Source organism: Medicago sativa, chromosome 5, assembly GCF_051527215.1.
Source record: "Medicago sativa cultivar Bolivia chromosome 5, Bolivia_mono, whole genome shotgun sequence".
Taxonomy (NCBI): Eukaryota; Viridiplantae; Streptophyta; class Magnoliopsida; order Fabales; family Fabaceae; genus Medicago; species Medicago sativa.
The window spans coordinates 10,531,699-10,603,787 of NC_140753.1; the positions used below are offsets into that span (position 1 = coordinate 10,531,699).

General features: G+C 34.0%; 5 protein-coding genes and 1 pseudogene across 6 annotated transcripts; 3 read left to right on the forward strand and 3 right to left on the reverse strand.

The window, feature by feature from the left end:
* Positions 1-9,052: 9,052 nt before the first annotated feature.
* Positions 9,053-10,234, reverse strand: LOC146919918 (uncharacterized). The gene is made up of 3 exons (XM_085711080.1): positions 9,826-10,234; positions 9,343-9,741; positions 9,053-9,201 (listed from the first exon to the last, which is right to left on the reverse strand). Exons 1-3 carry the CDS (start codon positions 10,232-10,234, stop codon positions 9,053-9,055), a joined length of 957 nt encoding a protein of 318 aa, XP_085567206.1.
* A 2,779-nt stretch (positions 10,235-13,013) lies between these two features.
* On the forward strand, positions 13,014-23,355 carry LOC146919919 (protein SLOW WALKER 2-like). The gene is made up of 17 exons (XM_085713301.1): positions 13,014-13,165; positions 14,049-14,797; positions 14,953-15,028; positions 15,633-15,752; positions 16,023-16,098; positions 16,384-16,452; positions 17,335-17,415; positions 17,781-17,852; positions 18,410-18,502; positions 18,628-18,762; positions 18,941-19,024; positions 19,109-19,252; positions 19,351-19,440; positions 19,529-19,611; positions 19,758-20,132; positions 21,043-21,265; positions 22,410-23,355. Exons 2-17 carry the CDS (start codon positions 14,107-14,109, stop codon positions 23,085-23,087), a joined length of 3,090 nt encoding a protein of 1,029 aa, XP_085569427.1. The 5' UTR covers positions 13,014-13,165; positions 14,049-14,106; the 3' UTR covers positions 23,088-23,355.
* Positions 23,356-23,640: 285 nt separating this feature from the next.
* On the forward strand, positions 23,641-27,170 carry LOC146919920 (cytochrome P450 704B1-like). The gene is made up of 6 exons (XM_085713303.1): positions 23,641-24,003; positions 24,247-24,462; positions 24,545-24,841; positions 25,112-25,492; positions 25,843-26,043; positions 26,861-27,170. The coding sequence occupies exons 1-6, from the start codon at positions 23,683-23,685 to the stop codon at positions 27,038-27,040; spliced, it is 1,596 nt and encodes a 531-aa protein (XP_085569429.1). The 5' UTR covers positions 23,641-23,682; the 3' UTR covers positions 27,041-27,170.
* Positions 27,171-30,271: 3,101 nt separating this feature from the next.
* Positions 30,272-32,309, forward strand: LOC146919921 (putative pectate lyase 4). Its single transcript, XM_085713304.1, has 4 exons — positions 30,272-30,878; positions 31,092-31,447; positions 31,561-31,696; positions 31,888-32,309. Exons 1-4 carry the CDS (start codon positions 30,420-30,422, stop codon positions 32,110-32,112), a joined length of 1,176 nt encoding a protein of 391 aa, XP_085569430.1. The 5' UTR covers positions 30,272-30,419; the 3' UTR covers positions 32,113-32,309.
* Positions 32,310-40,042: 7,733 nt separating this feature from the next.
* LOC146919922 (putative galacturonosyltransferase-like 1 pseudogene) lies at positions 40,043-41,874 on the reverse strand (annotated as a pseudogene). Its single transcript, XR_015011632.1, has one exon. The product of XR_015011632.1 is annotated as a putative galacturonosyltransferase-like 1 pseudogene (transcript).
* Positions 41,875-58,194: 16,320 nt separating this feature from the next.
* Positions 58,195-59,597, reverse strand: LOC146919923 (uncharacterized). Its single transcript, XM_085713309.1, has 2 exons — positions 59,460-59,597; positions 58,195-59,148 (listed from the first exon to the last, which is right to left on the reverse strand). Exon 2 carries the CDS (start codon positions 59,137-59,139, stop codon positions 58,417-58,419), a length of 723 nt encoding a protein of 240 aa, XP_085569435.1. The 5' UTR covers positions 59,140-59,148; positions 59,460-59,597; the 3' UTR covers positions 58,195-58,416.
* Between the last annotated feature and the right edge of the window lie 12,492 nt (positions 59,598-72,089).

Below are 72,089 nucleotides of genomic sequence, written 5' to 3' on the forward strand. Positions count from 1 at the left end.
ATAGGGAGTCTCAATACTTAAAAAATGTTTATTTTATTCAATGTGAATATTTTTTTTGAAGGAATTTTATTCAATGTGAGTTAATAATGTTACTAAATCCAGTTAATTATATGTCTAACTGAAGGTGAGAAAAACAAAAGAAGGGGGGTTGAATTGTGTTTTAAAAATTCTTCGTTTCTCCTAAGTTGAAACACACTGATCAGAAGCAAAGTGAGACTGCTTCTGAAGTGGGATTCAAAACTAAGATGCAGCGGATAAAAACAGAGAGAGAGAGAAGGAAGAAAGACACAAAGCAATTATATTGGTTCCTTCCACAAAACCGGAAGTAGTCCAGTCCCCCTTGCACTTCCAAGGAGAGTTCACTAAAATGTAATGTCAAATTACAACTGCTCACTGCTACAACTAGCAAGAGACTTCAAATTGCTCAAGCACACAAGCAAGAGACTTCCTATGCTCCTGAACACAATCAAGAGACTTCTAATGCTCAAGCACAACTGCAAGAGACTTCTAATCAAACATGATTACAAAGAAAGATGTTTGAAGTTGAACACTTGATATACAATCAGAGGTGCTCACAATACAAAACGGATACAAACTCTTAAGACTTTAGAATTTCTAAGATATGAACTTGAAAACAGAAATTCTAAGTGAGCTTTTGAAATGCAGAACAATTTCAGCAGAGTTTTGGCACTTGTAAATTGTAGTTGAGTCTGATACCATTCTCTAAGTCTTCACTCCTTTATATAGAGGTGTGAAAGAGACGTTGTGAAATTGCCAGCACATCAAAAAGAGTCGTTTGAAGCTTTGATCAATCACCAATGATCTTTTGCCTGATTTGGTTATTGTCCTATGCAGAACCAATTTCAAATCCATTCCCATTGTGAAGGAACATTGTTGCAGGCAGAGCTGTATTCTGGAGCTGTTTTCTTGTCTTGTAGCGTGAACAATGCAGAGTAGTGGAGATAGTGGTTGTACACTTCGTACAATTGTACTTTGTCAACGCTTTTTGAAGATAAGCCTCTAAAGCCTTCAAATCTTCACCAAATGATCGTTGCTTTATATTCCCAGTCTTCTGCATTGCTTTCGAATCCAATAGACAACTTTTGAAGTGTTAAATCTTGAATCTTCAGCTTCTGGTGATTTTCAGCTTCTGATGAAGTCGCTTCTGAACTTGCTTCTGATGAACTTCAGCTTCTGATGACATCATCATCTTCAAGAGCACTTTGTCTTCAGGAGCACTTTTGACTTCAGGAGCACTTCTCTTCAGACGCTTTAAAGCTTTCTTTATGTTGGTTTCTTAGCTCTCTTTTGTTCTTCAGAACCCATATATGATGTAAGTTTATGACTGTGGTCCTGTACACTTGAACAAATATTAGCTAGTCCAATTGACAAATTTTTAATACTTTGTTATCATCAAAACTTTCAGAGGTTTATTGTTAAACACATTTTGTTCCAACATAACCTAGGCAACGCTGGGTAAAAGTTCTAGTTATTTATTAATTTTATTAAGTCTGCAACAACTTAACCTAATAATTTCCCTCTCAAATGCTCCATTAGGTTAACATCAATTTAACCTAACAAATTCCATCTAAAACTAGACTTTTGACCCGTGCACGAGTCTTTTCGACTATAATAGAAACCAATAAATAATCTTTAACCCGTAAGATAATGGATCGATCAATAAACGCAAATTAAATTATTAGAGATACAATATTACAATCAAATGATAATAAAAAAATTATAAAGAAAAAAGGTAAAAAGAATACAAAATTATATTGTTGCACGGGTCAATTTTATTTATTACTTTTATAGTTAAACATCAAAAATTAAATTATTTAGGGTAGCCGAATTTGCATGAAAATTAGGGTATTCTGTTTGTAAACGTATTAAATAAGTGTAGAAAATATTGTCAAAAAAAAAGACAATAGGATAGGAATGAAATTGGTGCAATAAAATTGGTGCAATACATTTTTTTTTTGGTGGTGTCCAAGGTTCGAACCCTGGACCTTGAATATATTATGCATTGTCCTTGTCCTTACCAACTGAGCTAAGCTCACGGGGACTGCAATACATTTTTTTAGTATTAAATAAGTGTAAACAATATTTCCTAAAGAAAAAGTGTACAAAATATTGTCAAAAAAAAGGCATGAAATTGGTTAAAAAAAATGTACAAAATATTGTCAAAAAAAAAGGCATGAAATTAGTGATGAATTTTTCTAGTATTGTTTACAAAATATTGTCAAAAACAAAAGAGGCAAGAGGATAGCAAAAAAAAGGGCAAGAGGATAGGAATGAAACTGGTGCGATGCATTTTTTTGAATGGAATTTGTTAGGTTAAATTACTGCTAACCTAATACAGCAAATGAGCGGGAAAATATTAGGTTAAATTGCTGCAGACCCAACAAAATTAATAAATAAGGAAAAAAAGGCAAGAGGATAGGAATGAAATTGTGCGATGCATTTTTTTAGATGGAATTTGTTAGGGTAAAATGAGAGGGAAAATCTTCTTATATATAAAAGTTAACCCGGGTGATTATTTTAGCCCTAATTTTAACCTAAAACCTAAACTAACTTTTACTGTATTACCCCAGACCTATTTTGAGACCCCATACAATGAACCAAAGTTCACTCCAAAAGCCTAACAATTTTTCCCTATTTTCCCTCCTTTAATCTTCTTTATATATAAAAGTTAACCCGGGTGATTATTTTAGCCCGAATTTTAACCTAAAACTTAAGCTAACTTTTACTATATTACCCATGACCTATTTTGAGACCCCATACAACGAACCAAAGTTCACTCCAAAAGCCTAACAATTTTTCCCTATTTTCCCTCCTCTAATCTTCTTATATATAAAAGTTAACCCGGGTGATTATTTTAGCCCTAATTTTAACCTAAAACCTAAGCTAACTTTTACTATATTACCCCTGACCTATTTTGAGACCCCATACAATGAACCAAAGTTCACTCCAAAAGCCTAACAATTTCTCCCTATTTTCCCTCCTCTAATCTTCTTATATATAAAAGTTAACCCGGGTGATTATTTTAGCCCTAATTTTAACCTAAAACCTAAGCTAACTTTTACTCTATTACCCCTGACCTATTTTGAGACCACATACAATGAACCAAAGTTCACTCCAAAAGCCTAACAATTTCTCCCTATTTTCCCTCCTCTAATCTTCTTATATATAAAAGTTAACCCGGGTGATTATTTTAGCCCTAATTTTAACCTAAAACCTAAGCTAACTTTTACTGTATTACCCCTGACCTATTTTGAGACCCCATACAATGAACCAAAGTTCACTCCAAAAGCCTAACAATTTCTCCCTATTTTCCCTCCTCTAATCTTCTTATATATAAAAGTTAACCCGGGTGATTATTTTAACCCTAATTTTAACCTAAAACCTAAGCTAACTTTTACTGTATTACCCATGACCTATTTTGAGACTCCATACAATGAGCCAAAGTTCACTCCAAAAGCCTAACAATTTTTCCCTATTTTCCCTCCTCTAATTATATATATAACAGGACTCTCCTTTTGAAGGAATTGGTCTCAACTTGCTCCAATCAAAGAGGATATGACGTGTTCAAACATCTTAGTTAGGAGTGTGTTTGTCTCTCTATTTTTACTCAAATGCGGAAATGATCCCCCATTCAAAAATACTCACTTTTAGTCGTTCTTAAAGATTTTTAAACTTAAAAAATGGTACGACTTATATGTGAACTATCTTTTATTTTGGAATAATATGTTTTTCTTGACAAGTATTAAAAACAGACGAATTGGTGTCTTTTTAGCTGGTTTTATATATAAAAGTTAACCCGGGTGATTATTTTAGCCCTAATTTTAACCTAAAACCTAAACTAACTTTTACTGTATTACCCCTGATCTATTTTGAGACCCCATACAATGAACCAAAGTTCACTCCAAAAGCCTAACAATTTTTCCCTATTTTCCCTCCTCTAATCTTCTTATATATAAAAGTTAACCCAGATGATTATTTTAGCCCTAATTTTAACCTAAAACCTAAGCTAACTTTTACTATATTACCCATGACCTATTTTGAGACCCCATACAACAAACCAAAGTTCACTCCAAAAGCCTAACAATTTTTCCCTATTTTCCCTCCTCTAATCTTCTTATATATAAAAGTTAACACGGGTGATTATTTTAGCCCTAATTTTAACCTAAAACCTGAGCTAACTTTTACTATATTACCCATGACCTATTTTGAGACCCCATACAACGAACCAAAGTTCACTCCAAAAGCCTAACAATTTTTCCCTATTTTCCCTCCTCTAATCTTCTTATATATAAAAGTTAACCCGGGTGATTATTTTAGCCCTAATTTTAACCTAAAACCTAAGCTAACTTTTACTATATTACCCCTGACCTATTTTGAGACCCCATACAATGAACCAAAGTTCACTCCAAAAGCCTAACAATTTCTCCCTATTTTCCCTCCTCTAATCTTCTTTATATATAAAAGTTAACCCGGGTGATTATTTTAGCCCTAATTTTAACCTAAAACCTAAGCTAACTTTTACTGTATTACCATGACCTATTTTGAGACCCCATACATGAGCCAAAGTTCACTCCAAAAGCCTAACAATTTTTCCCTATTTTCCCTCCTCTAATTATATATATAACAGGACTCTCCTTTTGAAGGAATTGGTCTCAACTTGCTCCAATCAAAGAGGATATGACGTGTTCAAACATCTTAGTTAGGAGCGTGTTTGTCTCTCTATTTTTACTCAAATGCGGAAATGATCGCCCATTCAAAAATACTCACTTTTAGTCGTTCTTAAAGATTTTTAAACCTAAAAAATGGTACGACTTATATGTGAACTATCTTTTATTTTGGAATAATATGTTTTTCTTGACAAGTATTAAAAACAGACGAATTGGAGTCTTTTTAGTTGGTAAGACCCGTGCGAAGCACGGGTCGCTGGTATTGTATTAGGTTAAAATGCTGCAGACCTAACAAAATAAATAAATAAAAAAAGGCTCGAGGATATGAATGAAATTAGTGCGATGCATTTTTTTCGATGGAATTTGGTTGGTTAAAATGAGAGGGAAAATATTAGGTTAAAATGCTGCAGACTTAACAAAATTAACTAAACTTTTGACCCGTGCGTCGCACGGGTTTTCTCGACTATAATAGAGACCAATAAATAATCTTTAACCCGTAAGATCATTGATATGGTAGAAAATATTTTCTTAAAAAAAAAAGGCAAGCGGATAGGAATGAAATTGGTGTGCAATGCATTTTTTAAGATGAAATTTGTTAGATTAAATAATTGCAAACCTAATAAAGCAAATGAGCGGGGAAAAATTAGTTTAAGTTGCTGCAGACGTAACAAAATTAATAAATAAGGAGAAATAAGGATGCAGCGCACCAATTTAACCTAACAAATATACTCAAAAAAAAAGTTATCAATTTCAATTAGTCTACCATCAACCGTATACTTGTGATTCTACAACAACAACAAACAAATGAAGAAGTCAAACTAACCCATCAAAATTAATACTCAAAAAATCTAGTCAATCCACTCTATGGTCTTAAACCAAAATCAACAGACTAACCAAATGGGTTGTTAAGATCTACGAATTGAAGTTAAAATCTTGTCCTTGAAAAAGGAGATTGAAGAATTTGTCACATGTATGCATGAGTGTACAATTGTACATATAGATAGATAGAGCTTTGCCAAAAAAAATCATGGGACCAACGATGAGGCTTCAGTGGCTTGGTGATGTATATCTACAAAGTCTTGTAGTCAGGAGCGGATCTTCCTTGGGACAGGCAGGTGCCATGGTACCCCCAAGTTTTATATATATTAGATTAGGCATAATCTAAATGTTGTCGGTGCAGCGGATATGTAGTTTGTTTTTCTAACGGGGTCGCGTGTTCGACCCTTCCATCCCCTCTTTCTTTATTTTTCTGTTATATTTTTTCTATTTTGTTCAAAAAAAAGCTCTTACGCGGATTCATACCCGCACCCCTTACTCCTAACGGGGGTCGCGTGTTCGACCCTTCCATCCCCTCTTTCTTTATTTTTCTGTTATATTTTTTCTATTTTGTTCAAAAAAAAAGCTCTTACGCGGATTCGTACCCGCACCCCTTACTCTGCAATCAAGCAAAATAAACCAATGGACCATTCAAACAGTTTAATATATATTTCATACAATTCTGGCACCCGCCACTGCTTGTAGCCTTTATTTGGCTGGTCATGTCGCTGTTGCCTCCACTTTTTCCAATTTTTGTTTGTCGACATGAAAAAAATAGAAGAGAAACTAACTATCCTGTGGGTGTCACGACTCACCAACCTCGCCAAACTGTGCATAATAACAACAAACTGCTTTTTTGAATAAAAAGAAAGAAAAAAAAATTTAACAAATCAAAATGGAATTATATAAACAACACCGTAGTATTTTCCAAGCACAAGATGTGCCTAAAAAACTACTACAAATAATACATAGTGTTTCCGAAACAACAGACAACGAAACCAACAGTGGTTAGCCAATGCCTAAACATGCCATAGGACTTGACCACCACCTCTGAGTACCATAAACAAACATGGTTTTTTTAGCTTTCAGTCATCCTAATAATAATAATTTAATCTTTTCCAACAACCCGGGAACATTCGTTACAACATTATTAAACATGTGATTATTACGATCTGTCCACACAACCCAGGTACAAAGTGTTAGAATTTCTTCTAATATTTTGTGGGCTGCAATCTATTGTTGGTTTTGGTTTTAATAAAAAACGGACTGATGTTGTGATCCATTTGATGATGCTTAGGCCCTAAGAAAAGTGATCAATAGCTAATGGGCTTTTGGGCACTTAATCTGATTTGTGTAGAAACATAGTGTAAGCCCAAACACTAGGCCCATGATGGGTGGTGCCTAGGGTTGCACGGTTATAAATAGAGAGGCTAGGTCCCCTTTGCCATCACTCTGACTATTCTGCTCATTAACGGTTTGCCCCATCGAAAACCCTAAGTTCGGAGCATGTGAAAGGCAAAGGAAGACTCTTGTCTCCAATCTCGGCGAATCCGCTCACCATGGTTTCCAAGTAAGTGTGTTCTAATTTCATATAATAATTCGATCTTGTTGATTTAATTCTTACACAAAGGAGCCAGATAAGCTGCATAAATGCCATAGGACTTGACCACCACCTCTGAGTACCATAAACAAACATGGTTTTTTTAGCTTTCAGTCATCCTAATGATAATAATTTAATCTTTTCCAACAACCCGGGAACATTCGTTACAACATTATTAAACATGTGATTATTACGATTTGTCCACACAACCCAGGTACAAAGGAGCCAGATAAGCTGCATAAATGAGCGTTTAGCTTTACCAACACCTGTCAAGTAAGTAAACTACAGCAAATGATCTGAAATATTATTGGGATCAGCCCCCAAACATCCTAACCAAGTGTGCACCTGCTGCCACAACAAAACAGTATGCGAGCAAGATAAGAACAAATGATCAGCTGTTTCAACATGACCGCAACCTGTACCACAAAGAGACGCCTCGGAATTGAGAACACCACGAGCTACTAAATTTGCTTTCGTAGGTAACCGATTCCGAAGAAAACGCCAAGAAAAAATTGAGACCTTCAACAAAACCTTATGATGCCAAACTAGTTCCATTGCGTCGTCCGTGGTAGGATTGACACCCTCTGTTAAAAAATCATAAACTTCGCGAACAACATAACCCCCCCTCAGGGTCAGGTAACCACACCCATCTATCTGAAACATTAGGCAATAGAGAAACATCAAGTAGTAAAGCCCTAAACTCCTCTAATAAATTCTCCTCCCATGCCCACAACCTATGTCTCCACCTCCAACCTTCCCCTACCTGCTCCAAGCCAAGAGAGAACATATTCGACACCGAAATGGTTTTATTCTCAGCTAAGGCAAACCTACGAAACCGCACACTAAAAGGAATCTCACCCAACCACCTATGCGACCAAAACAACGTATCAGCACCATCTCCCACCTTTTTAAGCACACTACCACCGAACCACCCCCCTACAACGGAAACACCCTCACAAATCCTCCCAACCTCCCTCCACCAAGACGAACAACTCCGGCCCCCAACCTCCAACCTGCCACCTAATTCCCCATAACGGGTAACTAAAACATGATACCACAACCCTTCTCTATCCACTAACAACCTCCAACACCATTTCCCTAGCAACGCTACATTAAACTCCTTCAACTTCCTGACCCCAACCCTCCAAACTCTTTTTTAGAACAAACCGTATTCCAATTTATCCAAGTAATTTTCCTACGGTCCTCACTCCCCCCCAAAAAAAATTTATTCAACAAAGATGTAATGGAAGAGATTATACCTGATGGAGCTTTGGAGAAGGAAAGAGCACAGACAAGCAGAGAAGTCAAAACTGCTTTAAAGAGGATCAAGCGACCACCAAACGAGAGAAATCGGCTATTCCACCCCGACAGTCTAGATTTAATACGATTCACAACAGGGTCCCAAAACGACAGTCTCCGAGGATTACCCCTAATAAGCAAACCTAGGTACAAAAAAGGAATCTTACCCACTTTACAACTCAACACTGATGCCGCCTCACTCAACCAAGAATCAGAGATATTAATTCCCACCAACAAGCTTTTATTGAAGTTCTTCAAACCCGACATCAACTCAAAAATGATAAGAGTCACCCGCATAGCACGAACATTAGCCCAGCTTTTGTGACCTAACAACAGAGTATCGTCAGCAAATTAAAGATGAGAAACGACCACTGGGTTGGCCGCCCCAACCAAGTAACCTGTAAAAATTTGGTTGTCAACCATAGCTTTCATCAAAATGTTAAGACCCTCAGCCGCAATAAGAAACAAAAATGGAGACAAGGGGTCCCCCTGATGCAAGCCCCTGTGAAAGTTAAACTCATCCGTAGGGCTACCGTTAACAAGAACAGAGGCTGTAGTTGTACCCACACATTCTCTAATCCATTTCCTCCACAACACAGGGAACGACATACGCTCCATAACCGAGAACAAATAACCCCAATCAACATAATCATACACCTTTTTCGAAGCCCACCTTAAACATCATGAGTTCCTTCTTTAACTTACTAGCTTCATCAACCACCTCATTAGCGATAAGAATACCATCAAGAATTTGCCTATTCTTAATAAAAGCGGACTGCGTTTCCGAAATCACACTGCCTAACACCAATCTCAATCTATTCGCTAACAATTTTGCTAAGATTTTGTACATGCTCCCCACTAAGGAGATGGGTCAGAAGTCAATAAGCCTCTGCGGGTTATCCACTTTTGGAATAAGAACAATGAAAGTAGAATTAATACCTTTAGCCAATTTCCAGTTGCGGTGAAACTCAGTAACAAACCTCATAATATCGTCTTTCAGCTCACCCCGAAACTCTTTAATGAAGCCAAAATTAACCCCATCCGGACCTGGACTTTTAAAACTACCGCAGTCCCACACAACATCCTTAACTTCATCCACCAAAAAAGGCTTGATCAGACCCCCTCCCTCAACCACGGACAGAGAGCGGAACTGAAGATTCGACACGCTTGGTCGCACCACATTTTGCGTTTGAAAGTGGCTCGCAAAATGGGTGAAAACCGCCTGTCTAACCGGATCGACACCCTCAACCATCACACCATCAACCAGAATAGAGCTTATTGTATTATGACGGCGCCGAGAGGACATACCAGAATGAAAATACTTAGAGTTCGCATCACCTTCACGCAACCACTAATTCCTCGACTGCTGTCAGCATATACTATTATTGAGCCTGGATAAGGAATGAATATTTTCCGACACACCATGCATCTCAACACATTCATCCTCAGATAACTCCTCGACCTCTCCTTTACTATCTAACTCTGCTAGCCGATCTTTTAGAGAAGAAATTTTCACCGGTAAGTTTTGCGAATGAGCTGAATGCCACTCCTTCAGAGCCACTTTAATTAGCTTAAATTTTTCTTTTAACACATAGCCGCCCCACCCTTCCACCTGAAACGATTTCCACTTGTCAATAACAAATTGCTTGTACCCAGGCGTGTCCGACCAACATTTCAAGAACCGGGAAGGCCTAGGCCCCCAATTCTCTTCATCAACAGACAAAATCAACGGACAATGATCAGACAACCCTCTCAGCTGTGCAACCTGAGTACAATTGGGCCAAATCAAACACCACTCTTCTGAAATCAAAAACCGATCAATATGACTCATCGTTCTGCCATCCCTTTGAACCAAGTAAAATTACACCCACACAGCGGTAAATCAATCAGACCATTTTGCATAATTTATGTAAAACTCTAGCATACTTGTAAATACTTGGTTGGTTCTTTCAAATAATAAATACTTGGTTGATCACAACTTCAAGAATATAGTGTTTTTTTTTGTGTCCAGGGTTCGAACCCCGGACCTTGCATATACTATGCATTGTTGTTACCAACTGAGTTAAGCTCACAGGGACAAGTATATAGTGTTTAACCACACTCACATAAAATTACAAATAACTAGACTTTTGACCCGTGCGTCGCACGGGTTTTCTCGACTATAATAGAGACTAATAAATAATCTTTAACATCATTGATATGGTAGAAAATATTTTCTTCAAAAAAAAAAAGGCAAGATGATACGAATGAAATTGGTGTGCAATGCATTTTTTTAGATGAAATTTGTTAGGTTAAATAATTGCAAACCTAATTAAGCAAATGAGCTGGAAAAAATTAGGTTAAGTTGCTGTAGACGTAACAAAATTAATAAATAAGGATAAGGATGTAAAAAAAAGGCATGAAATTAAAAAAATCCAAAAAAAAAGAATAAAATTTTTGACCAAAAAAAAGTATAAAATAGAATGATCATACGTGATCATTGATATGGTCGAAAATATTTTCTTCAAAAAAAATGCAAGAGGATAGGAATGAAATTGGTGTGCAATGTATTTTTTTAGATGAAATTTCTTAGGTTAAATAATTGCAAACCTAATAAAGCAAATTTGCGGGAAAAAATTAGGTTAAGTTGCCGCAGACTTAACAAAATTAATAAATAAGGATTTAATTATTGTAGGATAATACATCATTTAGATCTTTTTTGTTCTATCTTTCTACTTTTTCTAACGTGTGTCTAAAAGTTGTGTCCAAATCTTATGATCACATAAGACTTTCTCCTTAAATGGATTTTTTTAAAGTGTCTCAAATTTTTGTTATTATTAAATTAAACCAGATGTCCTACATCAGTGGAAATTAATAATGAGAGGAGATATTCCTCTAAAAAAACAGGAGAATTAATACGTGCAATTTTTGTAAAAAATCAAAATGAATGTGATGTCTCAAAATTAGCAGGAGCAAATTATGAAAAGACCTCTTACGTGTATTTTTTTTATTCTTAGGTATTAAAATAGGGAGGAGATTAGCTTAAGGGGGTTGTATTGGATTAGGATTTTAAAAGACTATTTTAATAAAAAAAAGTCTTTAAGATTTTAAAAGACTGTGTGAGATTGTATTGATTCTGTAAGATTTTAAAAGACTTTTTATGTAAAAGACTTTATACACTCAAGATTTTAATGGATTTATCACACTGACTTTTAAGGATTTCAAAGGATTTTATGGGATTTTAAAATTTTAAAGGATTCAATGAATTTTAGGGGAAAAAAGAACAAACTTACAAGCGTGAATGATAAAAATAATGAACAAATAAATTCTAGCGTTTGAATAAAGAAAAATAAAACCAATAAAAATTTTAAGGATTTTATGGATTTTATAAGATTTTAAGGGACTAAAAAAACTCTTAACACATTATTCTCCATGCACATTTTTTATTTGTTAAAAATGTTATTCCCACAATATTTAATTGTACATATTTAAAATTATGACAACCCTTACAAATCTTTCAAAAAAAAAATTTGTGTCAGCCCTCATTTTGTGTTTGAAATTAGAGAAGTCGTTTGAGTTTTTCTAAGAGAGGTGAGAGAGAGAGAAGAGAGGAGGGAGAGGGAGAGGGAGGGGGAGAGAGAGAGAGAGAGAGATAAAAGGAGAGATAGAGAGACGAAGAGAGAAAGGAGAGAGGGGGAGGGGAGAGAGGGGGGAGGGAGAAGAAAGAGATAGTAACTTTTAAATGAAAAACAATCCCAAGAAATCTCATCTTTTCATGAAAGACTTTTTCTTGTTAAAATTACACTACGAAATCCCACAAAATCCATCAAAATCCAATTTATTAAACAATCATTCGAAATTTGAATGATTTTGAATACCATGAGACTTTTTTTAAGTGATGAAAAGTCTTGATTGAATACCTCAAGACTTTTTTAAAATGACAAAGAGTCTTGATTGAATACCACAAGACTTTTTTTAAGATGCAAAAAGTCTTGATTGAATACCACAAGACTTTTTCATAATTAAAAAGTCTTTTAAAATCCCATAGAATCCTAATCCAATACATCCCCATAAGACTCAATATAAGGACTAATAGCTACAAACAATAAGCTAATGTCACATTTTTAGCATATAGCTTAGCTCAATGATAAGGATAAAGTCAAACAATTTTATTTTGTTAAGTAAATAAGTGACCAGAAATTCACCTATTAAAATGAATAAGTAGGACGTCTCAGATTCGAATCTCGGCTCCTACATATATTATACATAAGTGGGGTGTCCGGGGTTCAAACTCCCACCCCTGCATATCTTATACAATATCTTTACTAATCGAGTTAAGCTCATCGGACAAAGCCAAACAATTTATATCATGAATAATGAAAGTTATGGACTACGACACAAGAGCAGACTAAATAATTTGATATTTATATACAACATTGAATAAACCACCAATTTAATCCTTGTCTTCGTAAGTCACTCTCAAGGTTCGGGGTTCGAACCCTGATCATAAAAAAAAAACTCAATTCAAATTCTATAATCAGAAAATCTCCCAACATTTATATATAAAAAAAAAAAAAAAAAAAATCCTTGAGAAAGAGGTTGAAATATAGGAGGCAATACCCTATTTGTTTAGTTTCTTCTATTTGCGTCTCCTTCATCAAACGTGAGGTGAGGCTCCACTTAATTCTTCTTCTCAACCCTAACACCACACAACACTGCCGCGCCCCACCACACACCAGTCACCACCATTCCAAAGGGGAAAAAGGAAAATATAAAATTTAAGGTTAGTTTCAAAATTGCTCTTTCTTCTTTGCTAATTTCACTGCAGGATTGCGAATTTTTAATTAATAATAAGAAACAATGCTAATTCCACTAAGAATAATTAATAAGACATTAAATCTTGTTGATGTCGTGGTTCAAATTGAGTTTGCACCATTGTTTATGAATTTTATTTTACCATATAGTTTAATGATTGCATTACAACAAATGCTATTACTTAGAGTGTCTTAATTTGAATCCCAAATGAGACGAAATTAACATTGCAAAGCTGGAGTATGTAAGATTCGAAATGCTCAATTTGCTGAGCATAATTGTACTTGTTCACAAACAGAATCGGTGTCTAGGTCTGTGCTGTATGTTGAGTATGTTTTTGAAAGAGTTAGAAGATAATGGAATGAAGCTATCAAATAAAGGAATTTGTACAATTGTTGTTGTTCTGCGATATGCTATTTATTATAAAGTGTTGTCAAATATTAGCTATTGCGGAATTTGAACAAACCGCTATTTTTCACCATCTGTGATTGACAACACCGTTTAGAAAATCATTCAGTAAAAAAACTGTTTAGAAGATAAATTTTGTGGCTTCTACCATAGGGCTAAGTAAAGAATTTTGAGAGCAAGCATGCTGCTTTGATGATAACATACAGATTGAAACATAAATATTTTTACTTGTCTGTTTGAACTGTACAAGTTGTGTCAATGAATTGATTTGTACGTAGCACCCCTTCAAAAAAATTGCATTTTTATTATGATAGCCATGCCTCCAATTTGATTGGGACGGCGCTGGTTACAATACCAACTTTTAAACTTTCATTTTTTCTCTATTTAATATTACCCACAAAATCGCTGATCTAAAGTAAACAATGCACATTTGTTGATTTGTGTAGCTGCCGGATCTGAGCTTGTGCTGGTGAACCTTTCTCTTCCTTCCTTCAACTTGCAACAATGGTGGCAAAATCAAAATCCGACAAACCCTTGACAAATACAGAGGACATCAACCTTCTCAAATCCGAAGTAGCATCTTTCGCTTCTTCACTTGGCTTATCCAGTTCCCAAACCAATTCTTCAGGTTTCAACGATGTCGATTTTCGCAAAACCAAACCAAAGAAACAACAACCGCAGCAACCTGAAAAAGTCACACCTCAAAATACCCAAAAGCCAAAAAACAAAACTTTTGCCAAAAAGAATGAACCCCATGAAAATTTGAAATCGAAAAAACCAGAACCTAAACCAAAACCCCCTGTTTTGTCATTGGGCAACAATGCTAATAAGGAAAAAGGGTACTACAACAAGTTCAAGAATCTTCCAAAGCTTCCATTGATGAAAGCAAGTGAATTGGGTGTTTGGTTTGAGGATGCAGGTGAGCTTGAAGGTAAGGTGATTGGGGAAGGGAAGAAAGTGGACATGAAGAATTTGGGCGAGTGGAAAGGTTTTGTTGAGAAGAAGAGGGTATTGGGTGAGAGATTGATGGCACAATTTGCTCAGGATTATGAATCGACTAGGGGACGAAGTAGTGATATTAAGATGTTGATTTCTACTCAGAGGTCTGGTACTGCTGCTGATAAAGTTTCTGCTTTTTCTGTCCTGGTTGGTGATAATCCTGTTGCAAATTTGAGGTCTCTTGATGCTCTTTTAGGTAAATTCAACTCACATTTTTTCTATTCATTTCTTTGTTTTGATTGGATGCTGCTGCTGTTGTTGTATTATCATTTGTCCTTTCCTTATGTTCCCAAGACAGTTTATTTATTTGATTGACTTTGAGCCTTTGATGGATTTTATTGTTTACTCTAGGAATGGTGACATCCAAGGTCGGAAAGCGCCATGCCTTGTCAGGCTTTGAAGCACTTCAAGAATTATTTATTGCAAGGTCTGCATTTCCCCATTGTCTCTCCCTCTCACATGCCCTCCCTATTATGAAAAAACCTTCTATCATTAATCATGTAGGCTTTTCAAAAAGATTCTCCAAGAAGAATGAGAAAAAAATATTTGTGACGGTTTTGGAAGCGATAAAATTCATCAGATGTAAAATATTTAGTTATCTAAACTCTCCTTTGCACACCCTATGTTACTCTACCAAGTGCCAACTATATATGTTTAGAGAGAGATTAATTTTGATGCATTGTCAGTGTAAACCTTTTTACACTGTCAACCAATCGGAAACCACTATTTGTATGAATTTTAAGGTTGATATGATTAAAGTCAATTTTTTCTATTAATCTAATGGTTATTATGATTTGTAGTGTATAATTTTTTCAGTGTCGATACATGTCAATTTATTTGAATATATCTATATGATATTGTGTTGTAATTTTATGGGTTGCTTATTGTAAGTTATCTGATTATTTGGACTCTAGAGGAAACATGTATAATTTGAATAGCATTGAATCACATACATCACCATTGCACCGATTTCATTTTTTCTCCCATCTTGCTTATGATTTACTTCATTTTTTCCCCTATCTTGCTTACAGCTTATTACCAGATCGTAAATTGAAGACCCTGATACAGCAGCCACTAAATCACATTCCTGAAACTAAAGATGGCCATTCCCTTCTACTTCTCTGGTATTGGGAGGAATGTTTGAAGCAGAGGTTTGTTTGACAAAACTTTGTTCATGATCATAATCATAAATCATGTACTCTGATTTGACTTGGTTAAAAGTTTCTTAAGCACATTCTAAATGCTACTGACTTGTTAGTTGTAGTAGCTGACAGTCCAAGACTTTCCTATGTGATACTTTACCTCTCATTTTCAATATTAGTGTTGAGTGATCATAATATTGTCAGTTTTCAAAAGCAATGTTCATTTATCTGTCAGTTCAAGCTTTTTAGTGTTCAATTTGCTATCTTCTGTTGCCTCAGATATGAACGGTTTGTTGTTGCACTTGAAGAAGCCTCCCGAGACATGCTACCAGCTCTAAAAAACAAGTCATTAAAGGTTAGTAACTCAAAACATTTTGGCTTAACTGAAAGATTTTGTAGAAGTTCAACCTGTGACCAACAGGAAACAATTTGTCTTGTTTTCCTCCTTGCATTTTGTTGTTTTAATTTTTATTTGTATAACTTACTTAATGTGTGAAGACATGTTTTAAGATTTAGTGCTATAATTTATGTAATGTGTGAAGACATGTTTTAAGATTTGGTGCTACATGTTCTCATATATACTAAGCAAATTTATGACTAAACTAATAAATATTGGGTGGCTGTCTTTCTTTGCTTGCAGACCATATATGTTCTACTAAGTAGGAAGTCAGAGCAAGAGCGCAGACTACTTTCTGCACTAGTTAATAAAGTGAGTTATCTAACACTAAGCTATGACTCATTTGAAACATTTGATATTTCATTTGATGGTGTTATAGGCTACAAAGCACTTGCACAGACACTGGACACATCACTGATAATAATTTAAGAAAATGAAAATGATTTAGTGCAATGTGTCATTGCTGTGTCGGTGTTGGATACTGATTTTGTGTCAGGCTCCAGACACATCTTCAGTTTGTAGTGTTGGAGCTACATAGGTTTTAGAAGGTGTTAAGTATGCTTCCCAGAACTCAAACAAACTGTAACTAAGCACTTCTGCTTTTTTTAGTGCAATATGTGTCAGTGCTGTGTCGGTGTTGGATACTGACTTTGTGTTAGGCTCCAGACACTTCTTCAATTTGTAGTGTCGGTGCTACATAGGTTTTAAAAGGTGTGCTCAATGTAGTCAGGATCGAGATCCTACGTAGGATCGGTCGGCCAGTGAAAGAACGTAAAAACGAGGAACGGAACGTAACACGGTTCGTAAGTAGGATCGGTAGGTTGTTGATAGAGTTGAGAGAAATAGATAGAGAAAATACAGGGAAAACAGAGGAACCAAGCATAAAAACAGAAATAATAGAGGAAAAACAGAGGAACCAAGCAACAGAATAGAGAAAAACAATGGAAACAGAGGAAAAACGGCAAAAAAACAGAGGAAAAATGGCAAAAAACAGAGGAAACAGAGCAAAACCGAACCAGAGTAAAGTCGAAGCACAGACGAGGTTCTGTGGCACGTAAGATCGTGCGATCCTACGAGCTGGGACTCTTGGCTACATTGGGTGTGCTACATACTTTAGAAGGTGTTAAGTATGCTTGCTTCCCTGTACTCCAACAGACTGTAACTAAGCACTTCTGTTTTTTTTCCCTTCTTCAGCTTGGGGATCCAGATAATAAAGCAGCATCTAATGCCGACTATCACTTGTCCAACCTTTTGTCTCAGCACCCAAATATGAAGGTATGTATACTTATCAGAATCTATTGTTTCAACCTTTTCAATTTAGTTGTGGAAGTATCAATAAGTTATCATTTAGCCAATTTTTGGAGTTTATCAACGTTGCTAGGAAATAGCTATATACTTGAAGAAATGTTACTCATACTTCATTTGGTTTATTTTGTTTTTGATTTTCTTCACTTTTAGAAGATTTGGGCTATTTTCTTTTCTGGGGCTTATGTTATTTGAAGACTGAATGTAGAAGCATGTGCATCATCTAAGATGATACACATGCTTGTACATTCAGTCTCATATTTACCTCCTAATTTGTTTTCATTACTGATGTCATCCTTCTTAATTTATACTTGATATTTATTTTTCTGATGCAGGCTGTGGTTGTTAATGAGGTGGATTCTTTTCTCTTTCGGCCTCATTTAGGACCACGCGGACAATACCATGCTGTAAGTCTTACTTTTCTATTCTTACAGTTCTCAAGTCATTTTACGCAAATTTGGTTGCTCCATGCTTCTTTTCTTCAGATGTAACAGATTTGTCACATATTGAATATTAGATCTTGCAACATATTGTACCTTTTCTTTATTGTCATTCCCATCTTCGTATGATGCTTTTGTTAAATAAGAACATTCTGTATGGCAAGTATTTGAGTATATAATTATTACTGTAATTGCATTTTAATTATAATAACACTGAATGCTTAAAAATGACCTCTGTTGAGGCTGTTTAAATTTAGTTATTATGTTTGAATTTGTTTCCTAGCTGTTAAGCTTTCAATTATCTGTTCCAACTGTATAAATATGTTGTCATGTAACTTGATTCACTCATTCAATGAAATAAATTTCAGACCACAATGTAAGAATTCTTCACTCTGAAGAATTCTAATAGCAAGAGTTTATCTTTTGAAATCACTTTTCTGCAGTCACAAAAGTGGCCTTTTAATTGTTGATGACTTTTGACATGCCTTGACTGAATTATTTCATTCCCTTTTCTGTGTATTAAGGTTAACTTCTTGAGCCAACTTCGTCTCACCAATAAAGGAGATGGACCAAAAGTAGCGAAACGTCTAATTGATGTATATTTTGCACTGTTTAAGGTATTGGTTTTCCCTAATATCCTCCCACCCCTTAGCTTATCTCTAACCGAGATATCATGATAACACATGGATCATCCACATAGGTTAGAAAAATAGGAAAATCATTAACAATTAGAAATCTTCAGGTTTTGATCACTGGCCCAAGCAACAATCAAACAGTCGATAAAAGCGGTAAGGAGAATGCAAAAGAGAAAAAGCCCGAAGAGTTCTCAGAATCGCATGCGGAAATGGACTCCAGGCTTCTATCAGCTCTCTTAACGGTAAGTATACAACAGTAATATTATGAATTTTCATAAACAAATTAATTAATGATTGTGAAATTTTTAACATGTCAAATTCAGTCACTCTCCCTCAAAAAATAAATATAAAAATCAGTCATTCTCTGGGATTTTCCACAACCTTTGTCTTGAATTGCACAATCTTTTGCTATTTTCACAGGGAGTGAATAGAGCGTTTCCTTTTGTCTCGAGTGATGAAGCCGATGACATCATTGATGTTCAAACACCAGTACTTTTCCAATTGGTAGTCACTTCACTGATATAATTGAAACCTACTTTTTCAATTGGTTCTTACTTAGAGATTTTGACAAAAACTGTAACCTTGCAGGTTCATTCAAAAAACTTTAATGTAGGGGTTCAAGCTCTGATGCTTCTTGATAAAATTTCATCCAAGAATCAGATAGCCAGTGATCGATTTTACCGTGCTTTGTACTCCAAACTCCTGCTTCCAGCTGCCATGAATACATCCAAGGCAAGAAAACTCTCAAACATTTTCACCTTCGGGACAGAAATGCTACCTTTTTTACTTTTATTCATCCTGTAGGGTTCTTCTAACTAGTTTGTTCTCAGGCAGAAATGTTTATTGCACTTATTCTAAGAGCAATGAAAAGGGATGTTAATTTAAAGCGAGTAGCTGCATTTTCTAAACGTCTACTGCAGGTAATTATTAAACTTTGCTTTCTCTATCTTTCGTCTTTTTTATAAGATACAATAAGATTAGATAACACAAAGATTTTTATTCATTCAGATTGCACTTCAGCAGCCACCACAATATGCCTGTGCATGCCTTTTCCTTCTTTCCGAACTATTTAAAGCCAGACCACCTTTATGGTAAGTAGTGATGGGTGATGGTTGCTCCATGTCATTTCCATTATTACTACATATTTTTTTATAATTGTCTGTGAAAGATTTGTACATTGTTATTCATTTGACCAGAAAGGATAATCATATATTCATCATCTTCATTTGTCATATAGGAACACGGCATTGCAGAACGAGTCTATTGACGATGAGCTTGAACACTTTGAAGATGTTGTAGAAGAAACTGATGAGAAACCTGTAGCGGTATCAAATAAACCAAGTGATGATATTCTACCTGTTCAGAATGGTGACACTGCCAATTCTGACACAGATTCTTCTGAAAGTGAAGATGATCAGCTAGCATCTTCTGAAGACGACGACGATTTAGATGATGCTTTGGAGGATGGAAGTTTTTCACTTGCAAAGAGTAAAATGAAACATAAAAAATCAAAGTCTGAATCAGACGATGAAGATAAAAAAACACAGGAATCTGCCAAGAAGCCTGTGTTGCCAGGAGGCTATGATCCACGACACAGAGAGCCCTCTTATTGGTAATTTGCTTGATTTATTTTCATATTAGTTCTCATTTGAGATATCAAAGAACAAACTTTTTCTGCAATCGTTTGTTCAAAGCATTGGGGGCTTACATAAACTGCACAAGGCGCATGCCACATTGCTTCTAACCAAAAATACACTGCAAGAGCGGAATAGGTAAAATGCTGTTGGGTCCATAATATACTGTGTTTGCCTCTAATGGGAAGAGAAAAGTGGTTAACAATTCTAGTAGATGAGGTTGCAATAGCGGATGCCATTGGTGGCCGTTGTAATAAGAAAGATTATTTAGTGACTGTTGCAGTTTTATACTAAATAGGGTTTTTGGAAAAGCTTGAGTTTATCTAGGCTATAAACACTTGCAGAAGATTATTTAGACAGTTTATGATAATATTTTATTCTGCTTTAGACCTAACTTAACACAAAATCAGCTTGTAAGGCGAAAATTGCTCAAGTTTAATAAACTCTATTTAGGTCTTTGTATTTAACCTATGTGGAACTTGAGTATTTTTCAACACACCATCTCACGTCCAAGACTATTGCACATTTTTCGTGGATAATATGAGTGTCTCATATTGGCTCCAATATCATCCTCTTGGCTCAACCCTACAAAACTAGCATGCAAGGTTACCTGAGTATTATAATATAGGCACTATCTAGATGTGGGACTTTCGACTCCCAACACTTATCCATATCTATAAATTTTTAGCTTATTCTCAAACTCTCAAAATAGTTTATAGAAACAAATTATATAGATAACTCATGCGAAATTTACTTTTATTCTCTATTCAATTAAATAATATTTAGCACCTCTCTTGTTAAATAGGCATTCAGTTAAATGTTTACAGAACTTTCTTGTATTCATTTCTTGTAGCACTTTCTAACTAAATTATTTATCCATCCCAACAGCAATGCAGATCGTGTAAGTTGGTGGGAGTTATTGGTGCTTGCTTCACATGCACACCCTTCAGTTGCCACCATGGCAAGAACTCTTCTTTCTGGTGCCAACATTGTCTACAACGGAAACCCTTTAAACGACCTCTCTTTAACAGCTTTCCTAGATAAATTCATGGAGAAAAAATCAAAACAAACCACTTGGCATGGTGGTTCTCAGATTGAACCTGTCAAGCAGGTAAACAAAGAGTTGTTATGTTGCGATACAAATTTGACATTAAATTAAATAGTCAATGCAATACAAATATGTGGTTGATTACATTCAGTGGATAGTTAATGAATAGAACAATTGCAACCTATGAAGCCCGGATACTCCAAAATGGTGCCGTACCCGTGTCGGATACGTATCGGATACCGATACTCCGCGGATACTCCCGGATACGTATCCCAGAAGTATCCGAATGATTTAATTTAATTTTTATTTAAAAATATATTGGATACCTTAAGGATACGTTAAGGATACTCCCGGATACGTATCCCAGAAGTATTCGAATGATTTAATTTAATTTTTATTTAAAATTTTTATTTGTATTTTGATCACAAGTATTAATTTTTGTAAATTGGGATCATTATATTGGCCATTACTTGAAAATGGTGACTATCTTCATACTACCTTGGTATCATCATAGTGCAAGTTGTTTATATGGTATGTTTTGGTTTAAAGGATATCTTAGTTGGTGAAAGGTCCATTGTATTTTGACTTGGTGTAATTAGTTTTAAGATTTCACGCTATTTAGTTTTTGTGCGTTTGTGTCTAATATATACATACATATATATATATATATATATATATATATATATATATATATATATATATATATATATATCTATATATATATATATATTAAAAAAAAATTGTAAACGTATCCAAGCCGTATCGTATCCTAAATTTGAAATTTTTGACGTATTCGCGTACCCGTATCGTATCGTACCCGTATCCGTATCCGTATCGGGGCTTCATAGATTGCAACTTATTAACCATCACTGAACACAATTAACCACAATTTTCAAGTGTATATATTTGAACACTAGTTATGGTTAATCGACGAATATCATATATATTTGCTCATCTGAAAATTTTGGTTAATGACGTTCAAAATTCTGATTAATTGTGTTAAGTAGATGTTTGATGAGTTGAGATTCCTTGTTATATTCATTAGTCGCTGCTGAACATAATTAACAACATGTTTGAACCACATTAACCATTCAAATTGATATCAAATTTGTGTTAAAATGTTACATTTTTTACCAACCATTCTCATCGTTGCTTTTCCAGCCTTCTGATTCAACTTGTTAACATTTTTTTCCTTTCCATTTTGCAGATGGATCTTAACAACCTCTTGGTTGGGCCAGAGATTCTTTCACTAGCTGAAGTAGATGTACCGCCAGAGGATCTTGTTTTCCATAAATTTTATACAATAAAAAAGAGTTCTTCAAAACCAAAGAAAAAGAAGAAGAAATCGAACGATGAAGAGGATGGTGCAGATTATTTTGATGCTGATGAGGTTGATGGTGGTGATGAAAGTGATAATGAAGAGATTGAGGATCTCTTGGATTCTGCTGATCCCACTTTGGGACCAGACGGTGACTATGATTATGATGATTTGGAAGTAGCTAATGAGGATGATGATGACTTGATTGGTGATGTTAGTGATGGAGAGATAGATATTGGGGATGTTAGTGATGCAGAGATAGATATACCCTCAGATATGGAAGAGGATGATGCTGATAATACTCCATTTGCTGCCATTGATGATGACAATGATCTTGACATAGGTGATATTGATGATGTTGAAGATAATGTTGACAAAAGAAAAAGAAAACGTAAAATTGGTGGCAAAAGTGGTGCATCTCCATTTGCAAGTTATGAAGAGTTTGAACATATACTGGAAGGTGATGATGCTGAGAAAGACCATATACTGGAAGATGATGATGCTGAGAAAAAACCTTCTCAGAAGAAAAATAAATCCAAGAAAAGAAAAAAGAAGTCTGGTCAATGAAGTATCTCCAAGTAACTTGTATTATTTATGGTCTTCACAAGTTTTGTTTGTGGTTGTTGATGACCATGCATTCTTATAATGCTTCTTTCTACAAATATTCGAACTCAAATGACGCTTATAGAGAAATTTACATTTATCTCCCTCTAAAGGTATTTGTGGGTCTTGAATCCGGAACTTCTAGGTCTAAAACCAAACCCTTGAAGTTAAAAGAGAATCACTTTCATGTCTCTTGTATTTTTCATTTGAAATAACAATTATTGATTTAAAATAATCACAGAATTTTTTATTTTATTTTTAATACGTTATACATACATGAGACTAGGAAATTTAAGTGAGGGCACAAAACGAATGAGGCTTTTTCTTTATTTTACAAATTTATGACTCATGCACTACAAGATTGTGACCAAGTTGTTACTGCATAGCTAAAACTCAAAACCATTTTATATAAAATAAACCAGTTAGCAACCTACAATTTAACCACCTCAGTTACTTAGTATAAAAATACTCATCAAATAACCACTCACGCATTCATCTCGTGACACATTAAATAATCCATATCGAGCTAATTTTACATGTCTTAAAAGTGAGACAAGTCATGAATCTCACAATCATTGCCCCTTTTAGGATTAGTAGATGCAACATGGGAGGGTTAGTGATATTGATATGCATGATTTTGTCATGGATATTCTTGCATAGATGGAGTCAAAGGAACAAAAAAGGACCCAAAACTTGGCCATTTCTTGGAGCTGCAATTGAACAATTGATGAACTATGATAGAATGCATGATTGGCTTGTCCAGTATTTTTCCGTGTCCAAAACTGTTGTGGTCCCTATGCCATTCACAACTTATACATACATTGCTGATCCTGTTAATGTTGAACATGTTCTTAAGACCAACTTCAATAATTATCCAAAGGTAATCGTTTTTTTCCTTCACTTCAATACCCCCTTATTGATTATCCAAAGGTAACACTCTGAATTTTAGTTTCAACCTAACTCAAGAATATCCAAGCATGTTATAATCAATTTAGAACCTTATCTAAAAGTGGAACCAACTTATGGGAAAAATTTGGGTGTGGAATCATGTTTAATGTTAATTTTCTTTTTACTTGCATTAAATTAATTCTTTTGATGGAAATACTTTTGATTATGAATGCAGGGTGAAGTGTACCATTCATATATGGAAGTTCTACTAGGACATGGGATATTTAACGTCGATGGAGAGCTTTGGAAGAGACAAAGAAAAACTGCGAGCTTAGAATTTGCATCAAGAAATTTGAGGGATTTTAGCACCAAAGTTTTCAAAGAATATGCTTTAAAACTCTCAACCATTTTAAGCCAATCATCTTTTCTCAACCAACAAATAGACATGCAGGTACTACAAATACAAACATTCTTGATGCTTATAATTTGGTTTAAACGCACTTTTGATTTCCCTATATTAACTGAATTTGTAGGAGTTATTGATGAGAATGACATTAGACTCCATATGCAAAGTTGGTTTTGGAGTGGAAATTGGAACATTGAATCCTAACTCACCAAAGAATGCTTTTGCTCAAGCTTTTGATACTGCTAATATAATTGTAACACTTCGCTTCATTGATCCCTTATGGAAAATTAAGAAAATTCTAAATCTTGGCTCAGAAGCACAACTTGGTAAGAGTATCAAAATCATTGATGATTTCACTTACTCTGTAATAAGAAGAAGGAAGGCAGAGATAGAAGATGCTAAAAAGAATGGCCAACAAAATCAGGTACTATATATCAATATTATGGTTCTAAATTGTAGTCGTGGTCGTAGGTATGGTTACGATGTGAACCTTAATATTGCGCCAAAATGCTAGCAAATGAGGCCGCAATTGTAGCTGTCATGTCTTTGTAAGGACCTCTAAAAGTTATGTATTGTGGCTGTAACTACGGTCGCAGACCACAATTTAGAAATATGCAACTAAACCAATAGTTTGGTGTTCAAAGTCTAAGCTAACATGCATATTAACGAATAACTCTTATCTTATTAAAAACAGATAAAAAATGATATATTATCAAGATTCATTGAATTGGGAGAAGACCATGCAAGTGACAAAAGTTTGAGAGACATTGTTTTGAACTTTGTGATTGCTGGTAGAGACACAACTGCAACAACTCTATCATGGGCTATATATATGGTGATGACACATTCCCATGTTGCTGAAAAACTTTACATGGAGCTCAAAACTTTTGAGCAGAATCAAGCAAAGGAAGAGAATTTTACCTTGCCTCAATATGATGATAAAGATGACCCTAAATTATTCAATCAAAGAGTTGAACAATTTTCAAAGTTATTGAATAAAGATTCACTAGAGAAGTTGCATTATTTGCATGCAGTCATAACTGAGACACTAAGATTGTATCCTGCGGTTCCTCAGGTATGCATTTTTTGGATCTAAATATGGTAGTTTTGTAATGAAAATTGAAAACATGAAACATAATCTCTGTTGGAACAGCAACTAGTAACAAAAGATTAAATAAGAGAACGAAAGAGAGAGAAAATGACACGATATTTGTTAACGCAGTTCGGCCAATTTTGCCTACCTCTGCGACTATAGAGCAGCTATAGTTCCGTTTTTATTTCTGTGATAAGAATTAGGGTTTCAGTGTTACAAGTTGTGTATATAGTACTACTACGATTCAGTTTACATATAGGTGCTAAAAATGTTGTTTTAAATATATCAATAACTAATAATGTTTTTGTGTAAATATCAATTGTTGATTGTAGGATCCTAAGGGTGTGATAGAGGATGATGTGTTGCCAGATGGTACCAAAATAAAAGCAGGAGGGATGGTAACTTATGTTCCATATTCAATGGGAAGAATGGAGTATAATTGGGGGCCTGATGCAGCTTCATTTAAACCTGACAGATGGTTCAAAGATGGTGTTCTTAAGAATGAATCTCCATTCAAATTTACAGCATTCCAGGTAAATAATTTAACCTAGGTTATTTTAAATTTTTCGTCGTGCTTTCAGGAATCAAACTCAGGTTCTTTTTATCGGAAGTAGGGGTGGGAATAGGTCAGGCCGTCCGACAGGGGCCTACGGCCTAGCCTATTTAAAGCCTAACTCGGCCCAGCTCATTTATTAACAAGGTCAGGCTCAAGCTTTTTATAAGGCCTATTTAATTAAACAGGCTAGGCTAAGGCTTGCAAAAAAGTCTATTAAGCCCATCAGTCCGGCCTATTAAGCTTTTCATATATAATATATCTTTCATTATTGATATTTTTGAAGTTTTTTTCCATAAACACAAGCTTTCATATGATTGGTTATTTAGTAGCTGAAATATTGGTGTGATTAGACTTCGTAAGAATTCATTATTTAGTAGCAAACATATTTGTGTGCTTTAGGCCTTAATAAGTTTTGGCCTATTTAGGAGTAGGCTTACATGTGTTGCCTGACCTTAGCATAAAATAGACTTTTAAATAGGCTTTCAGGCTTCACCAGGCTTTTAAAAAGGCCAGGCCAGACCTCGAAAATGAGTCTATGACGGGTAATAGGTCAGGCCCAGGCCTATAATTTTTTAAGTAGGTCAGACTTAGGCCTTACAAAGCCCGGCCTGGCCTAGCCCATTTCCACCCCTAATCGGAAGAGAGAGTCATGTTGTCAATTCTCTACCATGTCGATAGTTAACATATTTTTTGAATTCATAATAACAATGTAATTGTGAGAAGGTATTGCAAATTTTGAACCAAGATGTGAAATTATCAAACACCTAAATTTTATTTTCATTTTGATTGCACAGGCAGGGCCAAGGATATGCCTTGGTAAGGATTCTGCATATCTTCAAATGAGGATGGTGTTGGCTATTTTGTGCAGATTTTACAAGTTCAATTTGGTGCCTAATCATCAAGTGAAATATAGAATGATGACTATTTTATCGATGGCGCATGGATTAAAGGTTACCGTTGAGAAACGTTCTTGAGATGCTTAGCTTCCTTATATTATAATTCAACCAGTGACTCATTGATTCGATTAGTAACATATGTTGAATAATGAAGTAAGAACTTCTTGTGAATTATATTTTTATACATAAAAAATTTATATTATAATTCAACCAGTGACTCATTGATTCGATTAGTAACATATGTTGAATAATGAAGTAAGAACTTCTTGTGAATTATATTTTTATACATAAAAAATGTAGTTCTAAATCATAATGGTTTTATTTATAATTTTGCTGTCTTTCTCTACATTTTAACTAATGAACCACCTCCATATAATACTAATCTATTCTTGTATTGTTGATAAAATAAATATTTATGATATATGTTTATATGAGAGTAATGTTTTGAGATTTGATTACCTCGTACAAAAGATGTGCATTTCATGCTTATAGAAAAACTGTGTGCATTTCATAAAGCCTTTTGACACAAAAGAAGAACATGGTGAAAAAAGAAATTAAAAAAATAATCTGGGTAAACATAATTATTATAAGGGTTAAATATGTTTTTAATCCTTATAAAATTACAAGCTTTCAAGTTTAGTCTCTACAAAAAAATTTATTCACTTTTAGTCCCTATTTACGTTTTATAGGGACTATTTTGGAGGACTAAAAGTATCCATTTTTTGTAAAAAAAAATCAAAATCAAAATAGGGACTATTTTTACAAACTACAATATTTTGGAGGACTAAAATTACCTTTAAAATTTCATAGGGACTAAACTTAAAAACACATGATTTTGTAGAGACTAAAAACATATTTAACCTTTATTATAAATATAGATATTGGAAAGCTTAATTGTGCATCTACTTACATCAACTCTTAAAGTTAAATCTCTAGCTTTAAGTTCCACAAAAAAAAAAAAAAAACTCTATCTTTAAGGGTTAGATAGGACAAAATAATTGGAAAGAAAATAAAATAAACATTAGAAATTAATAATAATAATCATAAAAAAAAAATCCAAATGAAAACCAAATAAAAAATGTACAAACACCAAGATGATGCATGATAATTGTTGTCTACATGACAGTTGCTAAGAGTGGACCTTCAACTATGGAATTGAACAAGATTCATCCTTTGGTGACGAGGAACATTCCATATACTTTTGCGGTGAGTGAGTCATTCCTTAAAGTGAATTTCTGGGATAACGATAAATTTGATGAAATCGATGTGATGTTGTTTAAACTCCAGTATAACGGTTGAGTTACACTTCTGTCTTTTTTTATTCAAGGAAGCTAGAAAATGCAAATAAAGAACATAGATATGAGCATTGGCGTTAGGCATGGCAATGGGGCGGGGTGGGGACGGGTTTTACATTCCCCATCCCCATACCCGATTCTCATATACTTACCCGTTACCCTACCCATACCCAACGGGGATGGGAAATTGAACCTCATCCCCGTCTCCAACGGGTTCGGGTATCCCCGCTCCATCCCCGTCCCCGCATTGAATAAATTTTTTTAGTAAAAAATAGAAGATTTTTTGCAACCCCTAGATAAATATTGTAATGCATTATCCAACAATATGTCCACTTTAACATTTGTTAGACCGATTGATTTAGTTGCTCCTTTAAATATCAATGGTAGTTTTTATAACACGACAATTATCAAATAAAATAACATGACATATCAACATAAAATAGTTTTATGCATTCGGGACGGGTTTGGGTATGGGTTCGGGGTGGGTACCTATATACCCGTTACCCGTCCCATACCCGTGTTTTGAAATCGGGGAAAACCCAAACCCATACCCAAACTCAGTCAAAACGGGGAAAACCCGTCAAATTGGGTTTGGTTCGGGTGGGTAACCACGGGTATGGGTTTTGTTGCCATGCCTAATTGGCGTTGCCAGGAGGACTCTAGACCAGGGGATCCAGGCTTTTTAATTTCATAATTTTTTTGAGTGAAATTTCAAAAATTTCTATTATTTTATAAGAGTCAGGTCCAAAGGTGGATCTAATTGTATTTTTCATCATTATAAAATTCATTTTTTATTAAAAATGGTAAATGTTTACTTTTAGATTTTTTTTTTACAAAGGTCCATATCAGGCACCTTAATGGTAAATATTACTCCATCTGTCTTTATAAGTCGTTTTGGAAGAAAAAAATGTCTCAATTATAAGTCGTTTTACAATGCTAATGAAGAGGTAATGCTACTTTTTTTATTATACTCTTAACTATTTTTTTTATTCTCTTCTTTTAATTCTTTAGTTTATCTTCCTCATACCATTTATTAAGGATAATTTTGTAAAACAATTCATAATAGCTCTTTCGGATATAAAATTAAAGTAAAATTACACTTTTAAGTAGTATAGAAAGTATCAATTTAGAGGTAGAAATATAGAAATGCCTCAAATAAAAGTAGAGATAATTGTGTAACGTTAGACTTGAAACTATGGTAAAAAATAATCACCTTTGCCTAGTGTTTACGTCTTGAATCTTAAGATGATTCCATTATTTGGGTTTGATCCATAAGGTTATTTTTTTTAGTGATTTAAAAAATGTTAATAATATGCAAAGGTTAAAGAAATTAATTTTTTTTTTTGAAGAAGCCAAAATGGAATATAAACGTAAGAAAATGAAAAATACATATACCGGTGAGTGACTGTTGTATAGCAAAAGTAGTCAAACAGAAATAGAAGTTGGTCACTAGGTGCAAGCGTGCAGTAGAAGTGCAGCTTTTAGTGTCACAAAAGAGAGAGGTGATGAAATGAAGGGTGCAAGAGTTATATTTGATGGTGTTCAAACCAGAAAAACATAGGATTATTGGGGTAAATCCAAGAAGTTGAGGGGGCTCACTTGAATAATCTCTGGGGTAATAGGTGGCTCCGTCACTAGATATGAGAAAGAAAAGAGGGTGTAAAAACTTTTTGAGGTTAGCATCGGTTCGATTCATCGGACCTTGGGATCTTATTAAAAACTAAGAACTGAACCAAACTAGCTCGATTTAGGTTGGTTTGGTTCGGTTTTGAACCAAACCAAACCTAACAAGGTCAGATACTTTTTCGGTTTGGTTCGGTTTAGATTTTTGGTTTCATCAGTTTTGTTTAAACCACTTACACCCCTAAAAATGGTGTTGTTTGTTTCATTTGGTGTACTTGAAAATATCATTGTAGTTTGTTAGACTAACAAATTTTGCTTATTGTTACTACCTAAATTTAGGTAACTATTTGAGGTTAATATTTCGAAGTTGCTAAATTTTCCTATTATTTCTTAAAACAACTTTAACAGACTTGAAGAAATTTTGTATATATAATCACTTCCATATATCTCTACCTCTCCAATATAAACCAAAAAACATTTCTACTTCTTATCTCTTTTTTTCATTCATTCGAAGTTTGTCAAGAATATTTAACTACATCATGGTATCTAAGGGTCCCACTTTCATCCTATGGCATTTTGTTCTGGCCATTGTGATTACCATATTTTTCACTTCAAAATTTAGTTTTGCCAAAAAATCCAAGTTAATGGGATTGAAAATGAACATGATTGATCAATGTTGGAGACCAAATCCTAAATGGAGAAAACATAGACAACAACTAGCGACTTGCTCTGTAGGCTATGCTGGAAAGATGACAAACAACATTGGTAAGGGTCTCATCCATTATAAAGTTACTGACCCAAATGATGATCCTATAAATCCTCAACCTGGTACGTTGAGATATGGAGCTTCTGTAATTCAAGGTAAAGTGTGGATCACATTCAAAAAAGACATGAACATTAAACTCATGAAGCCCCTTCTCATCAGCAGTTTCACAACAATTGATGGTCGCGGAGTCAATGTGCACATTGCTGATAATGCATGCTTAATGATATTCAAGGTAATCACCATATACAATTAATTACGCTTTAAAAAAGAGTTATTAGAAAGAAAGAAAGAAAATTGGCAAAAAAAAAAAATCTCTCTAAATTTAGTGATGTATTTAGAAAGGAACTTCGCATTTTTCCTCTCAAAATTTATTTTACTAATTGTAGCTATATGTAGTATGAATTCTATTTCATATATTTGTAACAATTTTGTATTTATTTTATAGGCCACCAACATAATCATTCATAGCATTCGAATTCATCACTGCAAAGCTCAAGCACCAGGGATGGTGATGGGGCCAAATGGGAAGGTAATTTCATTGGGGCAAGTAGATGGAGATGCAATTAGACTCGTCACCGCTTCTAAAATTTGGATTGATCATAATACACTTTATGATTGTGAAGATGGTCTTCTTGATGTCACACGAGGTTCTACTAATGTGACTGTTTCCAATAACTGGTTTAGAGAACAAGATAAGGTTATGCTTCTTGGGCATGATGATGGATATGTGAGGGACATAAACATGAAGGTTACTGTCGTGTACAATCATTTTGGACCAAACTGCAACCAAAGAATGCCAAGGTAATGTATTGATGTTCATAAAGTTTTTTAATAATAAAATTTGAAGTTATACAATATAAAAATGTAAATTTATTAGCCAATATTGATTTTTTTATCGCTAAATAACATTTCAGGATTCGTCATGGATATGCACATGTAGCCAACAATCTTTACTTAGGGTGGATGCAATATGCCATCGGTGGAAGCATGGGGCCAAGCCTCAAAAGTGAATCTAACCTCTTCATAGCACCTAAAGTTGGGAGTAAAGAGGTAATCATATTTAGCAATGCCGTTAATTTAAACTTGTTAATGACTAATGAAGATGAATTTACCTATAATTAATAATAAATCACACGATTGAGTTTCGATATTTGTATATATAGTTTTTTTCTTCAATTTTACTAAAAAAAATTGACACGCTTTTTCTAAACTTTTTTTTTCTAATTATATTATGTGTTTAGGTAACATGGAGAAAAATTGGTCATGGAAATGGAGACAAATGGGAATTTCATTCGGTAAGAGACGCTTTTGAAAATGGAGCCTCCTTTGCAATAACAAAAGGAAGTCGTGTGCCAAAGCCAAATTATAACAAAGAACAGGGTTTTAAAGTTGTTGATGTTAAATCTGTTAGATCATTAACAAGATCATCAGGTGCATTTCAATGTAGTAGAACCTCTATATGTTGAACAAAAAATCATATAGAATATTGATCTTGAAGCAAGGTGCATTTCAAGGTTTTGTCGAACAATACATGACATCAGCCATGTTGATGGTCTAAATAATTTTCAAGTATAGGTCCAATGTAGACTATTTATTAAAATGATTCACAGTATACTCACCACCATTTTAATACCATTCTAATATTTATATTTAATTTACGAAAGTTTTCTTAGTAATCCACCAATCATGACGTTCTATAACCCCTGTACTATATTGCGTAGAAAATCTGATATAACAACATGGAGATTGTTATGTCTCGACTTGCAAGTTCTTATGAATGAACTTTCATGTTTTGAACAACTATTATTATTTTCAATAAAAGACAATAAAAGAATATATACTAACAGAAACTATTGGCAGCATAAAACATGCTAAGAATAAGAAATACAACAAGTTTACAGGATTATTCAAAAAAAAAAAAAAAAAACAAGTTTACAGGATGAAAGCAAAACACCAAAAATAATTATACAAGGTGCCTAGTGCCTACGACAAAATAGTAACTCAATGTTAATGAATCTCAATACCTAAAAAATGAAGGGGATGTGTATTCCAAAGATGGAAATCAAAGGAAACTCCTTGAACTTACATTAAAATCATGTTGAGCAAAAATCAAATTATTAATGTACTTCCAATCGACCAAATGCATGATAGCCATAGAGAATAAAGGATTTCGTCTATTGCTTTGCCATGACACACCAAATGATAAACATGATTGTCGTGTAAAATGCTATTATTAGACAATGCACAACTAACATCCGACCAAATCAAAACATTTGACCACACCTTGCCAAAGAAAGAACATTTCAAAAAATAAACGTTGTGACGATTCCTACACTTTTCAACCTCCCGCATAAAAAGAGGTATGAAAATCGTTGAAAAATTGCACAAAGTCGTCTTTAATTTCCTCCCAAAATTCTTTCAGAAATCCAAGTTTAACCCCATCAAGATCATGATTTTTTAATCTCTCACAACCCTACACAACCTGCAATTTTAACGCTTCATAGTCAAAAACACTTTGAAATGATAGTGAATTTAATGACGGCCTACATACGCTTCTCTTCTCAAAATACTCATTCAAGTTATTTCCTAGGGTTCTTCGAAATTATGTTTGAAATATGAAAGTTATTACTTCTGATTGACATTTACTTATTTCACAAATCATAAAAAAAATACCATAAGTGAAAGAAAAAATTGCAATGGTATCAAATTAATCTTATTAAGTATTTATATTCATGCGTAAATGTTTGGCACATTCTATTGTCAAATTTGCTTTGACTAATCGAAAAAAGGGTGTGGCTCGAAGATATTTTAGTTAGACAAAAAAATAAAAAATAGCATACATTGTCAAATGCAAACCTTTCAAACCAACTTAACTAGATTACTGACTAAATTTGAATCACCCTTACAACACACTAACTTAATTGAAAGCCTTTAATGATACAGCATTCAACAACTCTCTAAACTCTTTAAACCTCTCTTTCCTATATTCATAATGGAATTGTAACTTGATCTCTATATGTTTACTTCTGGCATGAGCTATGAGATTCTTAGCTAGGCTTTTTGTTGATTTATTGTCCACTAAGAGTGTTGAGGTAATATTTAATCTTTTTTTTTTTTTTGGGAGGTAATATTTAATCTTAATCATTAATCTCTTGTATTTCATACTCCCTCCGTCCTATTTTAAATGACCTAGTTTAAAAATGTGTAGTGCTCATATAACATGTTTTGACCATATTTTTCTGCTAATATATAAAGACAAAATATAACATATAAGATGTTGTTGGATTCGTTTCGAATAATATTTTCAAAATATCAAACTTTCATATTTTTTTCTAACAGATTATTAAAGATATTTAAGTTCAAAATTGTACATTGTTATACGTGACAGAATCAACTGTGTCATTTAAAATGGAATGGAGGTAGTACTATTTATATTTACGATTTTACTCTAAGCGACAGAGGGAATAAACCGAACATGTTTTTCATTTGTAACCAAAAAAAAAAAACGAACATGTGAATGGGCTGATTGTGAAGTGTTTTGGCGTTATCTGGGCCCAAAGCAAAGTTTGAAGAAATAGAGGTAAATGATGAGAAAATTGCTCTTTAGACCCTCCGCGCTGCTCTTTAGTCTTCCTCTATTTTTACTCTTTTTTCTGAAAATATCATATTGGATCATCTCAAAATAAAAAAACTAAAAAACAGAATAGTGGATTATCTCAATAAAAAAAATTGAACAAAAAATAGCCATTACAATACTATCTCAAAATAAAAAAAAACGAGCGAATGTTGTTAGGTAAACAAATGAGGCTTTGGATTTAAGAGTTTGGGAGTTACCGTTTGCTACATTGTTGTTAGGTAAAAATGTATATTTGGGAATCTTCAACTAACCATTTTCCTCATTGATTGAATCTTCAGTAACCTTCTAAGTTGAAATGAAGTTGCTTAAAACTCGAATATTCCAGCAGTGAAGGAAACAAGCACAACCAAAATAGATAGTAACACCTATCGCTGTTACTTTTAGTTGAAAAAAGGAACTATTAGCCCCCACCCAACAAATCATTCAATGAAAATACTAGAAAATATGAAATGTATAGCTGAAAATATACTTTTTTGAAATGAAATGGTAAAAAATTTAATGTATTTTTTTATGGCAAATAATGAGATTTGCTTAAAAAAAAAAGTAACAATCGCAAGCTTCTACTTTCAATAGACGACATCAGCCATGTTGATAGTCTAAATAATTTTCAATTGTAGACTCACCACCATTTTAATACCATTCTAATATTTATATTTAATTTACGAAAGTTTTCTTAGTAATCCACCATTTTAATAATCATGACGAAAGTTTTCTGCATGAACTTCCATGTTTTGAACAACTACTATAATTTTGTCCGGTTACTAAAGAAAATACCTAAAACTTCTACTCTTATATATACTACGTTTTTTCAATAAAAAGAATATATATTAACAGAAACTATTCGCATCATAAAACATGCTAAGAATAAGAAATACAACAAGTTTACAAGATGGAAGCAAACCACCAAAAATAATTATACAAGGTGCCTACGACAAAATAGTAACCCAATGTTAATGAATGTCAATACCTAAAAAATGGTGAGGATGTGTACTCCAATGATGGAAATCAAAGGAAACTCCTTGAACTTACATTACAATCATGTTGAGCAAAAATCAAATTATTAACGTACTTCCAATCGACCAAGTGCATGATAGCCATATAGAATAAAGGATTTCGTCTATTGCTTTGCCATGACACACCAAATGATAAACATGAATGTCGTGTAAAATGCTATTATTAGACAATGCACAACTAACATACGACCAAATCAAAACATTTGACCACACCTTGCCAAAGAAAGAACATTCAAAAAATAAATTTTGTGACGATTCATACACTTCTCCCGCACAAAAAGAGGTAGGAAAATTGTTGAAAAATTGCACAAAGTCGTCTTTAATTTCCTCCCAAAATTCTTTCAGAAATCCAAGTTTAACCCCATCAAGATCATGATTTTTTAATCTCTCACAATCCTACACAACCTGCAATTTTAACGCTTCATAGTCAGAAACACTTTGAAATGATAGTGAATTTAATGACGGCCTACTTACCCTTCTCTTCTCAAAATACTCATTCAAGTTATTTCCTAGGGTTCTTCAAAATTATGTTTGAAATATGAAAGTTATTACTTCTGATTGACATTTACTTATTTCACAAATCATAAAAAAAATACCATAAGTGAAAGAAAAAATTGCAATGGTATCAAATTAATCTTATTAAGTATTTATATTCATGCGTAAATGTTTGGCACATTCTATTGTCAAATTTGCTTGGACTAATCCAAAAAAGGGTGTGGCTAGATGATATTTTAGTTAGACAAAAAAATAAAAAATAGCATACATTGTCACATGCAAACCTTTCAAACCAACTTAACTAGATTACTGACTAAATTTTAATCACCCTTACACCACACTCACTTAATTGAAAGACTTTAATGATACAGCATTATACAACTCTCTAAACTCTTTAAACCTCTCTTTCCTATATTCATAATGGAAATGTAACTTGATCTCTATATGTTTACTTCTGGCATGAGCTATGAGATTCTTAGCTAGGCTTTTTGTTGATTTATTGTCCACTAAGAGTGTTGAGGTAATATTTAATCTTTTTTTTTTGGAGATAATATTTAATCTTAATCATTAATTTCTTGCATTTCATACTCCCCCTATTTTAAATGATTTAGTTTAAAAATGTTTAGTGTTCATATAACATGTTTTGACCCTATCTTTCTGCTAAATATATAAAGACAAAATATAACATATAAGATGTTGGATTCGTTTTGAAGAATATTTTTAAAATATCAAATTTTCATATGTTTTTCTAAGTGATTATTAAAGATATTTAAGTTTAAAATTACGTGACAGAATCAACTGTGTCATTTAAAATGGAATGGAGGAAATATTATTTATATTTACTATTTTACTCTAAGCGACAGAGGGAATAAACCGAACATACTTTTCCTTTGTGACCAAAAAAAAAATGAACATGTGAATGGGCTAATTGTGAAGCGTTTTGGCGTTATCTGGGCCCAAAGCAAAGTTTGAAGAAATAGAGGTAAATGATGAGAAAATTGCTCTTTAGACCCTCCGCATTGCTCTTAAGATTTCAGCTATTTTTACTCTTTTTTCTGAAAATATCATATTGGATTATCTCAAAATAAAAAACTAAAAAAATAGAATAGTGGATTATCTCAATAAAAAAAAATTGAACAAAAAATAGCCATTACAATACTATCTCAAAATAAAAAAACGAGCGAATGTTGTTAGGTAAACAAATGAGGCTTTGGATTTAAGAGTTTGGAAGTTACCATTTGCTACATTGTTGTTAGGTAAAAATGTATATTTGTAAATCTTCAATCAACTAACCATTTTCTTCATTGATTGAATCTTCAGTAACCTAGTAACCTTCTAATTTGAAGTTGCTTAAGACTCAAATATTCCAGCAGTGAAAGAAACGAGCACAACCAAAATAGATAGTAACACCTATCGCTGTTACTTTTAGTTGAAAAAAGGATCTATTAGCCCCCACCCAACAAATCATTCAATGAAAATACTACAAAATATGAAATGGATAGCAGAAAATATAGTTTTTTGAAATGAAATGGTAAAAAAATTAATGTATTTTTTTATGGCAAATAATGAAATTTGCTTAAAAAAAGAGTTTCAGCGAGTTGGTTTGAAGCTCCAGAAGAAACCTCAAGACTCAAGTAAAGCTTACAAAGGTAACGAGTTTCTCATATTGACAGTGAGATTCGAGTTCAGACATTTGTGAAATATGAGTTATATCCTTAACAACCATACAATCTACTTTGATAAAGAAATGTTTTCAAGATTTCACATTTGCTACCTAAAAATATTTTGTTTTTATAATCCACCTAATATCTTTGTAGGTCTCTTAAAAACTTTGTTAGGCCTCATTAAGTTCTAACCATTATTTTTGGGAATTTGTTTATCTCGATGGGCACATCACTTTCTTTTATTAATTTTTTGTCTATTGGCCACTATGTTCCATATCTACCTTCATATGCATTATATAATACTATTATTGTTTCCTCCATACTCCAACTCCATGTGCTTCTTGCTCTATTTTTTTTCTTCATCTCCTCTAATGGCCATGCATCTTATTCCTCTAAAAAACTAATAATAATAATAATAATAATAATAATAATAATAATAATAATAATAATAATAATAATAATAATAATAATAATTATTATTATTATTATTATTATTATTATTGTTATTATTGTTATTATTATTATTATTATTATTATTATTATTATTATTATTATTATTATTATTATTATTATTATTATTATTATTATTATTGATTTAGTTTCCACTAAGAGTGTGACTATATCATTTAATATGTTTTATTAAGTAAATTATATATCTAATTTTTTAAATTCAAAAAAATATATATCATATAATCATTATTATTTTTACCAGAGATAATCATAATAATGAATTTCTTTTGATAAAATAAAGGGTTAATTATGTTTCTAGTCCCTATAAAATAGCGACCTTGTAAGTTTAGTCCTTACTTAATTTTAATAGCATTTTTAGTCCCTAATTTTGTTTTTTTGCCCTGAGTATTAGTCCCTACTCAATTCAAATTTGTTTAATTTATGCTTAAACTCTTAAATTTTTGAACAATTTTTTGCAGACATGTTTAGAACATTACTAAAAGTTCCTCCGAAAAAAAAATCGCAAAATTTGATTTCTACATCCAGATTTTATTATTTTTTATCTTTAACTTTTGTCGTTTTAAAAAATTCATATTTAATTCATTTCATGTCTGAAAATTCTAAATTTTAGTAAACGAACCTTTCATAGTGTTCTAATCTTGTCTCAAAAAAATCGTTCAAAAATTTAAGAGTTTAAGGATAATTAATCAAACTTTGTTTTAGCAGGGATTAAAATTATAAGTAAATTTTTTTTATAGGGACTAAAAATGCTATTAAAATTAAGTAAGGACTAAACTTACAAGGTCGCTATTTTATAGGGACTAGAAACATAATTAACCCTAAAATAAAATCATACTTACATGCACTGCTTGTTTTGGTCCACCTGACCTGAAACGTTTTAATAAATTTGACTTATTGAAAAAAATGACAAAAGAAAATCATGCTAGGAAGTGGATGTTGGAGGATGCATGTCTTATCAACAACGAATTAATGAGAACGTACATTCTGACATTGATTACTCAAATATGAAATATCTGCATTCAAAGTTCAGACTGTAGCTACTTGTACAGCACATTTTTTGTTTTTCATTCATTCAAACCTTGACTCATATGCATGCTTCTATATTTTCCAATACATTTCACCGTGTGTATAGGGTTTTAGCAGAAGGCATTTGGTTTATTCCAAAGTTGAATATATTCTCGTGGGAAATAAACTTCTTGGGTAAAAAGAGTTAAGACACAGTCCTGTTCAAATTAGCAACGAAATTATGGATTACTAAAAAGAAGACATAACTATCATTCATTATCATTATGATTAAATCTCCAAAAGTAATGTTTGGCTTTGGCCAGACAACAGAAACATGACTTAAAGCCTCACTTTGACATATTCACATACTATCCTTTTCAAACCAATCCATAACATACCTGCCTATGAGCCTATAGCAAACCCAAAGGTCACCGACGCAGCACAGTTACTGGTAACCACTTAATTCCATAATGAAAAGGAAGAAAGGAAAGAAAAAAAAAACTATTCCATTCACCACAATTGTGCTCACAATTACCACTAAACTCAATGGAGGAAAAAAAAAACCTAAACTATTCCATTCTATTCAATTCAGACATTCACTTACGGTTAGAATTCACCAATGACATTGCACAACGAGTTCATTGAGCAAGATGATGATATTTCTTTTTTTTTTTTTGTATTTTTTAAAATTGAAGTATAATAAACATATTCAAGTTTACCCAAAAGTGTTTAAATGAGATGACAAAAGTCTTTTCTAACTTAACTAATGTCCTAAGTCCGAATCCAGTCTTTGGGTTATGCAATATGACATTAAAACTCTTACGAAAAGTTTGTCACTCATTTGAGTCCCACAAGACTTGAGGAAATAGTCTTCACAGTTACGCGCGCAGAGGACATTCGATTTATACAACAACAAAAAACATATTCAAGTTCGTGGAAGTATTAGATGCAATATAAGTTTGTGGTAGAAGTTGAGATTTGAGTTAAAGTTGACGGAGTCGAAGGTCTTGCAGAAGGAATGATACAATATTAGTCACACTAGTAAGTGGACTAATTAATTTGTTAGACCAATTAGTTATTTTCATAATTAACTATACAAGCATTATTATACTTCTTGAGTAACAAACTTTTTCTCATATAATGTTTGTGAGAATATATGCACAGTAGAACAGAAATAACAATATACATGAAAATTCTCTTCCATTCAGTACATTCTTAATTACCAAAAGTTGTAAACTCACGGTTACTCACTTCACCAAAAAGGTGAAAAATAGTATACCACAACTCATCTACCATACTAAGCCATATATAGCAAGCCAGGCCTGGAGTGACTCCAGCGCCAACTCCCCAAAGACAAGCCGCCGTATTACACGCATATTTGATACCACGGTAAATTTTGTAAAATCACGACGAATCGCCGTAATTCAACAAAATTACTGTGCATGATTACGATAAATCTACTGTAAAACTAATTCCACCAACCAAAAACAGATGAGGGTGATTAATTTTTTTTTTTTTTCCATGTATGGAGATAAAAAGATAAAATAAACTGTAAATTTTGATACGGGCTGGGCTGGGCTGGGCTTAGGCCTCAAGAGCAAAAGGAGTTTCTAGAAGGTCATATGGGGCCCACAAAGCATCCAACGGACAAGGACGATTAGCATCAAGCCTGGCCCACGGTTTACCCTTCCCACTCCAATGAAGTAAACTCACCGGGCCTGGATGCAAATCCCTACAAAGCCCACGGAAATTATCACCGCCAAGCCCATGCTGATTCCACCGATGATCAACCGGAACTATTTTCCCAGCGAAAACAAGCAAAAACGGCGGCAATGAACCAAGCTCATAGATTCTCATCCTCTTCTGAAGCTCCATCCATTCTGTCATCTGCGTCGTATAATCTCCGATCCGCCACCGCGCTAAATCAATCACCATAACTCCGGTGTTGAAGTAACACGCTTTCCGAGTCGCGAATGTTAACGAAAGCGAAGGATTCGACCAAAACGTAGGGGTAAAATAGTAACTAAAATTCGCGTTGCAGTATTCAGGTGCAGCTAAAACGGCATCGTTTGTGAGATTCGTTGCAGCAAGTTTTGCGATATCATCGACAAGAATGAGATCAGAATCAAGGTAAACGATTTTGTGAACGCAGTTTGGAAGAAGGTTAGAGAGGTAATTTCGCGCGTAGTTGAGAGGTGTATCGAGTGCAGAGCGGATTGAGGTTGAGATTAGACCTGAAATGGTTTCAGTGTTGAAGGGGTAGATTTGGAATTTTAAATATGGGAATGAGTTTGAGAGGGTGGTGTTAAGGGTGGCGGTGGAGGTGGTTTTCGATGCGGCGGTGATGAAGTGGAAGATGGTGTTTTCTGGACAAGAGGAGTGTTGGAGGACAGAGAGAATGGCTGCCATTGAGCCGCGGAGGTATTTTATGTCTAGTGTCATTGCAACATGGACCGCTTCGTCTGAGCAAATAAAGTCTGTGTCTGTGGTTTGCTCGGACAAAGTTGTCCATGTTGATGTCTGAATGGAGGGACAATTTGGGGAGTTGTAGAATTTAGGTGCTTGTTTAAAGCGTTGAGTGGTGGTACAAGTGACATGTTGATAAGTTGAGAAGAGAAATAAGAGAGTTAAGAGATTGAAATGAGAAATGGTGAAGACCATGGATGCTAATGTTACCATAGCCTCTCTATATGGTTATGATGATTTGTAGTAATAATATTAATATAGTAAGGGATTTGTTTGATGGATCTAATAAGAGCATTTGAAGGGAGAAGGAATGGAGGGATTGTTGTATTTTCGAGAGAGATTGCTTCTATCGAACTTTGCTTGGATTTCAAAAACAGCTAGCTGCCTCAAACTCTATGCATAAAGTCTAATCGTCAATGATATTTTGAATTTTCTCATTCAAGCATAATGTCCACACGGAAATTTATTTTTACTTTATGGAGTACGTCCTTGGAGTATTTAATATACGTCCTTATATTTTGGATATTATGCCACACGTGTCGATGCTTATTAACTATAGTACTTCTTCTTCTTCCTTTTTTTGGTAGAGACAGTACTTCTTCTACTCGTATGTCACTCTACCAAAAGATAAAAAGAAAAATAAAATGTCTTAAAAAAAGTGGTACAGTATCATTTATATTTTTGATGTTATTTTAATTACACCAATAAATATATTTTTTTAGAGAGGTTGGCCTAATAACAATATTACTCTACATTATTATTAAAGATAGTTTTATAGTACTGATTACTTTGCGATGTTAAGTACAATGCTTTTTTTTTTGAAAAAGGATGACAAGCACAAAGCCATTAGCTAGATTTTTTTTCCCCTAACTTAATTTTTTTAATATACTCCCTCCGTCCCAATCTAGCCATTAGCTAGATAGTTTTATACATTTTTTTAAGAAAAATGTATAAATAAAGGGGAAAGTGGAATATATTGTATTGGGAATGATAAAAGTAGTACTCCCTCCGGTCCTAAATATAAGCAAATTTAACTTTTTAGGTTCATTCAATTAATGATGTATGTGGTTCATATTATGGACCACATACATCATTAATTGAATGAATCTAAAAAGTCAAATTTGCTTATATTTAGGACCGGAGGGAGTATTATTTAGTGTTATATTGTATTGGGAATGATGAAAGTTGTATTGAAAATTGAAATGGGTCAGTTATTTTGGGACACTTTTTTTTAGAAAATGGGTCAGTTATTCCAGGACGGAGGGAGTACAAAAATTGGTAAGTGAACCCTTAAACACGTGTTCAGTACTACTACTTGAGTCAACTCAGTTTGGTGGAGTCAAATTGCTCTTTTATACATGGCTTAATTGCACTTTTGGCCCCCTATCTTTTCAAAAGTTGCGATTTTGGCCCCCCAACTAATTAAAATACAAAACAGCCCCTATGTATTAGATCTTTGGCAGTTTTGGCCCCCAATGCCACTTTTGACTTAAGTGAGGTGCCACATGTCGACCATTGTGGGTGCCACGTCAGCGAAGACTAAGTCAAAAGTCGCCTTGGGGGCCAAAACTGCCAAAGATCCAATACATAAGGGGCTGTTTTGTATTTTAATTAGTTAGAGGGCCAAAATCGCAACTTTTGGAAAGATAGGTGGTCAAAAGTGCAATTAAGCCTTTATACATTGATGGGGAGAATATAAATTTGGTTTTGTAGTCAAATACAATGTACTAATGAGTCTAAAGAAATGACCCTATTTATGTGTATTATTCAAGGTCAAATTTGAAGGTGAGAAAAACACAAGAAGGGGGGTTGGATTGTGTTTTGGAAAATTCTTCGTTTCTCCTAAAAACTGAACACACTGGTCAGAAGCTAAGTGAGACAACTTCTGAAGTGGTAATCAGAATCTAAATGCAGCGGAATAAAACAGAGAGAGAGAGAGAGAAGAAGAACGACACAAAGCAATTATATTTGTTCCTTCTACAATCCGGAAGTAGTCCAGTCCCCCTTGCACTTCCAAGGAGATTTCACTAAGAGTAATATCTGATTACAATTGCTCAAGCACACTTGCAAGAGACTTCCTTTGCTCAAGCACACTTTGCAAGAGTCTTCCTTTGCTCAAGAACACAATCAAGAGACTTCCCTGCTCAAGCACAACTGCAAGAGACTTCTAACTAAACAAAATTACACAGAAAATTGTTTAAGGTTGAACACTTGATATACAATCAGAGGTGCTCACAATACAAATCAGATACAGACTCAATAACTTAAGAATTTCTAAGATGAAACTTTGAGACACAGAAATTCTAAGTGAATGCAGAACAATTTCAGCAGAGGTTTGACACTTGTAAAAATGTTGTGAGTCTTTCGTTCAGCATTACCAATTCTCTAAGTCTTCACTCCTTTATATAGAGGTGTGAAAGAGACGTTGTGAAATTGCCAGCACATCAAAGAGTCGTTGTTGAAGCTTGATATTTCACCAATGATCTTTTGCCTGATTTGGTTGTTGTCCTATGAAGAACCAATTTGAAATCCATTCCTTATCCAAAGGAACATCTATGCAGGCGAAGCCGTATTCTGGAGCTGTTTTCTTGTCTTGTAGCGTGGACACAAAACAGAGTAGTGGAGAAGGTGGTTGTACAGTTCGTACAAAGTACAATGTCAACGCTTTCGTCCAAAATTGAAAGCACATGTCTTCAAACACCTTTGAAATGACCGTTGCAAAATTCCACTGATCTTTTGTTGTCCTTTGATGAATTTCGATCCATGACACAACTCTTGAATCCTTGAATTTCTCAAATTCAGTTGATCTTCAGCTTCTGGTGAAATGGCTTCTGATGAGGCAGCTTCTGATAACGCAGCTTTTGATGATGCAGCTTCTGGACCTCTTGTCTTCAGGAGCACTATACTTCAGGAGCACTTTACTAACTTCAGGAGCGGCTTTACTTCAGGAGCGCTTATTCTCTTCAGGAGCAAGTTGCCTTCAGGAGCGTCTAAGCTTCAATTTTGTTGATTCCTTTTTGCTCTTTATTTGCTCATTCAGAACCAATAAATGATGTAATTTTTTTAATTATGGTCCTGTACACTTGAACAAATATTAGCTAGTCCAATTTACAATTTTTAATACCTTGTTATCATCAAAACTCTTTAAGGTTCATTGTTAAACACATTTTGTTCCAACAAAATTCATATAAGTTTTTTGAGACATTAAATAATTGATATTTAGGGACAATGCATTGTAATATGTAAGGATCAGAGTCCAAACTTCGGACATCTCATTTATTCACCTTTAAGAGGTGAATTTCTAGTCATAAGAAGTTTCATAAAAAAAAAAAAAACTACTCCCTCCGGTCCTTTTTACAAGAGACAAATGGGTCAACTAAAGTTGATGTATTTAGTCTACATTTTGAACCAAATACATCAATTTTAGTTGATTCATTTGTCTCTTGTAAAAAGGACCGGAGTACTGGTGTAACTGAATTTGAAAATAGTGTAAAAAAAAATGGATTTGGAAAGAAACTACGGAAAACTATACGCACGCACATTGGAAATCAGCAATATACAAAAGTCAAAATGCACGTAATTTGATTTATTTATCCATATAGTAACCGTTTTTTCCCTTGTTTCTTCTCTTCAAACAAGTCAAAAAGAATAGTTACACTCAGATTTTGAGGGTGACGATATTATACTCCTACATCTACTTCTACTACTATAATACTGACAATTTTATTTGTGTTCAAAGAAAATATAAACAATAATCTAATAGCTTCATTATATCTTAGAAAAATTTTGAACCAATTTGAACCTCATGATCCATGTTATATTATTGTTCCTAATACGAATATTTTGTTGCCCTCTCTTTAGGTTAGCCGTCCATGTCTGCAGAAAGCTCCAGTGAAGTGTTTACTAATTAACTTGACTTGAATCAACAATTGTATGACTTCGTATCAAATATAATGACGAAAATCATATCATATACATTAATCAACTTGATTGCTTTCTTCAAAAAAAATCAATCAACCCGATAGCTTCAATTATCGTTATAAATAAATTATGTAAAAAAAAATATTTTTTTTAGTAAAAGATAATAATTGACAAGTAAAAAAAAAGAGGATAAAATTATTGTATCGGGTTTTAAATACTACTACTGTGTACTAGTATTAAAAAACTAAAAATAGCTTCCTTAAAAAAAAAACTAAAAATAGCACGTAAACTAAAACTAAAAATAGCATTAGTAACTTAGTGCGTGTTTTGAGTAAAAAAAAAGAGAGGCTTGTTTGCGTTAGTTTGGTGATCTTGAAAGGGTACATAGTACTACCTCCGTCCCTAATTATAAGGCCCTTTTGAAAAAATAACGCATATTAAGAAAATTGATAAGTGTAATAAATTTGTTAGTAATTAGTATTGTTTTTATAATTTTATCCTTTAAAAGAGAGAGTTAGTTTATGTTTTCAATGTAATATTTAATGTTGATTGAAGAAAAAAGATATAAATAAATAGGGGTATGTTGGTAAAGAATTAATTAATGTACTTGGAAATACCAAAAGGGTCTTATAAAAAGAGACAAAAAAAATTCTCAAAAGGGTCCTATAATTAGAGACGGAGGTAGTATATACAAACATACACTAATTTAGGATCACAAATAAAATAATTCCTTTGATTGAGGAATTAGGATCCAAAAAAAGAGTCATTAATTAAACACATGCAATGGAAGAGATGAATGACACTTGGTAGCTCAGTTGTACAGATTTGTGACTACAAACTTGGCCAGATCACTATCTTTATTTAATTGGCCGATTCCAAAAAAAGTTGCAAAGAACAGCCACGTTGTGAAAAGGAAGAACCCCTAAATTGATGGCACCTAAACATGGAAATGTCTAATCATGTGTACAAAAAAAAAAGTGAATAAAAGTTGTCGTATTTTCATATGTAAAATTTATTAATAACCGAGTTTTTATATACAACAAACAAAAACCGACAAGATAGAAAAACAACAGATAAAGGATGTCGTATATAGATGAACTGTCAATACTTTCCAAAGGATCTGGGAGTCCCTCCCAGAGGGTCTTAGAACCCTCATAGAGGCCTCATCGCCCTTTAGAAGGGCTCTAAGGCCTAGGGCGCGCCCTTCCCAGGGTGTCGTCTCAGCTAACTTCTAGAAGCCTCTAGAGCTCAGCAGAAAGACTTAAGTGCCCTCATTACTTGAGGTTTAAGTCACGGCATGTACATATAGGGCTATAAATATCACTCTTGAGAGCCTTCTCAAGGCATGACCAATACAATACTAAACCTTAATATCGATTATTGTACTTTTGCAAGTACAATAAACGAAATACCCGACAAAAAACTCACACCTCAAAGATCAATAAGTGAAATGTTAAATACAAACTTCAAGCTGGCACACCCAATTATCTTCACCTCTCAATGTGTATGCTTTGTGATTTTTTTTTTGTCAAGTAGCCTATGGCTAGATTCACACACATTATGTGCGGAGATGTGAGGAATCGGGGTTCGAACCCCGATCCCTGCACAAATTATCTCTGGTAGCTATCAATTGTGTGATTTGTTTACTTTAAGAACAAATATATTTTTGCATCTCATCAAATGATTGATATTTCATTTATTTGAGAAGTGTACAGTACTAGTGTGTTAACCCGTGCAATGCACGGGCTCTAGGCTATTTTTTTTTAGTCTCTAAAATGATGTTTCAAATATTTATTTAGATAAAAAATTTGATCTCATAGTTAATATAAGTTAAATAAGATAGTATATTAAGAGATTAAATGCAAAATATTATTTAAACTAAATTTTTAGATGTCATAAACATACCATATTTTATAGTTTGTCCTTATATACAATTTTACATACGTAGAATTTAACGAAGACAATCAAAGTTGGCGATGAAAAGTATGCATGTCACATTTGTTTTAACTAAAACAATAGAGGGAATACAAACAAAAAAAATCAAATTACATGTACATAACTACAAAAGATTAAGTTAAGTTTAGTGGTCCAGGTCTTTGGCCCCCATCTGAAGTCTTGTATTTGCATCTCTTAATAAAAATTTGTCCCGTATGTTTTTCTATTTACCAATGGCAAACATATAGTTTTATTAAAAAATAATAGTCTCTTGTTTATTTCAAAGATATTTATTATTATTGAAAAATGTTTTCCCTCTATGTTTTTGTTTATATTTATATTATTTATTAGTTTTTTATTTTGACAAAAAACTCATTTGCAAGAAGAAATGTAGTCATTTGAGATTGTAATTTTTCAATCAATGCAAAATATATCTTATAAATAAAAAACATATATTTTTGCAGATTAAATAAATTATAATTCTAGTTTTTTCATTTTGAAATTATGTCATTATATATAATTATTTAATTAGATTATTTTTCAAAATTTTGTTGTTGAAGATTTTTATTTGATTGTAGTGTATACTTTGTTAGTTTAGTATGTCATAAATGGTGTCATTAAAAAGAAAGTTTGTCTTTAATGGTGTAATTGGACTATGACTTTTATGATTCAATCTTACATTGTCACATGTAACTTTTCTTTTAAATATGCTTTTGATATGTCATGAGTATTGTTCATTTCAAACATTATCAAATGTATGTATAGAGGATTCTCAAATGTATGTATAGAGGATTGTTAGGTTTTGCTTTTTTGATTTAGTGGTTTAGGTCTTTGGCCCCCATCCGAAGTCTTGTATTTCCTTCTCTTGATAAAAATTTGTCCCTTATGTTTTTCTATTTATCAATGGCAAACATATAGTTTTATTAAAAAATAATAGTCTCTTGTTTATTTCAAAGATATTTATTATTATTGAAAAATGCTTTCCCTCTATGTTTTTGTTTATATTTATATTATTTATTAGTTTTTTATTTTGACAAAAAACTCATTTGCAAGAAGAAATGTAGTCATTTGAGATTGTAATTTTTCAATCAATGCAAAATATATCTTATAAATAAAAAACATATATTTTTGCAGATTTAATAAATTATAATTCTTGTTTTTTAATTTTGAAATTATGTCATTATATATAATTATTTAATTAGATTATTTTTCAAAATTTTGTTGTTGAAGATTATTATTTGATTGTTGGGTATACTTTGTTAGTTTAATATGTCATAAATGGTGTCATTAAAAAGAAAGTTTTTCTTAAATGGTGTAATTGGACTATGACTTTTATGATTCAACCTTACATTGCCACATGTAACTTTTCTTTTAAATTTGCTTTTGATATGCCATGTGTATTGTTCATTTTAAACATTCTCAAATGTCTGTATAGAGGATTGAGGATGTATAGAGGATTGTTGGGTTTTGCTTTTTTGATTTAGTGGTTCAGGTCTTTGGCCCCCATCCGAAGTCTTGTATTTCCTTCTCTTGATAAAAATTTGTCCCGTATGTTTTTCTATTTATCAATGGCAAACATATAGTTTTATTAAAAAATAATAGTCTCTTGTTTATTTCAAAGATATTTATTATTATTGAAAAATGCTTTCCCTCTATGTTTTTGTTTATATTTATATTATTTATTAGTTTTTTATTTTGACAAAAAACTCATTTGCAAGAAGAAATGTAGTCATTTGAGATTGTAATTTTTCAATCAATGCAAAATATATCTTATAAATAAAAAACATATATTTTTGCAGATTTAATAAATTATAATTATAGTTTTTTAATTTTGAAATTATGTCATTATATATAATTATTTAATTAGATTATTTTTCAAAATTTTGTTGTTGAAGATTATTATTTGATTGTTGGGTATACTTTGTTAGTTTAGTATGTCATAAATGCTGTCATTAAAAAGAAAGTTTGTCTTAAATGGTGTAATTGGACTTTGACTTTTATGATTCAACCTTACATTGCCACATGTAACTTTTCTTTTAAATTTGCTTTTGATATGTCATGTGTATTGTTCATTTTAAACATTCTCAAATGTATGTATAGAGGATAATACGTTAATTTTGAGACATTAATTCTAAATATAGCATGAATATTTATATTGAAACTTGAAAGAGAAGTTAGTGCAAGTATTAGTTTTGATTCTATTTTATATGTTTTCAAGTATTTTGAAATGCTTGCTCAAAAAAAAAGTATTTTGAAATGCGTTGAGAATTATTTTAAATTTTTAGTATATGTTGTTTAATTTTTTGATTTTCAACTTTATATTTATTGCACACTACAACATAAATTTTGTTTTATATATCATAGTTCATTTTGGTGGCCCACCCTAAAATATATTTTTAGCTCCGCCACCGCTTATATCCATCTTGATGAGTGAGTAGATAATATGATAAAATATCAAAACTCTAAGCCCTAAACAAATGAAAATATGAATTGCGATTTATTTTTTTTTGACAAAAAAATATGAATTGAGATTTAAAATGTTTATATTTCTAAAACCAACACCACTAAGGTCGTCATCATCTCACGTGTTTAGACGAAGGAGATTAATTAGTGAATCACATACCACTTATGAAAATAGTACACGTACATTAGATTTTTGTTAATTAATTTGAAAGGGAAAGGGACGTCCATCTCCAAGCAAGAAATATGGCAGGCAGGGGAGTGACTGGCATGCTATCATTTTCTCGAACGTGACCTTCTGTGTTCTTTTGATCCCACCACAGTTCATTGACATAATGTTACCAATATTTTTATTTTTTGATGAAAATGTTACTATATTTCTCCTCTTATTTTAAAATTAAGTTAGTTTTTAGTTTCTAAGAAATTATTAGATTTCAATTTTTGTTTTTACAAAAAAAAAAAAAAAGAGATTCCTTCAACAACAAAAGAGTGAGATGTTTGCGTCTTTTTTATTAGATTTCAATATTTTAATGATTTCTTTGCAAACATGTTTAAAACATTATAAAAAATTTCTCCACAAAAAATAAGCTTGAAATTTGGTTTTAAATACTCCCTACGTCCTAAAATGTAAGCAAAAATGAGTCAACATAAGTTGATGTATCTAATATAAATTTTGAATCAAATACATTAACTTTTGTTTATTAGTTTTTGCTTACATTTAGGATGGAGGGAGTATAATCTAGTGCACATGTTTTCTTTGATCAACCAGTGTTCTCATTAAGAGACATTGACATTAGGGCTGGACAAAAAACAGTCGGCCGGCCCAAACCGCCCGGTTCGAATGGCCCGTTGGCGTGCGGGTCGGGTTGAACGGATTAAACGGGTTGAGCGGGCTTGCTGATCTGGTTTTGTGTGGGTTAGTACGGACGGTTTCGGATCGTAGAAACCCAACCACGGTAACCCAATTGTAACCGTATACACTGCAAATATTCTACTCTATATGTCTACTCCCATCCTATAAAAAATTGACACATCATTGCTCCTTGAGACACACAATGCTGACAGCTAACACTCTTTCTTTTCTCATTACTCCACTGTAACTATTTCAACTTTCCACACTTCCCCATCTCTCCTTTCTCTCTCCCGTGATTCTTCTGCATTCTTCGAGTTTTTTTTTTAAAAACCCTGTTCCCAAAAAAAAATTCAAAACTGACCCCCTATGAGACTTATTTTCCAAAATGACCCACTTTCAATTTTTGTTGATTTTTTTTTTGTCGTTTTCCTCATTCCCGCCATTTGAAACGGCGGGAATGAGCCGCCATCTGACACATGTCACATCGTTACTGGTCATGCAGGTTTGACTTATTTTTTTTGAATTTTTTTTCGGTCCCGCCATTTCAAACGGAATGGCGGGAATGAATATTTAATTTTTTTTTTCGTTTTTTGTCAGCCGTTTTTTGTTTTGTCCTGTAGTGTATCAGAATTGTTTTGTCTTGTAGTGTATCAGAAAATTGAGAAAAAATTTATATTTGCTCCCAGCAGAAGTCGAACCAGGCGCGCATGGGACAAAGCAAACCTGTGTTGCCACTGAGCCAGTGTAGAATTGTTGTCAATTTACGCATCCAATAATATATATACCATTTCTTAAAACAGTTTTACACACCATGAACCATCCAATTTTTCATTTTTGTTTTTTTTAATATAAGTCTTATAAAATATATATATATATAGGAGTTTCTATAATTTTAATTGGATTCTAGATTTTATTTTGAAAAATTTGTCCGACGAATATGAACAAACTCTAGATTTTATTTTAAAAAATTACCAGACGAATATGAACAAAATCTAGATTTTATTTTGAATATATATATTTTGAAATAATATATATATCATTTCGTCGGATAATTTACCGGTGAAAAATATATATTTCGTCGAATTATCATAGGGGGATAATTTCGTCGAAATATATATTATCCCCCTATGATAATTTCGACGAAATATATATTATCCCCCTATGATAATTTCGTCCAAATATATATTATCCCAATTAAAATTATAAAAACTCCTATATATATATATATATATATATATATATATATATTAAGACTTATATTAAAAAAAACAAAAATGAAAAATTGGATGGTTCATGGTGTGTAAAACTGTTTTAAGAAATGATATATATATATATATATATTCTTGGATGCGTAAATTGACAACAATTCTACACTGGCTCAGTGGCAACACAGGATTGCTTTGTCCCATGCGCGCCTGGTTCCACTCCTGCTGAGAGCAAATATAAATTTTTTGTCCCATGCGCGCCTGGTTCGACTCCTGCTGGGAGAAAATATAAATTTTTTCTCAATTTTCTGATACACTACAGGACAAAACAAAAAGACTCCTGCTGGGAGCAAATATAAATTTTTTCTCAATTTTCTGATACACTACAGGACAAACAAAAAACGGCTGACAAAAAAAGAAAAGGGAGCAAATATAAATTTTTTTCTCAATTTTCTGATACACTACAGGACAAAACAAAAAACAGCTGACAAAAAACGAAAAAAAAATTTAAATATTCATTCCCGCCGTTTGAAATGGCGGGACCGAAAAAAAATTCAAAAAAAATAAGTCAAACCTGCATGACCAGTAACGATGTGACATGTGTCAGATGGCGGCTCATTCCCGCCGTTTCAAATGGCGGGAATGAGGAAAACGACAAAAAAAAAATCAACAAAAATTGAAAGTGGGTCATTTTGGAAAATAAGTCTCATAGGGGGTCAGTTTTGAATTTTTTTTTTGGGAATAGGGTTTTTTAAAAAAAAAAACTTGCATTCTTCTTCTTCTACACCCAAACAAATACTTCTCTTTATATTAAACAATGGAAAAAAGGAGAAATTCATATTCCAACAAAACCAGAAAAATAAATTCAATTTTTCAATTGCATCAAATTTACTCAAGGCTTATAGATCCACATAACCTTCCATAGTTATTCAAACACCAACACACACAAGCAGCGCTTTTCTCGTCTCTGTACTTTATTATTCATCAAATTCATCATGTGTTCTTCCCCCTTCTCATCTCAATATTTCTCTATTATCTTGTTCAACAAATTCATCAATCATTTGAAGTGTTCTTTCATCCTCTATCCATGTCTATTTTTTCATTTCAGTCAAAACCCATCTATGTCGTGAAATCAAATACCCAAAAAAAAAAATCATCTCTGTTTTTTAGGCTTTGAAGAATCCGAATAAACCGTCCGAGTAAACCGTTAACCGACGAAACCGATACCGAAGTTACCCGTAAGCTTAAATGGACGAAAATGGGTGATATATTCCCACCCGCGGTTTGCCTTCGGATTGGGGTTTTTCACCCGAAATCCGACCGAACCGTCCGATTGTCCAGCCCTAATTGACATATGCTTATGTTTTTTATTGACAAAAAATGATAAAATTAGAAGAAGAAAAAAAATAAATGATGGGTAAAATTTTAAGAAAAAAGTACACACTAAAAATAATGTTTTTTTTATATAAGGAAAATTTTGAGGGGTGGTGAGGATATTAGGAAAATTTTATGTGTTGATTGGAACTCTATTTGTATGGAAAAGGAGTATGATGGTATAGGGGTTAGGCGGATGCGGGAATTTAACATAGCTTTGTCAAGGAAATGGTGTTGGAGGTTGACGGTGGACGGTGATGGGCTCTGGTATAGAATGTTGGTGGCAAGATATGGTGAGGAGGGAGGGAGGTTGAAAGAGGGGGATATGGATGAATCTGTGTGGTGGAAGGAGTTAATGAAGGTTAAAGACGGTATTGATAAAAGTTTTAGTGTTTAGCCATGGATCATTAGATACAAAATATAGCATATCAAGACAACAAAGAAGGAATAAGAGATTGTGTACCTTTAAATTTAGGATCCATGAACAATAGCTGATTCAACCAAAATAGGGTTCAAAGTGACAGCCATAATTGTATCTATTTGGCTCTGATACCAATTGATAAAAGTTTTAGTGTTTAGCCATGGATCATTAGATACAAAATATAACATATCAAGACAACAAAGAAGGAATAAGAGATTGTGTACCTTTAAATTTAGGATTCATGAACAATAGCTGTCAGAAGGATGAGAGGATGACTACCCTCATTCCGTTCAGCACCAGAATGTTTCAGAATAGTTTAACCGTTTGATGGGATGACGTTTAAATAGCTAAACGGTTGAGGGCAGGGACCTCTCATTGGGCTTAGATAAATGGTCCAACCCATCACGGTCCATTTAGAAAGAATAGTTCAATCACACATATTCATCAACTAATTAGTGCTTAACACAATAGACAATAATTTATATTATGACATTAACTTATAATAATTGATTATTGTCAATCCATAATTGATTAATTAAATAATTAATCCAACATGTATTGGTAGGGCTGGACAATCGGACGGTTCGGTCGGATTTCGGGTGAAAAACCCCAATCCGAAGGCAAACCGCGGGTGGGAATATATCACCCATTTCCGTCCATTTAAGCTTACGGGTAACTTCGGTATCGGTTTCGTCGGTTGACGGTTTACTCGGACGGTTTATTCGGATTCTTCAAAGCCTAAAAAACAGAGATGATTTTTTTTTTGGGTATTTGATTTCACGACATAGATGGGTTTTGACTGAAATGAAAAAATAGACATGGATAGAGGATGAAAGAACACTTCAAATGATTGATGAATTTGTTGAACAAGATAATAGAGAAATATTGAGATGAGAAGGGGGAAGAACACATGATGAATTTGATGAATAATAAAGTACAGAGACGAGAAAAGCGCTGCTTGTGTGTGTTGATGTTTGAATAACTATGGAAGGTTATGTGGATCTATAAGCCTTGAGTAAATTTGATGCAATTGAAAAATTGAATTTATTTTTCTGGTTTTGTTGGAATATGAATTTATCCTTTTTTCCATTGTTTAATATAAAGAGAAGTATTTGTTTGGGTGTAGAAGAAGAAGAATGCAGAAGAATCACGGGAGAGAGAAAGGAGAGATGGGGAAGTGTGGAAAGTTGAAATAGTTACAGTGGAGTAATGAGAAAAGAAAGAGAAAAGAAAGAGTGTTAGCTGTCAGCATTGTGTGTCTCAAGGAGCAATGATGTGTCAATTTTTTATAGGATGGGAGTAGACATATAGAGTAGAATATTTGCAGTGTATACGGTTACAATTGGGTTACCGTGGTTGGGTTTCTACGATCCGAAACCGTCTGTACTAACCCACACAAAACCAGATCTGCAAGCCCGCTAAACCCGTTTAATCCGTTCAACCCGACCCGCACGCCAACGGGCCATTCGAACCGGGCGGTTTGGGCCGGCCGACTGTTTTTTGTCCAGCCCTAGGTATTGGTTTAGGGGTTGGAAGTTGGTTTGAGGATAATGCTCATCGAATATTAGGCATAGGGTCCAATACATTTTTTTGGACCGACCCATGGTTGGCTGGGATTTCTTCTAGGGACAGGTGTAGATGGTTGAGGAAGCAAGTTCTACATTATATATTTTGACAAATGTCTTATAATTCCTACTCTAAGATATTGACACTTGTCCCTAATTAAAGTAACTATTTAATTAAACTCCCACAACTTAAGATAACTTTTTTGTAGAACTTGCTTACTTTTTTTTTTTGAGAGGAACTTGCTTACTTGTTCAACACACTTTAATCAATATACGGAATGCCTTTTTCAATGTTTTTTTTCTTTCGAATAACTCTTTTGAATGTCTTGTAGAACTTCCTTTTTCGAATGCCACTTTCGAATGTCATATGTCACTTTTTGTTGAAAATAAGCTTAAAAAACACTCACGAAAACCTTTCATATATAGTACATAAGTAAAATGTTAATTTTATATATTAACAACTACTCTGTTAAAATGTGTTAATCGAATGAAAGAAGAAATGCTAGAATGAATATAGATACGTTTTTTTTTTTTTTTTAAGAAGGAATGAATAGATAAATGTTATTTTAATCACAGAAATCAACCTTGATATTTTATGATTTGGGGAGGAGATTCTCCCAGGTCTTGTTCTCTCACGTTTTCTCAATTGGAGAGGCATATACCCCTAAATCTATGCCCTTCAGCATAAGGGAGAAAACATCCATTCCTCAATCTCTTCATATGTATACAGCAATAGAAAGAAGGTTAATTTTATACTGTTCAAAACTCTACTTTCAAAAGATTTATACCGTCTGAAAATACACTTCAAAATATATATAAATTTTTTTTTTATAACGATGATTAGTTGAAAAATAGTGGCAGTTAGTTAGTCAATGCCCACACAATCCCATTTCTATCTAATGATGAAGTTTCCTAAGACCCACACTTGATATTCTTTCTAGTTTTATTTTTCCCTGATGCAATGTCCAATTCTATTCCCTTTATTATGCTGCATGTGCTTTCGTATGCGTTGTTTGTTAGAACATGTTGATTCCAATGGTCAATATTCGATAGCTATTAATCATGTAAGTGAAAATTAATCCACAACATGTGCTACTGTCCTCAAAGTGGCTTACATTGATTGAATCGTAGTTGGATTTCTTTCTGTCAATAAATAAACCAATTATGGACTATAATTACTGGAAAATAGACCAAAAATACCATAAACTCCATTAAAATTTGCTTAAACATATGTTATGCCTTACCAATAGGAAAAAGATATACAAACTAAGCAAAGCATATGATTATTCCATGTGCCACGGAATCCAACTCAATACTTCAATTGAAAAAGAGAAAAGTCTAAAATCACAAGCATATGCAACTCCTATAGAAGATACAAAAACTTATTACTCCCTCATTTTCATATTAAGTGACAATTGACTGTTTCATACATTGCAAGACATAATTTTTACCTTTAACATCTTTAATTATCTCTATTAACAAAAATTATAAAAAGTTGATGTTTTAAAAATATTTATCATGATATACCCAACAGCTTATAAGGTATTATATAAGTATTTTCAAAGAGGGACTCTTGTATATTAAAATAAATTTATGAAAAAAATCAAATTGTTTTATTTAATAGTGCGACTTGCTCAACGCAAGCTAAGAATCTAAAAGTATCTTCAATGATAAAACTCATTTTAAATTCTTAATGTGAACCTAACAATGCCAAATCGTATTTAAGAACTCTAATGGTAAAACTTTTCAAACTTAAATTCCACAACCGAGAAAAGATTAAACCCTCAAGACATAAGCAACAATCAGCTTCTCTAATTATGCATGAGATAAAAACTTGTTCTAGCATATCTTTTGGTGCATTGAAGATCTGTATTTTTTTTTTTCAAATTATGCATGAGATAAAATCTTGTTCTAGCATATCTTTTGACTCTTGTAATTTTTTCTTATATGCAAACCGTCATCGCAGCTTCTCTAATTATGCATGAGAGAAAACTTGTTCTAGCATGTCTTTTGGTGCATTGAAGATCTCTTGTTTTGAATAAGCAAGGTGCATCTGAAGATCTAAGTTGCGTTTATACAATAAGAACAAAAAGTAGCCATAATACTTAAAACCAAGAACCCCGTTTGAGTTCTGGTATTCAGGATGGTTAGCTTTTTTGACTTTTATTTTGCCATATGGCATGACGAACAGCAAGATACTGGGGTGTTCAACAGTTGAAGACGATTGAGCAAAGGACATTGGAAAATGCTTGAAAAACTTGCAGAGGATAATAATCAAAGTGAATCAAATATGCACAGATGTCAAACAAAATAACACATGCAAATGCGAGTTTGCAATTTCCGTGTTGAAAAACCATGTTGCCAGCAGAAGCTTGCTTTTGGAGCATCTGTAAATCGCGGTGAAATCGCCATAAACATGCATTTGGCGACGGAGACGCACAACCAAACAGGTAGATAGTCTTTTGGAAGTATAAGCTTTCAAAACTATGCCCGAAGTAAAAACAGAATATACAGAGAGCTTTGTAGCCAAATGCAAATGGTCAAAATATATTCACCCACAAAGCAAAATGACGTCTTAATGTCTTTATTGCAATCCCATTAGGTCGTGCAATATTATGTAAAGTAATCTGTAATCTGCCTCTATTTAGAACTACATCCTAGGATTTCTACTTCTCTGCACTGACATTATCTTTGCAGTGACAGGGAGATTAATAAGATAGTCAACTATCAATAACTAATTCACAAAACGTGTGCTGCTGATGACCTAAGTATTGTAATTTTTGTAAAGCTATCAGTCACTCAGATACTCAAAAACCGACTCTTTGGCTCCTTAGAGTGAATGTGTATTGCAGAGTTGCAATCAGTTTGAATTTGAAAGCTTAAATTTACTATTCATAAGCATACATGTTATCATAATCTCCACTTATATGCGGTGAATGGTCAAAACTATACACTTGACAAAACCCTCAGTCTATCAACCTAATCCCTTGTGAAACTGTCAAAGCAAAGACTAAAGATTAAAAACAGAACATTCATCACAGGACAGCAAACAAAAGCATGCAATTGACGAAGAAACAAAACAGGAAACATTCAAGTTTACTACAAGATAACAGATGTTTATAATACAGTTGATAAAAGGGCTAACCGGCAGCATTCTTAAGCCTACAACTCCCTCTTGAAAGTTGAAACCAACCAAAATATTCACAAACTCAAAATAACTCCATTTAGTGTAGAAGATTAAAAACAAACTAACAGCAATGTAAGTAAGTTCAACGAAAAACATCATTACATAAAAAAGATAACCGTAAGAAGGACTAGAAATCCAATCAGCATAAGCAAATTCTTCAAACAATTATCCTCCTGCCGTTGCACTTGTCCTGTCGCTTGCGAATTGAAACCTCTCGCATTCCCACCCTGAAACCTGTTAAACCCAAATGGATAACCAGAAGTTGTCCCATAAACAGTAGCATCCTGAAAACCATGAAAGTGTATATTCATAAGTGACGGGATAAACCCACCAAAACCCGTCGAAAACGAAAAGTTTCCAAATCTAGCAGTAGCCATCGGAAGAAATCCACCCATCAATCCAATCCCAGCAGTAAAACTCCCATTGTTATGAGGTGGAGGATTCGGCACGGTTTGCGGCCTCTGTCCGGAAGGACGGCGAGGAATCTCCATCCCCGGATACGATTTAGTTCTCGGATCCGTCTGTGTTTTTCCTCTACCATAAAGAGGCACCAATTTCTCTTCCTGAACAAGTGCTTTACAAACAGGACATTCTTGGGAATGGGAATGATGATGTAACCACCTATAAAGACATGGCCAACAAAATAAATGACCACAAAGTGTGATCACTGGATCCTGTGCCAAATCAAAACATATGTTACATTCAAAATCGCCGACATCACCAGGATCATTGTTGGAACTGTTCCCTGATGAACATGATGGGTTTGGTGGTGCAGATGCTGATTTCGTTGATTCTCCTGATTCTCCAAAACGTCGAGACATTTCTCTAATCTATCAGATTGTCAAATGTAACAAATTTGTTATCAGTTATAAACACGAAACCCTAGAATTTCACTGAAGAATTAATTTAATCTTTATCATATAAACATGAAACCCTATAATTTCACAGAGAAATTGAATTGAATTAATATACAAATAAATAAACAAAAAAAATGTAAAACATGAATTCATGGGTAAAATCGCATAATTATTCGATCGGCGAAAGTGACAGAAAAATAAAAATTAAAAGGACAGAGATAGGGATCGAGTCTAAGAACAGCAACGTAAAAAAATGTAAAAGAAGAATTGAGAAAGAAACTTACGATTGCGTTGGGATTGGATTTTCAGATTTTGATTGGAAAGGTAAATTGTCAGAGTGAAAAGCCCTAGATTTGGTCGTCACAGATAACTTGTGGAACTTTCCAGGTTTTGAACTCGAATATTTTTGGTCTAAAAAGTCATTTCATTTAGGGCTGGACAAGGACCCGTGGCCCGGCCCAACCCGAAAAAAACCGAAAAAAAAAAACCGAACTGGGTGGTTTAAATCGGGTCTGCGGGTCAAACGGGTCACAAATACGGGTACACAAGGGTATCAGTGGGTAGAAGTGGGTAAAGGACCTTCACCCGCGGGTACCCGAACCCACCCGTAAATCTATAACTATTATAAAAATATTACCCCTGTAAATCTTCAAATGGTGATAGACAAGGCAGTGAAGGCACATCACAGCAAGAGTGCCACGTTCTCATGGAAAAGACAACACTATTAATAGGTACTAGACTTTTCTCTATATTTCCTTTTGACTGGATAACAACATGTCCCCTTGAGATCCACAATTTTCTCTATACAGTAATAATTGCCAATTAAAATTTGAAATGAATAAAAATATTGTAGAAAGTCTTCATTACATAAAAAATAATAAATTAAATTCTCTCTCTCCCGTTTCGGAAACAATGTAAAGAGGCTATTTATTTTAATTAATTATTTTTTTCTATTCAGTTTCTCTCTCATCTACACAAATTCTCTCCATCTACTAAAATGCTAAAGTTTTAGAACTACAGCCTGGGAGATCCAAAGAGAAAAGGAGTTCTGGTTTGGTGATGAGCATGCTTAAAATCTTCTCTTCTTCCTTGTTCTTCATACCTTTCTCAAATCTCAATCTACTTTGTTTTCGTTGTGCTTCTCAAACCTCAACCTACTCTTTGTTTTTCTGTTCATGTGATTTGTTAGGGAATTTTTGTGGGATGCCAAAGATCTTACCCGTATATAACCGCCCGCGTGACCCGTAACCCGAGCTACCCGAAACCCGACCAATCCGTAGAAATGAACGGTTAGATTTGGGTTCGTGTATGCCACCCGCGGGTTGTGTTCGGTTTGGCGTTTTGGGCCCGAACCCGCCCGAACCCGACCGTTGTCCACCCCTAATTTCATTATCTTTATTTCAAGGGTTAATTTAGAGCTGTTTGTTATATCTTTTTTACCGAAAAAAAGATTCTTTCAAAAAAATCAATTTTAAGAAAATCTGAATTTAAATTAAAAAAATAAAAAACAGAAGAAAAATAGATTTTTTAAGAGGTAAGAAAAATAAGAGTTAAAAGATTAACCTAATTTTATAACAAAAAATCTCTTTTATATGGTATTTGTTGTTACTCTTTTGAATTTTTGTTAAATCTCTTTTATATAGTTGTATCGAAACAAACTAAATTATTTCTTAAAAAAATAATTTTTATTATGATAAACAAATGCAAAATAGATTCCAATTTTTTTTATAAATTCTCTAAAAAATAATCTATAAATTATTCAATGTCAATATCACTTTTATTTTAACTCATACCAAACATAATCTAAGTAAATAGTCATTATAAATAGTTAAATACTAGAAAAAGACGGGCACTCACGTGCTCGTCTTTCCACTCTTTTTATTGCGCTAACTTTTGAATTTTCACTAATATAAAAGTGTGTTTGGATTAAAACTAAAAATATAAATGTTTGTATCCGTCTTTTCGTTAGTATAATATAGATATAGTATAGAATAGATTTAGAATTTACTGTTAAGTCCCGTATAAAAACGTACTTTTTTACGTAAAAAAAATTTGTCATCTTTTTTAATCCTGTAAAATTTTCCATTAGCACTTTAGTCCTCATAAAAATTTGTCTTGCACTAAAAATGTCAAAGGAAAATACTAAGATTAAAAAAAGTTTTTTTAAAGACTAAATACAAAATTTTGAATATTTACGAAAAAGATCGTATACTTAATTAACCCTTATTTCAATTGTTAAATGAGTTTTTTTTTTTTTTAAGTGAGGGGGTTAAAAGTCCAAACAAAAGGAGTAACGTTGAAAATTTTACATTCCGTGTCTAACCTATGGACATACACCAGTTAGTTAACTTGTCAGCAATTTGGTTAGTCTCCTAAAAGATATGCATCCATTTGACCTCTTGGATGCTACTCAATCACATATTACTTGACCTAGTTGACTCTGTCACGTATGTCAATGCATAATTTTAAACTTAAATTTCTTTAATAATCTAGTAGAAAAAATTACGAAAATTTGATATTTTAAAAATATTAATCGAGACGAATCTAACAGCATCTTATATGCTATATTTTGTTTTTATATATTAGTAGAAAAATAGAGTCAAAACATGTTACATAAATAATGTAAATATTCTAAATAGGTAAGTAATATGGGACAGATGGAGTATTAAGGGTGTTGGAATTTTATTCATGATCGGGTAACGTGAATGAAAAGGTGACCAACTCACGTTCCAAAAGAACTTTTGAGAAACCTCGAGTAAGACTCAATAACAAGATTCAAACCATGGAGCTAACAAAACCATTTTCGGAAGAAGAAATCAAAGAGGTTATTTTGTTGGTGGATGGTAATAAGTGGGCTTTTTCACGTGTCTGCACTACATGTGATATAGGAAGTTATACCCCACACCCCTATTATTATACATTCACCCCAACATTTTACACAAACTACCAAATTTACCCTTATGTAAAATAAAACACATTTCACCCCTCACTTATTCACCCCACCTTCACCCCTACATTTCTGGAAGAAAAAAAAAATTGTTGCTGCAGAAGGAAAGCCCCCACTCCCAGCAAACGTAAACAATAAGCTTGCCAATCGTTTCATTTTTTTTCTTCTTTCTCTTAATTGTTCAATGGAATTATTGATTGAGGTTTAAGGTTTTCTGGGTTTGTTAACGATTTATGAGGTAGTGGGTTAGCGGAATCCTTCATAGAATCGTGTTGAGTTTTCAGAATCATCTCTGAATCATTGATTCCCGGAAAACGCATGTGAAGCGATCCGGTTGGTTTTCTGGAAAACGCATGCAAATCGTTCCTGAATCGTTTCGAATTCATTCTGGAATAGTTTCGAATTCTTTCCGGAATGGTTGCGTGAAGATTTCCTGTTCAGCACTTTTTTTTTTCAATTTTAAGTTCTTATTTTTTTTGGACTCAAACTGTTTTAATGAATGAAAGCATTGTTACCGTAAATCAATGCCTTTTTGTTCAACTCTGTGACTTGTGATTATTGTTTCCGGAATGAATGAAGATTTCCAGATTTTTGATGTTATTGTTTTTTTTAATAAACTTTTATTCAAGAATGAATAAGAAACTAGCATAAACGTTTTATTATTGTATAAACTCTGTGATGAATAAACGCAGACAATAAGCTTTACAATCAACTCTGATGCTAATAATAAAACGTTTTACAATCAACTTTGTGATGTTATTGTAACTAGCATAAATGTTTATCAAAGAATGAATAAGAAACTATTAAATTAGATGCACCGAAAGCAAGTATAAACGTTTTCGGTTGTTTGTTTTTGACATAGATAATTATTTGATTTTGTAAGTAACTAGCATGCACCGGAAAGCTAAGCATATGCAAGTGTTCCAAATTCTTTTCGGAATCGTATATATGAGTATTCCGAATTATTTTCGGAAAGGTTTTATAGTGAAGAAAAAAAAACGGAAATACGTAATTGGAAAAATATCATGTGGGGGTGAACTCATCCTGAATTAAGAGATGTTGAAAATGAGGATGAAAAATTTATGTGTAAAAGATTATACAGTAAAAGGGGTAAAATTGGAATTTTAAAAAATTTGTAGGGGTGAAAGTACATGTGTCGGGGTATAGGGTAGAATTTCCGAGTTTTTATTACCAATCTGCCCTACTTGAGAAATTAAATATCAATATGCTCTAGTTGAGTTTTTGAAGCATGAGTATGCCAAATCATATGGCGCACCCGTGAAGGCGACGTGGCAACGAGCTTGCCAATTGAAATGGCGGACTCGTGAAGGTCTTTTTTCTTTTTGTCTTTCGTTTTTTTTTCTTTTTTTTTTTGTTGTGGTTTTGTAGAATTTTTTTTCAATTTTAATTATTAAAACCTAAAAACTTAAATTAAAAATATTTTGAAAATAGACTAATAAACTTCATAATAAAATATAACAACAATAATATTTATTACATTAAAAGATAGCACAATATAAAATATCAATTACACAAAAATAACTAGTTTTGTCTAGTAAGAGGACAATTTTTTCGTGAGTGTCTGGTCTCACGACACATTCCACATTTTCTTGGATTTCTTTCCACCGCATCCATTTCAGTCATAATGCGAGTACTATTTGGACGGCCTTTTTTCACTCTTCGCATTGTCTCATCGTGGCAGAGAATTTCCCCTTCGTATGGGATCCAATATGAAGGGGACGCCCCAAGAACATTTCGACCTTCGGTTTACACAACAAACCCAACCACATAATAACTTCACACCGATGCTTAATTTTAATTTTTCCAGTCCATCATTAAACGCTACATGGGGCACAGCCGATCACGATTTTCTACGCGAAGTATGGCGTCAAGACGGTACTGAAGTTGAAAGAGGATTTTTTAAGTCATTTAATGGAATGCTTCAAGGAGGCAGTTCTTCTGTGCAATCATCTATCGACAACATACAACCGGAAGAACCACGATATCTTGTTCGTGACATTAGACGTAGGGGATGTGACACTGACGGACATTTGTAGTTTTTTATTTATCATAATAATTTTTAATTTTTATATTTTTATGCTTTTATGTTATGTTTTAATGTTAATTAATATAATATTATTGTTGTAATATTTTACTAAGCATTTTATTAGACTTTTTTTCCATATTTTTAATTTATGTTTTTTTCAAGTAGGGCATATTGGTATTAAAATTTCACAAATGGGGCTGATGTAAGATTTTTCCTACATGTCATTTAACTATGTACACGTGAGTATATATAGGATCGTTTCCACAGGGAGTTACGTTTAATCATAAGCATTTACACAATCGTTCACATTAAGGGTTTGGATATAATTTGTTTGTTTGTAACACTATATCCATATTTGACACTAAAGTAAAAACGAGAGGGGATCGAACTATTTCGCTTGCGGTATAAGATAACGAGCAAGCATAACAGCAGCAATCTCTCGATCGATTAACAGACTCTAGCTTTATAACCAATATTATTACAATCATTTCTACAATATCCTTCGTGTCCAAAGCGACATCGTTATTTCCAAGTTAGCGTTTAAACATTCGTGTCCAAATTCCTTAAACGATAACAAAGTCGATCGGATAACTTAATCGACCGTGTCCAGCCTGATTAAGTATCCGAAAGCATTAAAATCTTGATTAAAAGTAATTATCAAAGGTTTACAAACTTGTCAAGAGTGATATAACATAAGATAGATTGTTATTCTAGTTCTAGATTCAAGAGTTTGTGTCCAAATCATCTTGAATCTCTTTGAAAGCATTAAAAGCAAGAATAACAACAATATTGAATCATTAAGCTAGAACCTTATATATTAAAAGATCAAAAGATTACATAATAGCTTGATAGTTACCTCAATACTACAAAGAAGGTGATAGTTACATATAGACATGTAAACTAATGCAAGGAATGAAGGAAAGATGAAGATTCCATGCCAAGATCCTTGATGTCTCAATGAATCTAGGGTTGAATCTACTCCTTAATCACTTGCTTTGTGTTTCTCTCTATGAAATAGCTCTAACCTCTCTCTAGAAATGTATAAAATGTTTCAATGGAATAGTGAATGGTTCTAGAGAGAGGGAAAACTTGTATTTAAATGGGCTGAAAACGTGCAATCTCGCTTAAGCGAGATACATCTCGCTCAAGCGAGAAGCCTAAATATCTAACAATGGCCAATGAAGTCTTGCCACGTAGCCCTGCTCCTTGATGAAGTTGTATCTCGCGTAAGCGAGTGAGACCTCGCGCAAGCGAAGTTGCTTGAAACTTAAACCGCCTTAGAATCCTGCTTGAGCGACATGGAAGCGAGATAGAAAGCGAGATGCTCATCTGTTCCCTGGAGAAATCTCGCGTAAGCGAGATGATCTCGCGTAAGCGAGATTCTAAAATTCACAAGCGACCCTGAAAGCGAGATGCAAGCGAAGGTTGAGCTTCTCCCTGGAGGAATCTCGCTTAAGCGAGATGACCTCGCGTAAGCGAGATCTGCTTGGTTCACACAACTTGAGTTTTGGTCCTTGCTTGTCATTTCCTGCATAAATTGGGTAGAATTAGGCATATAAAGCATAAATAGTATAATTACAACAATTGGTTGCTTTTCCGTAGATAACTTGCATAACAAGTCACTAAAAATGCCTCTTTTAACACATGAAATATATTACTTTTGAGCACTTATCAAACTCTCCCCAACTTAGCTTTCTGTTTGTCCTCAAACAAAAGAATCAAAAGGAAACTCACAAGGCTTTGGACAAGCTTTCTAGCACACTACCAAACAATTCAAATCAAATAAAAATTTTCAAGTGGTGATTCAAATGTGAAAGCTCCGGCAAGCATGAAGTTCTCCATTATTCCTAGCACAGCTATAAATGTGAAACAAGTCCTAACCACAAAATACACATCATAAACTTCAAAGTATAAACATATCTATCTATGAACCACACCTAACACACTTCTTTGAAAGTAAATGCAATATAATGATAACAATGAATGAGGTAATGAACACACATCCAACAATCATGCTAACATACTATTTAAGTTAGGTGTCCATCCAAATATCATCTCAAAAAGCATAAAAGCATGGATCAAAAGGTCTTGCAAGGGTTATAACTTGGCCGGGCTACAAAAGAAATGTCATATGTGGGGCAATTGATCAGAAAGCCTATCAAAGAGGAACATTTTTTTTTGTATCACAACTTGAAATCCATATACTTCCCTACCAAGAATTAAAACCTTTGGTGATTAACAATCAAACTTATAACCTTGACAACTTATTCTATTTTTGATTTTTCTCTTTCTTTTTCTTTTCTTTTCTTTTCTTTTTCAAATGTACAATTTTTCTTTGATTCAATGTTGTCAGGTTATTTTACAACTTCACCATAACTTAACATATAATGCCTCCTTTTTCTCCCCAACTTGAATACAACAAAACTCTAATTGAATGTTCCCCTATCCTAAGGCAAGGGACAAAGTACAAAAAGGTTAAGGGTTCAACAAAGTAAAATTATCAAAGTCCTATAAGATTCAACCATGAACTGGATTTTTGAAAAATTTCAGGCAAATTCAACAAGCATTGTGCTTATGAATATTGACAGTTCATGTTTGAGGACTTGATTCATTTGGCTCAGATTGGGGTATCAGATACTCGCTCTTCTCACAGGTAGGCTTTATGTGGTCAAGTAGGTTACTCTCAATTCAAAAAGTGCCTTGATCCTTTCCATGCTTTCAAACAGTTCAAAATAATTATCAGATTTAACATAACTAAAACAAGTTAGACGATGATTATCGGTCTCCAGCATATATACAACAGATTGAAGCTACCTCACATTTAGGTTAAGTACTAAGTGGTTCAAAGATATTCATGTTTATGAAAAGACTTAAATGATATATATTTTGTGCACAGTACAAATTTCAAATTCATAGTAACACCTAGAATAACAGGAAACCAATACCTTGGCAATGCGCTTTCTCACAATTCATATCATTATCACTCACCTGCTTTTGCTCAATAAATGGCTCCTTAGAGCACTTTAAACATTGATGTTCATGAGCAATTTTTTTCTTTTGACTAAACACAAGCAAGATTAATCAAAAATTTCATCCAAAGCAATAAGTTAAAAACCAAACAACAAGCTAAGCTATTTAACCCAAAACGAAATTAAAATTAAACCAAAGTAATGAACACCCAAAACCGTGCTCAAAAAGTATAAGTTCAAAAGCTATAAAATTGTTCCAGCATAAAAATAAAAACATAAACTAAAAAGTCAAAGCAGAAGTCAAAGTAAACTAAGCATCAAAAGAATGCGGTCAGTGTGCCGCATCATCATCCATATCATCCTGCTGAGATAAATGGACACTAGCTGTCCTCTCTGGATCATCATCGACACCATGCACACTAGCTGTCCCATGCACACTAGCTGTCCCATGCACACTAGCTGTCCTCACCGCATCACCACCAATGTGGACACTGGCTGTCCTAGTAAAGTCATCAGCTGCTCCACCAAATGCTGCACCACTGCCCCCTCCTGGGTAGATTGGCCTGTCCCCAGGCCACATGCAAGAATCATAGTACTGTGCAGGAGTGAACATAAAACACCGGGGATCCATGTGAGCATCGTAAAGATGCGAGTAGATGCCCTGGTTGCTGCGGAAAATAGCAGCCTGCTGATCCATTATGTGATTCTCTCTCAGCTCCTGTGCTTGAGCTAACTGAAAGGCTTGCTGCTGCTGTGCCTGAGCTCTCTCAACTGCTCGCTGCTCATACTGAGCCATGTATGCCTGAAAAGATGAAAAATCAAAAGTGCCTGACTGCTGAGGTGGTGGCATAGTCTGGTGAGGATCTTCATGCTCTGGAAAGTCCTCAGGTTGGGGTACATCCTCAGGTTGGGGTACATCCTCAGGTTGGGGTACTTGAGAAGAAGAAGCAGCACCTTTGGCTAATGCTCTAGAAATGTAACCCCGAATGTATTTGTCATCAATGGGAGAAACCAGCTCTTCAGAAAAAGGCTCGGTGACTGGCACCTCATGATGCCTAAGTAATCCCATAATAAAGCCGGGAAAAGCAAGCCGGGTCTCTGGTCCCGCTACACCACCGAGAGCTACATGCTTCAGCTCTCTTGAAATAATCGAAGCCAGATCCACCGGCCTTCCTTTGCAAATGTGCCAAATCAGAGGAGGCATTATTCTCTTGGGAGTTGTGGTGACATGACTCTTCGGCCAGACATTATGAACTAAGAACTTAAACAGAATCCCAGCTTTTGGCCTCATATCAGTGAAGGCCGCCAAATTGCGGTTACCCGCTTTGGATTCAGTATATGTCCTACCCGGTAGCAAAATCTCCCTCTCAATCTTTCCAAGATTCCAATCAGCAGCTCTCTCTCTCCCCATAAGGACACAAGGCAGGTGTGTCAGGGTCATCAGACTCAGGTAGGGTGTAAGGGTTGCCTAGATACTCATTAATCGCATCCCTATCGAAGCGGATGGTTTTTCCTCTCACCATGGTGGTGTAAGAAAATGCAGCATGCATTTCCTTAGCATCACAATCTGGTAAAGAATTGGCATAAAACTCTCTCAAGAGATCTAGGTTGATTTTGGGATATGGGTTAAGGAGTTTCTCCCACTTTCTCTCAGTGAAAATGGCTGCTATGTCAGCATACTCTCCCTCAGGGTTAATCCGGAAAATTTTGTCATGCCAAGTTTTCTCTTTTTTCAGCTCGAGAAACCTGGCATAGGTTTTGTTGGACGTGTAAATGGTACGGTCCGGGTTTCTAGGTAAGGGTGCAGGACGGTTTACAACACCGGATGAGGAAGCAGTGGTTTTACGTTTCTTGGTTGGTTGATTTTTGGGGGCCATCTGCAAAACAACCAGAAAAACCATATACAGTATAGCAACAATTGATCAGCACAGTATGGAATCAAATGGAAGTACACAGATTATATTAACACAAAAGTCAGAAATAACAAGAAGGCACTGGGCTATCTCGCTTGCAACTCGCTTAAGCGAGACCAGAAGCGAGATATTGAAGGAAAATATGGGCAAAAAATATGAAGACTCGCTTAAGCGAGAAAATTAGTTAAGAACTTCGCTTAAGCGAGGTTCTTCTGATCCTGCGAAAATCAACCCATTTCCAGAATTTTCAACCAAACCCACAATACTTTTGACCAAAATTTAACCTCATTCCTCTACTCACAAAACCAACTCATGAAAAGAAACCAAAATCAAGACTTGTGTTCAACATTAAATCAAAACCCTTATTTTCCAAAGATTTCAAAATGGGTCAAAATTTACACAATTGAATGTTGAAGAAAAACAGTGATGATTTTGATTCATTTTCATTGTTATGAACCTAAGGAAACAGTCTCTAGTCACAAACACTTAAATCTAACCCTAGCCATTCTAAATTTGCATAAAGCATGAATTTTGAAATTGAAAAGCATGGCACAGAAATAGAAATCAAACCTGTTGAAATGAGGATTAATGAAGCAAGCAAATGATGATGAATGAAGAAGTATGCAAGTGCTTGACTATGGTTGAATTGGTTTTGATTTTAGGGTTAAAGTTTGTGAGGAAAAGAAAAGTTTAGAGAAAATGGAGAAAAGGAAAGTTAGAAAACGTAAATGAGTGGAAATGAGTGGATGGGGGAGTGGTTAAGGGGAGTTAATCCCCTTGGAAACCGTTACCCTTTTTGAATTAAAAACTCATCTCGCTTGCGCGAGATTAACTCGCTTAAGCGAGATTTCTCCAGAACCAACAATTCGAAAATGCAACAATCTCGCTTAAGCGAGATTAACTTCGCTTGAGCGAGATTTCTCCAGCTATGCTTCTTACTTTGTTTTGCTCATGAAATTATTCCTAAATGCATTAAAACATGAAAATACTTACAAAACTGGGTGTGACTCCCAGCAAGAGCTTGTTTTACGTCCTTAGCTTGACGCATTTTGAAGAAATCATGGCTCGATTAGTGAAATCGTCGTCAAACACCGATCAATTTCACCACCGAAGTAGGGCTTAAGCCTTTGCCCATTAACAGTCCAGTTGGCTTTGGTGACTGGGTCCTCAAGTTCAACAGCTCCGTACGGTTTGACCTCTTTAACCATGAAAGGTCCGGACCACTTAGACTTCAATTTGCCCGGAAACAACCTCAGTCTTGAATTGAAAAGTAATACCATTTGTCCCGGCATGAATTGTCTCAGAATGATCTTCTTGTCATGATACTTCTTGGTCCTTTCTTTGTAGAGCTTTGAAGATTCATAAGCTTGATTTCGCAATTCTTCAAGCTCATGCATTTGAACTTTTCTTCTTTCACCGGCTTTCTCTTGATCAAAGTTTAGGAACTTCAATGCTCAAAATGCTTTATGTTCGAGCTTGACCGGTAAGTGACAAGATTTGCCATAGAAATTTGGAAAGGAGTGAGGCCTATAGGAGACTTGTATGCAGTCCTATATGCCCACAAAGCTTCATCAAGTTTAGCCGACCAATCCTTCCGAGATGTAGAGACCGTCTTCTCAAGTATGCGTTTGACCTCCCGGTTAGAAACTTCGGCTTGTCCATTCGTTTGTGGATGATACGGTGATGCTACTTTGTGCTTGACTCCATAATGATCTAGGGCCTTGGCAAGTTGTGTGTTGCAAAAGTGTGACCCTCCATCACTAATGAGAACTCTTGGTGTACCAAACCGGGTGAAAATATTCTTTTTTAGGAACTTCACTACCGTCTTGCTATCGGCTTTAGGCGATGCTACGGCTTCCACCCACTTTGAAACATAATCAACAGCTACCAAGATGTACTCATTTGAATATGATGAAGGAAAAGGGCCAACAAAATCTATACCCCAACAATCAAACACTTCCACTTCAAGGATGAGTTGTAGAGGCATCTCATTTCTTTTTGACATTGATCCGGTTCTTTGGCATTCATCACAATACTTGCAATGTAAATTGGCATCTTTGAATAAAGTTGGCCAATAGAACCCGGATTGAAGTACCTTTGCAGCCGTTCTCTCCCCGTTGAAGTGACCTCCATAGGGCGAATTATGACATTGCCATAGGATCTTCTTTGCCTCTTCATCATCTACACACCTACGCAAGAGATTGTCCGCTCCAATTTTGAACAAATAAGGCTCATCCCACACAAAGTGGTTAGCATCATGAAGGAACTTCTTGCGTTGTTGCCATTCAAAATCTTCCGGAATGAACCCGGTTGCTTTGTAGTTTACCATGTCGGCAAACCACGGTCTCACATTGATAGCTAGCAACCGTTCATCGGGAAATTCTTCACGAACCTCCGGTTCATTCTTGGTTACCTCATTGTTTGTCAACCTTGAAAGGTGATCAGCTACAAGATTCTCCGTGCCTTTCTTATCCTTGATCTCTAAGTCAAACTCTTGAAGCAACAACATCCAACGGATGAGCCTTGGCTTTGAGTCGGACTTAGTAAGGAGATACTTGATAGCTGCATGGTCAGTGTAAACAACAATTTTGGAACCTACAAAGTAAGAACGAAATTTCTCCATTGCATAAACTATTGCAAGTAACTCTTTTTCAGTTGTGGCATAATTAATTTGTGCTTCATTTAAAACCTTACTTGCATAGTGAATAGCATGAAAAATTTTGTCCTTACGTTGACCCAAGACTGCACCAACAACATAATCACTTGCATCACACATTAATTCAAAATTTAAATCCCAATTAGGAGCAATGATTATTGGTGCGGTGGTCAACTTTTCTTTTAAAGATTCAAATGCATCAAGACATTCATTATCAAAAACAAAAGACTTATCTTTGTTGAGCAAGTTGCTCATTGGCTTTGCAATCTTTGAGAAGTCTTTGATGAATCTCCGGTAGAACCCGGCATGACCAAGAAAACTCCGCACACCTTTGACATTTACCGGTGGAGGAAGCTTTCCTATGACATCGACCTTTGCTTGG

Excerpts from the sequence above, each read along its gene's own strand:
- LOC146919918 (XM_085711080.1), bottom strand. The coding sequence starts at position 10,234 with ATGAGTCATATTGATCGGTTTTTGATTTCAGAAGAGTGGTGTTTGATT. Across the intron at positions 9,742-9,825 it reads TGAATGTGTTGAGATGCATG|GTGATGCGAACTCTAAGTAT; the intron begins GTGTGTCGGAAA and ends GGTTGCGTGAAG. Across the intron at positions 9,202-9,342 it reads CAACTGGAAATTGGCTAAAG|GCAGTGTGATTTCGGAAACG; the intron begins GTATTAATTCTA and ends GATTGGTGTTAG.
- LOC146919919 (XM_085713301.1), top strand. The coding sequence starts at position 14,107 with ATGGTGGCAAAATCAAAATCCGACAAACCCTTGACAAATACAGAGGAC. Across the intron at positions 17,853-18,409 it reads CACGCGGACAATACCATGCT|GTTAACTTCTTGAGCCAACT; the intron begins GTAAGTCTTACT and ends CTGTGTATTAAG. Across the intron at positions 19,253-19,350 it reads CTGCCATGAATACATCCAAG|GCAGAAATGTTTATTGCACT; the intron begins GCAAGAAAACTC and ends GTTTGTTCTCAG.
- LOC146919920 (XM_085713303.1), top strand. The coding sequence starts at position 23,683 with ATGAATCTCACAATCATTGCCCCTTTTAGGATTAGTAGATGCAACATG. Across the intron at positions 24,463-24,544 it reads ACCAACAAATAGACATGCAG|GAGTTATTGATGAGAATGAC; the intron begins GTACTACAAATA and ends CTGAATTTGTAG. Across the intron at positions 24,842-25,111 it reads AGAATGGCCAACAAAATCAG|ATAAAAAATGATATATTATC; the intron begins GTACTATATATC and ends TATTAAAAACAG.
- LOC146919921 (XM_085713304.1), top strand. The coding sequence starts at position 30,420 with ATGGTATCTAAGGGTCCCACTTTCATCCTATGGCATTTTGTTCTGGCC. Across the intron at positions 31,448-31,560 it reads TGCAACCAAAGAATGCCAAG|GATTCGTCATGGATATGCAC; the intron begins GTAATGTATTGA and ends ATAACATTTCAG. Across the intron at positions 31,697-31,887 it reads CTAAAGTTGGGAGTAAAGAG|GTAACATGGAGAAAAATTGG; the intron begins GTAATCATATTT and ends TTATGTGTTTAG.
- LOC146919923 (XM_085713309.1), bottom strand. The coding sequence starts at position 59,139 with ATGTCTCGACGTTTTGGAGAATCAGGAGAATCAACGAAATCAGCATCT.